The sequence below is a fragment of the Triticum urartu genome, chromosome 2A (assembly GCF_056163025.1).
Source record: "Triticum urartu cultivar PI428250 chromosome 2A, HENAU_Tu73, whole genome shotgun sequence".
NCBI classification, from domain to species: Eukaryota; Viridiplantae; Streptophyta; class Magnoliopsida; order Poales; family Poaceae; genus Triticum; species Triticum urartu.
In genome coordinates this window covers 587,332,015-587,404,103 of record NC_141874.1, presented here as the reverse complement: position 1 = coordinate 587,404,103, position 72,089 = coordinate 587,332,015, and the positions used below count along the sequence as shown (strand labels likewise).

Here is a 72,089-nt window from a genome sequence, read left to right as displayed (position 1 = left end):
CCTTCGCAAGGACCGGGCGTAGCCACACTCGGTTCAACTAAAGTTGGAGAAACTGTCACCCGCTAGCCACCTTTGTGCAAAGCACGTCGGGAGAACCGGTCTCGCGTAAGCGTACGCGTAATGTCGGTCCGGGCCGCTTCGTCCAACAATACCGCCGAACCAAAGTATGACATGCTGGTAAGCAGTATGACTTATATCGCCCACAACTCACGTGTGTTCTACTCGTGCATATAACATCAACACATAAAACCTAGGCTCTGATACCACTGTTGAGGAACGTAGTAATTTCAAAAAAATTCCTACGCACACGCAAGATCATGGTGATGCATAGCAACGAGAGGGGAGAGTGTGATCTACGTACCCTTGTAGACCGACAGTGGAAGCGTTGTGACAACACGGTTGATGTAGTCGTACGTCTTCACGATCCGACCGATCCAAGCACCGTTACTCCGGCACCTCCGAGTTCTTGGCACACGTTCAGCTCGATGATGATCCCCGGGCTTCGATCCAGCAAAGCGTCGGGGAGGAGTTCCGTCAGCACGACGGCGTGGTGACGATCTTGATGTTCTACCGTCGTAGGGCTTCGCCTAAGCACCGCTACAATATGACCGAGGTGGAATATGGTGGAGGGGGGCACCGCACACGGCTAAGGAACGATCACAAAGATCAACTTGTGTGTCTAGAGGTGCCCCCCTGCCCCCGTATATAAAGGAGCAAGGGGGAGGGGGCGGCCGGCCTAGGAGGGGGCGCGCCAAGGGGAGTCCTACTCCCACCGGGAGTAGGACTCCTTCCTTCCTTGTTGGAGTAGGAGAAGGGGAAAGGGGGGGAGAGGAAGAAGGAAAAGGGGGTTGCGCCCCTTGTCCAATTCGGACCAGAGGGGGGGCGCAGGCCTCCTTCCTTTTGGCCTCTCTCCTCTATTCCCGTATGGCCCAATAAGGCCCATATACTCCCCGGCGAATTCCCATAACTCTCCGGTACTCCGAAAAATACCCGAATCACTCGGAACCTTTTCGATGTCCGAATATAGTCGTCCAATATATCGATCTTTACGTCTCGACCATTTCGAGACTCCTCGTCATGTCCCCGATCTCATCCGGGACTCCGAACTCCTTCGGTACATCAAAACTCATAAACTCATAATATAACTGTCATCAAAACCTTAAGCGTGCGGACCCTACGGTTCGAGAACAATGTAGACATGACCGAGACACGTCTCCAGTCAATAACCAATAGCGGAACCTGGATGCTCATATTGGCTCCCACATATTCTACGAAGATCTTTATCGGTCAGACCGCATAACAACATACGTTGTTCCCTTTGTCATCGGTATGTTACTTGCCCGAGATTCGATCGTCGGTATCTCAATACCTAGTTCAATCTCGTTACCGGCAAGTCTCTTTACTCGTTCCGTAATATATCATCTCTCAACTAACTCATTAGTTGCAATGCTTGCAAGGCTTATGTGATGTGCATTGCCGAGAGGGCCCAGAGATACCTCTCCGACATTCGGAGTGACAAATCCTAATCTCGAAATACGCCAACCCAACATGTACCTTTGGAGACACCTGTAGAGCACCTTTATAATCACCCAGTTACGTTGTGACGTTTGGTAGCACATAAAGTGTTCCTCCGGCAAACGGGAGTTGCATAATCTCATAGTCATAGGAACATGTATAAGTCATGAAGAAAGCAATAGCAACATACTAAACGATCGGGTGCTAAGCTAATGGAATAGGTCATGTCAATCACATCATTCTCCTAATAATGTGATCCCGTTAATCAAATAACAACTCTTTTGTTTATGGTTAGGAAACATAACCATCTTCGATTAACGAGCTAGTCAAGTAGAGGCATACTAGTGACACTCTGTTTGTCTATGTATTCACACATGTATTATGTTTCCGGTTAATACAATTCTAGCATGAATAATAAACATTTATCATGATATAAGGAAATAAATAATAACTTTATTATTGCCTCTAGGGCATATTTCCTTCAATTCCCCCCTTTCCTAGTTGGAATAGGATTCGGGAGGGGGGAAAGAGGAGGGAGAGAAGGAAGGGGGCGCCGGCCCCCTCTCCTTGTCCTATTCGGACTAGGGGGGAGGGGCGTGCGGCCCAGCCCTGGCCACCTCTCCTCTCTTCCACTAAGGCCCACTAAGGCCCATATACCTCCCAGGGGGTTCCGGTAACCTCCCGGTACTCCGGTAAAATCCCGATTTCACCCGGAACACTTTCGATATCCAAATATAGGCTTCCAATATATCAATCTTTATGTCTCGACCATTTCGAGACTCCTCGTCATGTCCGTGATAACATCCGGGACTCCGAAAAAACTTCGGTACATCAAAATGCATAAACTCATAATATAACTGTCATCAAAACCTTAAGCGTGCGGACCCTACGGGTTCGAGAACAATGTAGACATGACCGAGACACGTCTCCGGTCAATAACAAATAGCGGAACCTGGAGACTCATATTGGCTCCTACATGTTCTACGAAGATCTTTTATCGGTCAGACCGCATAACAACATACGTTGTTCCCTTTGTCATCGGTATGTTACTTGCCCGAGATTCGATCGTCGGTATCTCAATACCTAGTTCAATCTCGTTACCGGCAAGTCTCTTTACTCGTTCCGTAATACATCATCTCACAACTAACTCATTAGTTGCAATGCTTGCAAGGCTTATGTGATGTGCATTACCGAGAGGGCCCAGAGATACCTCTCCGACAATCGGAGTGACAAATCCTAATCTCGAAATACGCCAACCCAACATGTACCTTTGGAGACACCTGTAGAGCACCTTTATAATCACCCAATTACGTTGTGACGTTTGGTAGCACACAAAGTGTTCCTCCGGTAAACGGGAGTTGCATAATCTCATAGTCATAGGAACATGTATAAGTCATGAAGAAAGCAATAGCAACATACTAAACGATCGGGTGCTAAGCTAATGGAATGGGTCGTGTCAATCAGATCATTCACCTAATGATGTGATCCCGTTAATCAAATAACAACTCTTTGTCCATGGTTAGGAAACATAACCATCTTTGATTAACGAGCTAGTCTAGTAGAGGCATACTAGTCACACTCTGTGTGTCTGTGTATTCACACATGTATTATATTTTCGGTTAATACAATTCTAGCATGAATAATAAACATTTATCATGATATAAGGAAATAAATAATAACTTTATTATTGCCTCTAGGGCATATTTCCTTCAGTCTCCCACTTGCACTAGAGTCAATAATCTAGATTATACAGTAATGATTCTAACACCCATGGAGCCTTGGTGCTAATCATGTTTTGCTCGTGGAAGAGGCTTAGTCAAAGGATCTGCTACATTCAGATCCGTATGTATCTTGCAAATCTCTATGTCTCCCACCTGGACTAGATCCCGGATGGAATTGAAGCGTCTCTTGATGTGCTTGGTTCTCTCGTGAAATCTGGATTCCTTTGCCAAGGCAATTGCACCAGTATTGTCACAAAAGATTTTCATTGGACCCGATGCACTAGGTATGACACGTAGATCAGATATGAACTCCTTCATCCAGCCTCCTTCATTTGCTGCTTCCGAAGCAGCTATGTATTCCGCTTCACACGTAGATCCCGCCACGACGCTTTTTCTAGAACTGCACCAACTGATAGCTCCACCGTTTAATGTAAATACGTATCCGGTTTGCGATTTAGAATCGTCCGGATCAGTGTCAAAGCTCGCATCGACGTAACCACTTACGATTAGCTCTTTGTCACCTCTATAAACGAGAAACATATCCTTAGTCCTTTTCAGGTATTTCAGAATGTTCTTGACCGCTGTCCAGTGATCCACTCCTGGATTACTTTGGTACCTCCCTACTAGACTTATAGCAAGGCACACATCAGGTCTGGTACACAGCATTGCATACATGATAGAGCCTATGGCTGAAGCATAGGGAACATCTTTCATTTTCTCTCTATCTTCTGTAGTGGTCGAGCATTGAGTCTGACTCAACTTCACACCTTGTAACATAGGCAAGAACCATTTCTTTGCTTGATCCATTTTGAACTTCTTCAAAACTTTGTCAAGGTATGTGCTTTGTGAAAGTCCAATTAAGCGTCTTGATCTATCTCTATAGATCTTAATGCCTAATATGTAAGCAGCTTCACCGAGGTCTTTCATTGAAAAACTCTTATTCAAGTATCCCTTTATGCTATCCAGAAATTCTATATCATTTCCAATTAGTAATATGTCATCCACATATAATATCAGAAATGCTACAGAGCTCCCACTTACTTTCTTGTAAATACAGGCTTCTCCAAAAGTCTATATAAAACCAAATGCTTTGATCACACTATCAAAGCGTTTATTCCAACTCCGAGAGGCTTGCACCAGTCCATAAATGGATCGCTGTGAGCTTGCACACTTTGTTAGCTCCCTTGGGATCGACAAAACCTTCTGGTTGCATCATATACAACTCTTCTTCCAGAAATCCATTCAGGAATGTAGTTTTGACATCCATCTGCCAAATTTCATAATCATAAAATGCGGCAATTGCTAACATGATTCGGACAGACTTAAGCATCGCTACGAGTGAGAAGGTCTCATCGTAGTCAATCCCTTGAACTTGCCGAAAACCTTTTGCTACAAGTCGAGCTTTGTAGACAGTAATATTACCGTCAGCGTCCGTCTTCTTCTTGAAGATCCATTTATTCTCAATTGCTTGCCGATCATTGGGCAAGCCAACCAAAGTCCATACTTTGTTCTCATACATGGATCCCATCTCAGATTTCATGGTTTCAAGCCATTTTGCGGAATCTGGGCTCACCATCGCTTCTTCATAGTTCGTAGGTTCATCATGATCTAGTAGCATGACTTCCAGAACAGGATTACCGTACCACTCTGGCGCGGATCTCACTCGGGTTGATCTACGAGGTTCAGTAGTATCTTGTTCTGAAGTTTCATGATCATTATCATTAGCTTCCTCACTAATTGGTGTAGGTGTCACAGTAATAGATTTCTGTGATGTACTACTTTCCAATAAGGGAGTAGGTACAGTTACCTTGTCAAGTTCTACTTTCCTCCCACTCACTTCTTTCGAGAGAAACTCCTTCTCCAGAAAGTTTCCGAATTTAGCAACAAAAGTCTTGCCATCGGATCTGTGATAGAAGGTGTATCCAATAGTTTCCTTTGGATATCCTATGAAGACACATTTTTCCGATTTGGGTCCGAGCTTATCAGGTTGAATCTTTTTCACATAAACATCGCAGCCCCAAACTTTCAGAAACGACAACTTTGGTTTCTTGCCAAACCATAGTTCATAAGGCGTCGTCTCAACGGATTTTGATGGTGCCCTATTTAACGTGAATGCGGCCGTCTCTAGAGCGTATCCCCAAAACAATAGCGGTAAATCAGTAAGAGACATTATAGATCGTACCATATCTAGTAAAGTACGATTACGACGTTCGGACACACCATTACGCTGTGGTGTTCCGGGTGGCGTGAGTTGCGAAACTATTCCACATTGTTTCAAATGTACACCAAACTCGTAACTCAAATATTCTCCTCCATGATCAGATCGTAGGAATTTTATTTTCTTGTTATGATGATTTTGAACTTCACTTTGAAATTCTTTGAACTTTTCAAACGTTTCAGACTTGTGTTTCATTAAGTAGATATACCCATATCTGCTTAAGTCATCTGTGAAGGTGAGAAAATAACGATATCCGCCACGAGCCTCAATATTCATCGAACCACATACATCTGTATGTATGATTTCTAACAAATTTGTTGCTCTCTCCATAGTACTGGAGAACGGTGTTTTTGTCATCTTACCCATAAGGCACGGTTCGCAAGTACCAAGTGATTCATAATCAAGTGGTTCCAAAAGCCCATCAGTATGGAGTTTCTTCATGCGCTTTATACCGATATGACCTAAACGGCAGTGCCACAAATAAGTTGCACTATCATTATCAACTCTGCATCTTTTGGTTTCAACACTATGAATATGTGTGTCACTACTATCGAGATTTAATAAGAATAGACCACTCTTTAAGGGTGCATGACCATAAAAGATATTACTCATGTAAATAGAACAACCATTATTCTCTGATTTAAATGAATAACCATCTCGCATCAAACGAGATCCAGATATAATGTTCATGCTTAACGCTGGCACCAAATAACAATTATTTAGGTCTAATATTAATCCCGAAGGTAGATGTAGAGGTAGCATGCCGACTGCGATCACATCGACTTTGGAACCATTTCCTACGCGCATCGTCACCTCGTCCTTAGCCAATCTTCGCTTAATCCGTAGTCCCTGTTTCGAGTTGCAAATATTAGCAACAGAACCAGTATCAAATACCCAGGTGCTACTGCGAGAATTAGTAAGGTACACATCAATAACATGTATATCGCATATACCTTTGTTCACCTTGCCATCCTTCTTATCCGCCAAATACTTGAGGCAGTTCCGCTTCCAGTGACCAGTCTGCTTGCAGTAGAAGCACTCAGTTTCAGGATTAGGTCCAGGTTTGGGTTTCTTCTCTTGAGCAGCAACTTGCTTGCTGTTCTTTTTGAAGTTCCCCTTCTTCTTCCCTTTGCCCTTTTTCTTGAAACTAGTGGTCTTGTTGACCATCAACACTTGATGCTCCTTCTTGATTTCTACCTCCGCAGCTTTCAACATTGCGAAGAGCTCGGGAATAGTCTTATTCATCCCTTGCATATTATAGTTCATCACGAAGCTCTTGTAGCTTGGTGGCAGTGATTGGAGAATTCTGTCAATGACGCAATCATCTAGAAGATTAACTCCCAATTGAATCAAGTGATTATTATACCCCGATATTTTGAGTATATGCTCACTGACAGAACTCTTCTCCTCCATCTTGCAGCTATAGAATTTATTGGAGACTTCATATCTCTCAATCCGGGCATTTGCTTGAAATATTAACTTCAACTCCTGGAACATCTCATATGCTCCATGACGTTCAAAACGTCGTTGAAGTCCCGATTCTAAGCCGTAAAGCATGGCACACTGAACTATCGAGTAGTCATCAGCTTTGCTCTGCCAGACGTTCATAACATCTGGTGTTGCTCCAGCAGCAGGCCTGGCACCCAGCGGTGCTTCCAGGACGTAATTCTTCTGTGCAGCAATGAGGATAATCCTCAAGTTACGGACCCAGTCCGTGTAATTGCTACCATCATATTTCAACTTTGCTTTCTCAAGGAACGCATTAAAATTCATCGGAACAACAGCACGGGCCATCTATCTACAATCAAACAAGAATAAGCAAGATACTATCAGGTACTAAGTTCATGATAAATTTAGGTTCAATTAATCATATTACTTAAAGAACTCCCACTTAGATAGACATCCCTCTAATCCTCTAAGTGATTACGTGATCCAAATCAACTAAACCATGTCCGATCATCACGTGAGATGGAGTAGCTTCATTGGTGAACATCACTATGTTGATCATATCTACTATATGATTCACGCTCGACCTTTCGGTCTCCGTGTTCCGAGGCCATATCTGTATATGCTTGGCTCGTCAAGTATAACCTGAGTATTCCGCGTGTGTAACTATTTTGCACCCGTTGTATTTGAACGTAGAGCCTATCACACCCGATCATCACGTGGTGTCTCAGCACGAAGAACTTTTGCAACAGTGCATACTCAGGGAGAACACTTCTTGATAATTAGTGAGAGATCATCTTATAATGCTACCGTCAATCAAAGCAAGATAAGATGCATAAAAGATAAACATCACATGCAATCAATATAAGTGATATGATATGGCCATCATCATCTTGTGCTTGTGATCTCCATCTTCGAAGCACCGTCATGATCACCATCGTCACCGGCGCGACACCTTGATCTCTATCGTAGCATCGTTGTCGCCTCGCCAATCTTATGCTTCCACGACTATCGCTACCGCTTAGTGATAAAGTAAAGCATTACAGCGCGATTGCATTGCATACAATAAAGCGATAACCATATGGCTCCTGCTAGTTGCCGATAACTCGGTTACAAAACATGATCATCTCATACAATAAAATTTAGCATCATGTCTTGACCATATCACATCACAACATGCCCTGCAAAAACAAGTTAGACGTCCTCTACTTTGTTGTTGCAAGTTTTACGTGGCTGCTACGGGCTTAAGCAAGAACCAATCTTACCTACGCATCAAAACCACAACGATAGTTTGTCAAGTTGGTGTTGTTTTAACCTTCGCAAGGACCGGGCGTAGCCACACTCGGTTCAACTAAAGTTGGAGAAACTGTCACCCGCTAGCCACCTTTGTGCAAAGCACGTCGGGAGAACCGGTCTCGCGTAAGCGTACGCGTAATGTCGGTCCGGACCGCTTCGTCCAACAATACCGCCGAACCAAAGTATGACATGCTGGTAAGCAGTATGACTTATATCGCCCACAACTCACTTGTGTTCTACTCGTGCAAATAACATCAACACATAAAACCTAGGCTCGGATGCCACTGTTGGGTAACGTAGTAATTTCAAAAAAATTTCCTACGCACACGCAAGATCATGGTGATGCATAGCAACGAGAGGGGAGAGTATGATCTATGTACCCTTGTAGATCGACAACGGAAGCGTTAGCACAACGTAGTTGATATAGTCGTACGTCTTCACGGCCCGATCAATCAAGCACCGAAACTACGGCACCTCCGAGTTCTAGCACACGTTCAGCTCGATGACGATCCCGGGACTCCGATCCAGCAAAGTGTCGGGGAAGAGTTCCGTCAGCATAACGGCGTGGTGACGATCTTGATGTACTACCGTCGCAGGGCTTCGCCTAAGCACCGCTACAATATTATCGAGGACTATGGTGGAAGGGGGCACCGCACACGGCTAAGAATATGATCACGTGGATCAACTTGTGTCTCTAGGGGTGCCTCCTGCCTCCGTATATAAAGGATCTAAGGGGGGTGCGACCGACCAGGAGAGGGCGCGCCAGGAGGAGTCCTACTCCCTCCGGGAGTAGGATTCCCCCCTTTCCTAGTTGGAATAGGATTCGAGAGGGGGGAAAGAGGAGGGAGAGAAGGAAGGGGGGCGCCGGCCTCCTCTCCTTGTCCTATTCGGACTAGGGGGGGAGGGGCGCGCGGCCCAGCCCTGGCCACCTCTCCTCTCTTCCACTAAGGCCCACTAAGGCCCATATACCTCCCAGGGGGTTCCGGTAACCTCCCGGTACTCCGGTAAAATCCCGATTTCACCCGGAACACTTCCGATATCCAAATATAGGCTTCCAATATATCAATCTTTATGTCTCGACCATTTCAAGACTCCTCGTCATGTCCGTGATCACATCCAGGATTCCGAAAAAACTTCGGTACATCAAAATGCATAAACTCATAATATAACTGTCATCAAAACCTTAAGCGTGCGGACCCTACGGGTTCGAGAACAATGTAGACATGACCGAGACACGTCTCTGGTCAACAACCAATAGCGGAACCTGGAGGCTCATATTGGCTCCTACATATTCTACAAAGATCTTTTATCGGTCAGACCGCATAACAACATACGTTGTTCCCTTTGTCATCGGTATGTTACTTGCCCGAGATTCGATCGTCGGTATCTCAATACCTAGTTCAATCTCGTTACTGGCAAGTCTCTTTACTCGTTCCGTAATACATCATCTCACAACTAACTCATTAGTTGCAATGCTTGCAAGGCTTATGTGATGTGCATTGCCGAGAGGGCCCAGAGATACCTCTCCGACAATCGAAGTGACAAATCCTAATCTCGAAATACGCCAACCCAACATGTACCTTTGGAGACACCTGTAGAGCACCTTTATAATCACCCAGTTACGTTGTGACGTTTGGTAGCACACAAAGTGTTCCTTCGGTAAACGGGAGTTGCATAATCTCATAGTCATAGGAACATGTATAAGTCATGAAGAAAGCAATAGCAACATACTAAACGATCGGGGTGCTAAGCTAATGGAATGGGTCATGTCAATCAGACCATTCACCTAATGATGTGATCCCGTTAATCAACTAACAACTCTTTGTCCATGGTTAGGAAACATAACCATCTTTGATTAACGAGTTAGTCTAGTAAAGGCATACTAGTGACACTCTGTTTGTCTATGTATTCACACATGTATTATGTTTCCGGTTAATACAATTCTAGCATGAATAATAAATATTTATCATGATATAAGGAAATAAATAATAACTTTATTATTGCCTCTAGGGCATATTTCCTTCAATGACTTCTCGCAGACAGTATTTCACACTCCACCACCACAACCGACGCAGGAGACACAGACAATGACAGGTGAGGTTATCTATGGTCATGGTTATCGTGAGCCTCGTCCACCGCCTCATCACTTTTCGCCTTCCGGCCCTCGTCCGAGGAAGGCGCAGATTCGTCGTCGTCCCCCGCAGTGATATGATTATCTATGTATGAGTCATTATATATGTTAGTTTCAGACTATTCGCATCTGTGAGTCGGTATCTATGTATGAGACATGTTTCATGTATGTGTTACTGTCGCACTTGCTTCTATCTTATCAGGAGACATATATGGATTTATGTATAGGAGAGACATATTACTATTAATTCGCATTGTTATTCCAGTTATGTTTTCAAGAGACTGCAACCGATAATTAAGATACAAGTACATCTGAATTAAACGGTAGGATTGAACTTAAAAAATACAAGTTACATACTACATTAAGGCATCATCGTCATCCTCTGTTGATGCGGCCCTCTTGCCCTTCAACGATGCGGTACTCTTGCCCTCTGCCGATGCAACACTCTTGCCTTTCGACGATGCGGCCCTCTTGCGCTTCAACGATGCGGTACTCTTGCCCTCCGTCGATGCGGCACTCTTGCCCTTCGACGATGTGGTACTCTTGCCCTTCGTCGGTGCGGTATTCTTGATCTTGGTGCTCGGCATGAAGATATCGTCTTCGTCTTCGCTGTCGGCAGTCCATAAATATGTATGCTCTGTTGCAGTCCTTATGAAAGTTTCACTCTTCGTCTGCACTGCCTTCTTCCACCTTTCATGCAACCTAAGAAATTCTTTACGTACCTCCTCATATGTCCTTTCAGGCCACCCAGACCTAAGTAATGCGTGAGCCAACTCATTCAGTATGGTGTCACTATCGATGAGTTCGTCCCATGAAACTATCCTAATGTCCATCCTGAAATCGGTGGCTAGCCTTAGAAGACATTTGCATCTCAGGGCGAAAATTACTTCCTCCGTCCCAAAATATAAGAATGTTTTTTTACATTATTATAGTGTCAAAAACGTTCCTATATTTTGAGACAGAGGGAGTACGATCAAAAGAATAATCGGACATCTCGACTACACTAAACTAGACTGCTTATCCACCTCCGTGTGAAGGGGGTTTTATAGGTGAAGAGGGGAAAATGGTGGGAAAGAACGACTGCAAAGGGTTGACGGGAACTTATGGCGAGAACATATGGCGGGAAAGGGTCGCGGAAAATGGGTGGCGGAAACATAAGGAGGAAAAGAGTTGACGAAAAAATATTGAGGAAAAGGGTTGTGCGGAAATATTTTTTTTTCAATGTGTAAAATAGGCAATGGTTGCACAGCATTCATAAGTCAAAATTCAAAAAAAAACATTTTGGCCTAACATAACCCGAAGAGTGCAGCCATGCAGCTTCGGCCTCCCGTTCACGCTAAAAGATGGGTCCCAGGAATTCTTCGGCCTACTGCTGACCAATCCTTTTCGGCCCAGCTACGGATCTCTTTGGCCAATGCGTGACCGAAGAGTCCTTTTTGGCCAACTGCCGACTGGAAACACTCTCTTCAGCAGACGGGGTCATAGTTTTGATTTCTTTTGCATTAGGTGCTATATAGTTTTCGAATTTGCTATAAAAATGTAATAGTTTTGAAAAAAAAACGAGCGCTTCCACCAAAACAGGAGGTGGATCGGCTGCGGCGACTATTCCGCGCTCGCCTCCCCGTTTACCCGGCGACGGTTCGTTCGTCCTTTGACGCCGACCCGAAACACGACAGCCGTGGGCGGTGGTGGCCGGACGCACCGCTGCGTGCCGTTCGCGCGACGGCGGCGGCCGGTTTGTCCCGCTCGTTGTCGTGGGTCGGGGGTCTCGACGCCGTTCGCCCGTTCGGTGCTGCGCTGAACCACGCCGTACTGGTACGTTGCTCCTCACTTGGGGTTTATCGTCGGCACCACCACGTGGGATGGGAGGGAGGACCCATCGCCTCGTCGTCCGGCCTCACCGGTGATAGACCCGTTACACCCGTATGGATCCGGCTGGCCGATGGCCTCTGCGTGCAAGGATTTCAACGTGCGTACGCGGTACGCGTATATACTGAGTTACTCTAGGAGTATTATGTTGACGTAGGAGTAATTGATGGTAGCCATGAAGTGTACGTTTGGTGGTTGGAGGTTGGAACTTAGAGCATATCTACGGCGTCCCAAACTCGTTTCAAACGTCTCGGCGGATGGTATTAGACCGTCCGTAAAAAAGCAACCCAAATGAATGTCTCAAATGAGTCTCAAACACCTCGACTATCTAGGACCTCACATATTCAAATATGGGGTAGATCGGACGCGTCCGCCAAGTCAGCCCGGCCCACCCCGACCCAACTCTGTCTCCACAAATATCCCCAATCCGGAAACCCTACCTCACTTCACTCTGCTCTCACTTTGTCTCTTTTTTCTGATTTCTCCACTTTCGATCTAGTCCGACGACTCGGGCGATATGTCGAGCTCCGTCAGCCACTCTGACTCTGACCTGGATGTCGACAAGGAATTGGACCTCCGCATCGCCCTCGAGAGGTTCAAGGTGGACACAGGGGGGGGGGGAGTTGTGGATTTGCCGTCTCGACTCTCTATCGTCGGCGTTGGCCCCTCCCGGCCCACGCGCAGCTTCACGAGGGCTACATTGTTCGCGCCTCCCCCGCGCCGTCCCATGCCCCTGTCGGATGCTGCTCCCCCACGTGGGCAACGGTGGGTGCTTGCGCCCGCCATGCCGGCCCGCCGCGATAGGGACGCGGCGGAGAAATTTGTGTGCCGCCGCCACGGGTTTTCGGTGGAGCCCGATGAAGACAAACGGCTCCTCGCTTGGGTCTACTGCAGATCGCTTCCGACGACGGAGACGAACGCTCGTCGGCTCCGCCGGAAGAATGCCAAGGCACTCCTGCTTGCCATTGAGCGGTCCGAGCGCGAGGCGACAGAGGCGGCGCGGCTGGCGAAGCTCAAGCGACATCAAGACAGGGCCGTCCGGCGGCTCAAAGGGCTCATCATCCTCTCCGACTCCTCCGACGACGACGACGATGGCCACGACGCCTTGTCTGACGACTCGGATGATCCTCCACCAGCCGCCGACGCTGACAACTGCGTTGTCGACCGAAAGGGGAGATGGCCGATGAGGAAGTGGTGAAGATCCACCTTCTCCACTTTAATTTCAAGTTTTTAGATGTAATTTAAACTCTTTTGTCGTATTATGTGCATTATGTGAACTTTGACGGTCTTTCGAAGATCCGACTATGATCATGGTGAACGAATTTTGCATTTGTATGTCTGTTTCTATGTCGGCTCATGATCTACGTAGCTTCATCGGCATTGCATGGTTTAATATAGATATAGGGAATGGATATAAGATACGTGAATGTGGACATCAAGATTTGAGAAGTGACTGGTTAGTGCCCGCGGACACGTCCAGACACGTCCGCGGACGTTTGAGGGGCTGAATTTGCCATGTCCAGCTGTAGATACTCTTACACACGTTTGTTTGGTCATTTTGTTTTCCTAAAGCCCTCATGGCAGTGAGTATCCATGTCGGTTTAAATATTTTGTTCCCTCGATACTATTTTAGTGTTTGGACAAACTGAACGTAGCTCAAATGGCTAGCTTTTTTTGGTAGAAATAGTCCAACCGGTTCAAGACCTATCCTTGATATTGGTGATCACATTTCCTTTAATCTATTTCAAGCCTTTTTGTGATGCACATTCAGTGGAAGGAGACATTTTCATCGAATACGAAGGCGTCCACGGCGACTTTATCCAGTCTCACGGAGGTGCTCATAAGGGTAGGTCTTTTCTGTATGGTAATACATGTCTCGTTTATATTATAAAAATCATAGTACAAGCCACGTACATACCGACTTGGTAAAATTAGAAAATAGCAGAATGCCAGCTTTTGCACAAAGAAACACCCGCCAAGAATGAAAATTACAATCAATACCGAAGAATCCCTTAATCTTGACACCAATGCCCGTCACCTGTCTCCGGCACCACCACGACAGCCACCAAACAAAAAAATGACGGATTGCATCCTCACCCGAGCTCGACGCGGCTCTATCGGTGATATGAAGCTTTGCAGAGCTCCAAAGTGGATCACCAAAGACGAAGCCATTGTCGTTGAACGAATCAGACCGCGAAACACTCCAGGCACGCCATCAAACTCCAGTTCTGGCACCCGCCACACAATTAAGATGTTGGAGGAGGAAATCATACCTGCCAGCCACGAACCATGAACTCAGCACACGATCCACCATCTTTTAGATGTCGTCGATGCAAAGCACAATCTACATCCGCTCCTAGACTACCTCACAAGCTCCCCCATTACCGCCGCCGAAACCAAGACGATGAACGACCGAAAAACCTAAGCTACTAGGGCCTAAAACCTAAAGCTAAACGATCTACACATGTGAATTGGACAACACCTCTCACCACCAATGAGGCGATGGCCGACATCACCGGCGGAGGGGAGCCGTTGGAGGACGGCGGCTGGCTAGATTGCCCATTCTTTCTTCCACGGGGGGAAAGAAAAGCGATGCGAAATCCTCATAAGTGTAGGTGTTGCATGCGTGTGTTCATAGGGATGAGTGTATCTGCGTATGTATGGGGTGTTTACGTGTGTAAAGTGTTAAAACAAACTTTAGTGTTTGGCATAACCGTGACATAGTATAGGAGTATAAGAGCATCTACAACTGCAAACACCAAATCTGACCCCACAAACGCCCGGCGACGCGACCGGTCTCACCTCATACTTTTTCCTATGCATGCAAAAAATTAAAATCCGACGTACTACACAAATCACACTAGCCTACTACACTTCATCGTCAGAGAAGTCCACAATCTCCGTGCTGGGGCGCCAAGTAGATGTGCATGCATGAGGGCTCCGACTCATCCTCCTCGTTCATGTAGGCAAGCATCTCACCGCTTCTTGCTCCGCCTGGAGGATACGGCGGTTGGCCTCCGCCTCCGCCTAGATGAAATCAAGGATTTTCTGCTGCTTTGCCTGCATATTCGCATCCCCTGCATCCTCCTCGTAATTCTCCTCCTCCTGCTCTGCGTCCTACTCCTCCTCCAACTCCTCATCCGGAGGTAGCTGTGACGCCCTCGATGCGGCTATATCTCCCACGTGTCGAGGCACGACTTAGAGGCATAACCGCATTGAAAGCAATGTCGCAAGTTAGGCAATCATCACAACATCCCATGTAATATAGATAATAAAAGGGGAGATACATAGTTGGCTTACACTCGCCACGTCAAACAAAGCACATAAATAGCATTACAACATTCAAACACTCATGGCCCGACTACGGCGCCAAAATAAAAGATAACCCAACATGCGACACGGTCCCAATCGCCCCAACTAGGCACCACTACTGATCATCAGGGAAAGACACGTAGTATCGACGTGAGTCCTAGTCGAACTCCCACTTGAGCTCAAGCGCGTCATCTGGAACGGAATCATCAGGCCCTGCATCTGGTTTGGAAGTAATATGTGAGCCACAGGGACTCAGCAATCTCGCACCCTCGCGATCAAGACTATTTCAGCTCATAGGTAAAGGCAAGGTAATTATGTGGAGCTGCAGCAAGCGACTAGCATATATGGTGGCTATCCTGTTCGCAAAAAAGAGCGAGAAGAGGAGGCAAAGCGCGAACGAGTAACTAGAGGGCAACCTGCGGTAAGCATTACTCCAACACCGTGTTCACTTCCCGGACTCCACCGAGAAGAGACCATCACGGTAACTCACACTGTTGATTCATTTTAATTAAGTTAAGGTTCAAGTTGTCTACAACCGGACATTAACAAATTCCCATCTGCCCATAACCGCGGGCACGGCTTTTGAAAGTTCAAATCCCTGCAAGGGAGTCCCAACTTAGCCCATGACAAGCTCTCACGGTCAACGAAGGAATAGACCTCCTCCCGAGACATTCCGATCAGACTCGGTATCCCGGTTCTTCAAGACACTTCGACAAGTTAGAACTAATCCAGCAACACCACCCAGATGTGCCGACAAATCCAAATAGGAGCTGCACATATCTCGTTCTCAGGGCACACCGGATGAGCAAGACATCGGGTAGGCCAGCCCAGAGTTGCCCCTGATAGCCCCGGACATCGCTCGGTTGGACCAACACTCAGAGGAGCACTGGCCCGGGGGGACTAAAATAAGATGACCCTCGGGCTCCGGAAACCCAAGGGAAAAAGAGGCTAGGTGGAAAATGGTAAAACCAAGGTTGGGCATTGCTGGAAAAGCCTTAAACAAGGCGAACTATCAAGGGATTCCCATTATAACCCAACCGCGTAAGGAACGCAAAATCCGGGAACATAACACCGATATGACGGAAACTAGGGCGGCAAGAGTGGAACAAAACACTAGGCGAGAGGCCGAGCCTTCCACCCTTTACCAAGTATATAGATGCATTAAGATAACAAGGCAATATAGTGATATCCCAAAAAGTAAATAATGTTCCAACAAGGAACGGTCTCCCATCTTCACCTGCAACTAGCAACGCTATAGGAGGGGCTGAGCAAAGCGGTAACATAGCCAATCAACGGTTTGCTAGGACATGGTGGTTAGAGGTTTGACATGGCAATTTGGAAGGCATGAAATCAAGTGGTAGGCATCGTAGCATAGGCATAGCAAAAGAGCGAGCATCTAGCGAAGCAAAGATAGTAGTGATTTCGAGGGTATGATCATCTTGCCTGCAAAGTTGTGAGAGTTGACTGGATCCTCGAAAGCAAACTCAACGGGCTCCTCGTTAGCGAACTCGTCTCCCGGCTCTACCCAAACAAGACAAACAAGCAACAATAACACAATCAACCACGTACAAGGCTCAAACAAAAAGATGCAAAGATGGTATGCTATGCGGGATGCGATATGGGATGCATATGCAAGATTTGACAAGGAATGCATGAACCTGGCATCAACTTGGAAATCCAAGTGTGCCACTGGAAAGGTGAGGTGAAACCGCTTGAAAACGATATAAAGGACGCCAGAATCGGAGTTACGGTTTGGAAATGGCAAGCGATTCAAATATGACCACGTTCTGCGATTTACAGCAAGTAGCCAACTAGATGCAACAAGATGAATATGCTACAACACCCAAACATGGCATCAAAATACATGGCAGGGATCCATTCATGATGCTTAACAAAAGAGGAACACTGAGCTACGGCCAATTCATCCATTAACAGGTTCAAACAAGCATGGCAAAAATGCATTTGGTAAACAGATTTCAGACTTAGTGAAATTAACACTTGTCTGGAATTTCAGATCAGATAGCACACTTTGGAGCATGAAAACTATATGCTACAGGACCTGAACATGGCAAAGTAAAGTATGGCATGGAGCTACTCAAAGAGCTTAACAAAAGTCTCTTAGTGACCTTAAGCCAAAAGGGATCATAAAATATATTTGCAAGCATGTGAACATGGCAAAAACATAATCAGTTCTCAGACTTAGTGAAAACTGGAGCATGCTGAAACAGATATCAAGTAGGCATGTTTACGAGCTCGATGCACTCACTATAGAGCAAGTCATGATAATCTAAGCATACACCCATCAAGAATACACAAAATACAAGCTATACATGGCAAGAACAATAACATAGCATGTACGGATCAACTACAACATCCTCGGCAAAATTGCTAACAAGTAGATAATCTGCCCAGATTCACTAAATGACAAAAGTAGAGTTCGATTGACTCAAGCTAGGGTGCTCCATAATTGCAAACAAAGACATGGATGGAAAGAGCACTACAAGATTAACAAAACATCCTTACTGATCATCCTCAAAAGAGGCATGGATCAGTAGGAAACAACAAGAACATATGGCATATTGAGATAAACAGATCAAGGACTTAGTGGAAATGCTAAGTACCTGAAATCAGCATTAACGAATGCTCCTCTTTGCAAGCTTGTGCTAGTCACCACACACATTACATAAATACATGGATTGCACCTCTGGATAGATGGCAAAACATATAACAAAACTCATGTAGAGCTCAGGGGCATATCATGCACACAATAATCATGGCAAAAATGACAAATATCTAATTGGAGCAGCAGATCTGACAATTATCTCAAATAGCACTCTTCCAACAGCATTTCTGGAATCAAGATGAACTCAAATGAAAATGATGCAATGAGATGAAATGATGTGCTCTCTGAGACGAACATTTTGATATGCTATATGCCCAAAATGAAGCTACGGATGCAAAGTTACGATGCGATGAACATAGCAAAATAATTAGGGTTTCGGGGCAAAAGTCAACCGAGGTGGATCTCAGATCCAGATCCGGATCTCGCCGGAGTTACTGTTCATGCACGGACTTCAAGGATCGCCGGGGGGACTTGGAGCTCGCCGGAGTTGGAAGGAGGCACGCTGGAGGAGGGGAAGACGCCCGGGGCGGCGATGGCGATGGCAGTGGCCGGCGAGGCAGGCCCGGCCGCCGTAGGAGGAGCGGGCGGCGCCGGCTTGCTCCGGCCGGCGACAAGGGCTGCGGCCGGCGCGGAGGCGAGGCGGCTCGGTGCCCGGAGCTGGAGAAGGCGGCGGCGGGGCGATGCGCGGGGCGGCGCGGCGAATCCGGGCCGCGGGGGCCTCGCCTGGGCCTCCCGGGCCGGCGCAGTGAGAGAAGGTGGCGGCGAGTGGCGGATTGCCACGTGGCGGCGGCAGCACGGGTCGGACAATCTCCGGCCCGGCGATTTTTGTCTGGCGGCGGCGGACGAAGTGAACCTAGGGTTTCAGGAGGAAGGAGAAGGAGAAATTCGGGGGTGTCTTTATATAGGCATAGAGGGAGCTAGGAGAGTCCAAATGAGATGCGGTTTTCGGCCACGCGATCGTGATCGAACGCTCTAGATGATGGAGAGGGTTTTGGGCCAACTTGGAGGGGTGTTGGGCTGCAACACACACGAGGCCTTCTCGGTCCCTCGGTTAACCGTTGGAGCATCAAACGAAGTCCAAATGGTACGAAACTTGACAGGCGGTCTACCAGTAGTAAACCAAGGCCGCTTGGCAAGTCTCGGTCCAATCCAGAAATGTTTAATCCCCACACACAACAGAAAGGTAGAAATGACCACCGGAGGAGAACGGAGCGCCGGAATGCAAAACGGACAACGGGGAAAATGCTCGAATGCATGAGATGAACACGTATGCAAATGCAATGCACATGATGACATGATATGAGATGCATGACAACAACAACAAAACACGGAGATAAAAACCCGAACCCGAGAAAATAAAATAACTTAACGCCAGAAACGGCAAGAGTTGGACTACATATTGGGTAAATCATATCCGGGGTGTTACTACACTCCACCACTACGAGAGGATCTCGTCCCGAGATCTAGGACTGAAAGAACGCCGGGTACTCAGAACGGAGGTGATCCTCGCGTTCGCAGGTAGCTTCACGATCGGAATGGTATGACCACTTGACTTTGAGGAATTTGATTGACTTGTTGCGAGTCTTGCGTTCAGTCTCTTCAAGAATAGCAACGGGGTGCTCACGATAAGAGAGATCTTCTTGGAGCTCGATGTCCTCGAAGTTGACGGTGTGGTCAGGAGTCTTGAAGCACTTTTGAAGCTGAGAGACATGGAACACGTCATGCACATTTGCAAAGTTTGAAGGAAGCTCGAGTTGATAGGCGAGATCGCCTCTCTTGCTGATGACCTTGAAAGGTCCCACGTATCTGGGGGCAAGCTTCCCTTTGATACCGAAGCGACGAGTACCTTTCATTGGAGAGACGCGGAGGTAAACATGATCTCCGATCTCGAAAGCCAAATCACGGTGCTTACTATCATAGTAGCTCTTCTGGCGGGATTGGACTGCTTTGAGGTTATCTCGAATGACTTTGCACATTTTCTCTGCCTCTGTGATTAAGTCATTACCCAAAAGCTGACGTTCACCGGTTTCGGACCAGTTGAGAGGGGTACGGCACTTCCTGCCATACAGAATTTCAAATGGGGCCTTGCCCGAACTAGCTTGAAAACTGTTGTTGTAGGAGAATTCAGCATATGGAAGACAATCCTCCCACTTCATGCCGAAGGAGATCATACAAGCCCTGAGCATATCTTCAAGAATCTGGTTGACACGCTCGACTTGACCGCTAGTTTGAGGATGGAAAGCTGTGCTGAAGCGGATGTTGGTGCCCATGGCCTTCTGAAAAGAATTCCAAAACTTGGAGGTAAAGATGCTGCCACGGTCTGAAGAGATCACTTGAGGAATACCGTGCAGAGAGACAATTCGAGAGGTATACAGCTCCGCCAATTGAGCTACAGTGATTGACTCTTTGATAGGCAGAAAGTGAGCCACTTTAGTGAGTTTGTCGATGACAACGAATATAGCATCATTGCCACGTTTGGACTTTGGAAACCCAGTCACGAAGTCCATCTCAATGTGGTCAAACTTCCATTCTGGAATGACAAGAGGTTGGAGGAGACCAGCTGGCCTTTGATGTTCTGCCTTCACTCTTCTGCAGACATCACACTCATTCACGAACTGAGCAATCTCGCGCTTCATTCGAGTCCACCAATAAGCCTGCTTGAGGTCCTGATACATCTTTGTGCTCCCAGGGTGGATGGAGAGGAGAGAATTGTGAGCCTCGTTCATGATCACTTTACGAAGGTCACCTTTGGGTACAACAATATGATCCTCGAATAAGAGAGTATCCTTGTCATCAAGGCGGTAGCACTTGTACTTGGGTTGACTCTTGGCAATCCCAATTTTCACCTTCTTCACCATAGCATCCAGAAGCTGAGCTTGGCGAATCTGGTCTTCTAAGGTAGGAGAGACTTGAAGGTTTGCGAGGAAACCTTGAGGAACAACTTGCAAATTAAGTTTGCAGAAAGCTTCACAAAGCTCGGGTTGATAAGGCTTGAGAATCAGACTGTTGCAATAAGCCTTTCTGCTCAATGCATCAGCAATAACATTGGCCTTGCCTGGAGTATACTCGATACTCGGATTATACTCTTGAATCATTTCGACCCATCGAGTTTGCCTGAGGTTGAGATTAGGCTGAGTGAAGATGTACATGAGACTCTTGTGATCAGTGAAAATGTCCACTTTTCTTCCCAATAAGAGATGTCTCCAAGTCAAAAGAGCATGCACAACTGCCGCCAACTCGAGGTCATGAGTGGGGTAGTTCTTCTCGTTGGGCTTCAACTGGCGAGAGGTATAAGCCACAACTTTCTTCTCTTGCATCAACACTGCGCCAAGACCTTGGAGAGAGGCATCACAAAAGACCTCGTACGGCTTGGATTCATCAGGAGGAGTCAGAACTGGAGCAGTGACCAATTTCTCTTTCAAAGTGTTGAAAGCAATGTCACACTCCGGAGACCAAACGTACTTGATGTGCTTCTGGAGAAGATTTGAGAGAGGCTTCGCGGTCTTAGAAAAGTTTTCAACGAATCTTCGACAGTAGCTTGCGAGACCGAGGAAGCTACGGAGTTTCTTCACGTTCTGAGGTGGTTCCCAATTCACAATTGCAGACACCTTCTCAGGATTCACCGCAATGCCCCTGGTAGAGATGATATGACCAAGATAAAGAACCTCATCGAGCCAAAATTCGCACTTGGAGAACTTGGCGTAGAACTTGTGTTCCCTGAGCTTATCGAGTACCAAACGCAAGTGCTTGGCATGATCTTCCTTGTTCTTCGAAAAGACCAGAATGTCGTTGAGATAGACCAAAATGAAGTCATTGGTGTAGGCGTTGAAGATGAAGTTCATCATGCGAGAGAAAGTCGGAGGAGCGTTGACGAGGCCAAAAGACATGACAGTGTATTCATATGAACCAAAGCTTGTCCTGAAAGCCGTCTTGGGAATATCTTGCTCACGGATTCGAATCTGATGATAACCCATACAGGAGATCAAGCTTGGAGAATACTTGGGCACCTTTGAGTTGTTCGAACAGCTCATTGATGTTGGGAAGTGGGTATTTGTTCTTGATGGTCTTCTTGTTCAATGGACGGTAGTCAACACAAAGTCGATCCGTTCCATCCTTCTTCTTCACAAAAAGAACACCACAACCCCATGGAGAAGAACTAGGTCAGATGAGATCCATTCTCTCTTGAGCATCGAGTTGCTTCTTCAGCTCCTTCAACTCTTCAGGTCCGAGCTTGTAAGGATGCTTGCACACAGGTTCCGTGCCGGGCTCAAGATCAATGACGAATTCAACTGGCCGGTGCGGAGGCATTCCTGGAAGCTCTTCTGGAAAGACGTCTTGATATTCGCAAACGACTGGGATTTGCGAGATGGCATCCAGTTCACCCTTCTCATTGAGAGAAAACAGACGGATGGTATCATCACGAGCAGCAAAGACAATTACATCCTCAGACGAATGAGTCAATTGAATCCGCCTGGCAGCACAATCAAGATGCGCCTTGTGCTTAGAAAGCCAATCCATCCCGAGAATAAGATCATTATCCGAGTTACCAAGAACCATTGGAGAAGAAAGAAACTTGTAATCTCCCAATGTGATAGTAACATCCGGAGCCAACATTTTAGTGTTCATGAACAAACCCGGAGAAGAAACCGCTATCGGCTTAGGCAAATCAATAGTATGCACATCATGCATGGATGCAAAAGGCTTCGATAAAAATGATAAAGATGCACCAGTGTCAAAAAGAACTCTTGCGGGAATGTCATTAACAGGAAGGTTACCCATAATCACATCTGGCGAGTCCTCTGCGTGAGCTGCATTCAGCAAGTTAACCTTGGCGGACTTGGTGTTATGCTTGACCATAGCTGTACTTGCCGATCTCACAGGAGGAGGAGGAGGAAGACGCCTCTGATTGAAGCATTTGTTGGCATAGTGACCCTTATGTTGGCACTTGTTGCACGTGACCTCTGAAAGCAGACGGTGATACGGAGCACTCGATCTTGGAGCTTGAGACGAAGTCTTGTTCTGAAAGCCAGGGTTGGGTGGGTGGGAAGATCCACTGCCACCTTTGCTCTTCTGATACGGCTAACGGAACGGAGGAGGAGGAAGTCAATACTTCTGCTGCTTGGCCACTTGAGTAGAGGAAGAATGAGTAGCATCTCTGACTCGCTTCTTGGAAGCATCACACCTCAGTTGAGCGGCCTCTTGCTTCAATGCCATGTTGTAGAACTCATCGTATCTCAAGGGCTCAAAGAGAACAAGATCTAGCTGAATTTCTTCCCTGAGACCACCCCTGAACTGGTATATCATGCTCTTCTCGTCAGGGACGTCCTGCTTAGCAAAGCGGGCGAGCTTCTAAAACAACTTGTTGTAGTCATAGACAGACAAAGAGCCTTGCTTCAGGTTGCGGAATTCCTCACGCTTGCTCTCAACCACGCTCTGAGGAATATGATGAGCTTTGAAGTCTTGACGGAATTTATCCCAGGTAATCACACGGCCTCCTCTTGAATCCTTGTACAGCTGGAACCATTCTGCAGCTTGGTCTTTGAGTTGGAAGGAAGCGAACTTGACGAAGTCCTCAGGCCTGACGTTACTGCACTCGAAATGCTTGCACAGATCCACGAGCCAATCGTCAGCATCAGTTGCCTCAACACAATTGCTAAAAGTCTTTGGCCCGTTAGCAAGGAACTGGTTGAGTGTAGCAAAGTGATTCTGATTGTTGCCTTGGTTGCCTTGGTTCGCTTGATTGCGCTCTTGAAGAATTTGCATGATCAACTGTGTGTTTGCATTGGTTGTGGCCATCACAGCTTGCCATGCCTCCGGAGGAGGTGGAGGTGGTGGCGGATCTTGATTCTGATTCTAACTGGTGCTCTTAGCAGGAGCCATCCTGAAGAGGGTGACAACCGTTAGCACATTGACAGATAAAATGAAGCTGAATCAAATGGGTTGAAATTGCAACATAAAGTCTTCACATCCGAACATAAGAACGGATGCATTCTACTTGAAATGGTCACATATCCATAAATTGAGAAGCCACTTAGAATTTAGGTAGAGGAATAAATCAACAAGGTACGGATCAAGAACGAATACTCGGTAAGAAATCCCAATCTCAAACCAAATATCCGTGGAAGAAGAACTAGAGCTACAAGAATTCCCACCTATGAAACTCCCGAACCTTTCCGGTTATGCAATCAGGTGTTGGGGATACAGGGGAAGCATAATATCTCACCCAAATCTAGAAAATCCTACATCCAGCTATATCCATCCTTCAACACATAACCGAGAAAAAACTTCAGAAACCATCTACCTCAACCTTCGAAAAGCATCCGTTATACAAGTTATGGCGATACTCCCGAACTCCCGCCCCAATACTGGGTGGCGTCGAGGTTATCTCACCAACGAACTGCATAAAAGAGATTTTCGATGTTGGCGTACTAAACTCAGGTATTCCAGAACTGCAACGATAAAATTGTGACGACAACACCTCGGAGCTCAACTCCCCGGGACACTGCCACAACCCCTAAAGACAGGAGTCACCAAGAACAATGTTCTCGTCACAAAACCATCGGAACGATTCCAAGATACCCGCGTGATCCTAAATTTTTTTTAGTGAAATTTGAGAAGAGAAGAGTCAAAACTCTACGTCAGGATGCCTTACCAGAGGGATGAGGAGACTGGGGAGTAAAAAGAATTCCTAAACTCTCTGATATATAATTTCTAAATGACTCAAAATATTTTTCTAGACTCAACAACGGCTGCTAAAAACGATCAAGCAATGGGGGCTCCTAAGGTCGGGGAAGGCTCTGATTACCAACTTGTAACGCCCTCGATGCGGCTATATCTCCCACGTGTCGAGGCACGACTTAGAGGCATAATCGCATTGAAAGCAATGTCGCAAGTTAGGCAATCATCACAACATCCCATGTAATATAGATAATAAAAGGGGAGATACATAGTTGGCTTACACTCACCACGTCAAACAAAGTACATAAATAGCATTACAACATTCAAACACTCATGGCCCGACTACGGCACAAAAATAAAAGATAACCCAACATGCGACACGGTCCCGATCGCCCCAACTAGGCACCACTACTGATCATCAGGGAAAGACACGTAGTATCGGCGTGAGTCCTTGTCGAACTCCCACTTGAGCTCAAGCGCGTCATCTGGAACGGAATCATCAGGCCCTGCATCTGGTTTGGAAGTAATCTGTGAGCCATAGGGACTCAGCAATCTCGCACCCTCGCGATCAAGACTATTTCAGCTCATAGGTAAAGGCAAGGTAATTATGTGGAGCTGCAGCAAGCGACTAGCATATATGGTGGCTATCCTGTTCGCAAAAGAGAGCGAGAAGAGGAGGCAAAGCGCGAACGAGTAACTAGAGGGCAACCTGCGGCAAGCATTACTCCAACACCGTGTTCACTTCCCGGACTCCGCCGAGAAGAGACCATCACGGTAACTCACACTGTTGATTCATTTTAATTAAGTTAAGGTTCAAGTTGTCTACAACCGGACATTAACAAATTCCCATCTGCCCATAATCGCGGGCACGGCTTTCAAAAGTTCAAATCCTTGTAGGGGAGTCCCAACTTAGCCCATGACGAGCTCTCATGGTCAACGAAGGAATAGATCTCCTCCCGAGACATTCTGATCAGACTCGGTATCCCGGTTCTTCAAGACACTTCGACAAGTTAGAACTAATCCAGCAACACCACCCAGATGTGCCGACAAATCCCGATAGGAGCTGCACATATCTCGTTCTCAGGGCACACCGGATGAGCAAGACGTCGGGTAGGCCAGCCCAAAGTTTCCCCTGGTAGCCCCGGACATCGCTCGGTTGGACCAACACTCAGAGGAGTACTGGCCCGGGGGGGCTAAAATAAGATGACCCTCGGGCTCCGGAAACCCAAGGGAAAAAGAGGCTAGGTGGCAAATGGTAAAACCAAGGTTGGGCATTGCTGGAAAAGCTTTAAACAAGGCTGAGCAAAGCGGTAACATAGCCAATCAACGGTATGCTAGGACATGGTGGGTTAGAGATTTGACATGGCAATTTTGGAGGCATGAAAGCAAGTGGTAGGCATCATAGCATATGCATAGCAAAAGAGCGAGCATCTAGCAAAGCAAATATAGTAGTGATTTCAAGGGTATGATCATCTTGCCTGCAAACTCAACGGGCTCCTCGTTAGCGAACTCGTCTCTCGGCTCTACCCAAACAAGACAAACAAGCAACAAGAACACAATCAACCACGTGCAAGGCTCAAACAAAAAGATGCAAAGATGGTATGCTATGCGGGATGCGATATGGGATGCATATGCAAGATTTGACAAGGAATGCATGAACCTGGCCTCAACTTGGAAATCCAAGTGTGCCACTGGAAAGGTGAGGTGAAACCGTTTGAAAACGATATAAAGGACGCCGGAATCGGAGTTACGGTTTGGAAATGGCAAGCGATTCAAATATGACCATGTTCTGCGATTTACAGCAAGTAGCCAACTAGATGCAACAAGATGAATATGCTACAGCACCCAAACATGGCATCAAAATACATGGCAGGGATCCATTCATGATGCTTAACAAAAGAGGAACACTGAGCTACGGCCAATTCATCCATTAACAGGTTCAAACAAGCATGGCAAAAATGCATTTGGTAAACAGATTTCAGACTTAGTGAAATTAACACCTGTCTGGAATTTCAGATCAGATAGCACACTTTGGAGCATGAAAACTATATGCTACAGGACCTGAACATGGCAAAGTAAAGCACGGCATGGAGATGCTCAAAGATCTTAACAAAAGTCCCTTAGTGACCTTAAGACAAAAGGGATCAGAAAATACATTTGCAAGCATGTGAACATGGCAAAAACATAATCAGTTCTCAGACTTAGTGAAAACTGGAGCATGCTGAAACAGATATCAAGTTGGCATGTTTACGAGCTCAATGCACTCACTGCAGAGCAAGTCATGACAATCTAAGCATACACCCATCAAGAATACACAAAATACAAGCTAGACATGGCAAGAACAATAACATAGCATGCACGGATCAACTACAACATCCTCGGCAAAATTGCTAACAAGTAGACAATCTGCCCAGATTCATTAAATGACAAAAGTAGAGCTCGATTGACTCAAGCTAGGGTGCTCCATAATTGCAAACAAAGACATGGATGGAAAGAGCACTACAAGATTAACAAAACATCCTTACTGATCATCTTCAAAAGAGGCACGGATCAGTAGGAAACAACAAGAACATATGGCATATTGAGATAAACAGATCAAGGACTTAGTGGAAATGCTAAGTACCTGAAATCAGCATTAACGAATGCTCCACTTTGCAAGCTTGTGCTAGTCACAACACATATCACAAAAATACATGGATTGCACCTCTGGATAGATGGCAAAACATATAACAAAACTCATGTAGAGCTCAGGGGCATATCATGCACACAATAATCATGGCAAAAATGACAAATATCTAATTGGAGCAGCAGATCTGACAATTATCTCAAATAGTATTCTTCCAACAGCATTTCGGGCGTCAAGATGAACTCAAATGAAAATGATGCAGTGAGATGAAATGATGTGCTCTCTGAGACGGACATTTTGATATGCTATATGCCCAAAACGGAGCTACGGATGCAAAGTTACGATGCGATGAACATAGCAAAATAATTAGGGTTTCAGGGCAAAAGTCAACCGAGGTGGACCTCAGATCCAGATCCAAATCTCGCTGGAGTTACTGTTCATGCACGAACTTCAAGGACCGCCGGGGGGACTTGGAGCTCGCCGGAGTTGGAAGGAGGCACGCCGAAGGAGGGGAAGACGCCCGGGGCGGCGGTGGCGATGGCGGTGGCCGGCGAGGCAGGCCCGGCCGCCGTACGAGGAGCGGGCGGCGCCGGCTTGCTCCGGCCGGCGACAAGGGCTGCGGACGGCGCGGAGGCGCGGCGGCTCGGTGCCCGGAGCTGGAGAAGGCGGCGGCGGGGCGATGCACGGGGCGGCGCGGCGGATCCGGGCCACGGGGGCCTCGCCTGGGCCTCCCGGGCCGGCGCGGTGAGAGAAGGTGGCGGCGAGTGGCGGCTTGCCATGTGGCGGCGGCGGCACGGGTCGGACAATGTCCGGCCCGGCGATTTTTGTCCGGCGGCTGCGGACGAAGTGAACCTAGGGTTTCGGGGGAAGGAGAAGGGGAAATTCGGGGGTGTCTTTATATAGGCATAGAGGGAGCTAGGAGAGTCCAAATGAGGTGCGGTTTTTGGCCACGCAATCGTGATCGAACGCTCTAGATGATGGAGAGGGTTTTGGTGGGTTTTGGGCCAACTTGGAGAGGTGTTGGGCTGCAACACACACGAGGCCTTCTCGGTCCCTCGGTTAACCGTTGGAGCATCAAACGAAGTCCAAATGGTATGAAACTTGACAGCCGGTCTACCGGTAGTAAACCAAGGCCGCTTGGCAAGTCTCAGTCCAATGCGGAAATTTTTAATCCCCACACACAACAGAAAGGTAGAAATGACCACCAGAGGAGAACAGAGCGCCGGAATGCAAAACGGACAACGGGGAAAATGCTCGAATGCATGAGATGAACACGTATGCAAATGCAATGCACATGATGACATGATATGAGATGCATGACCACGACAACAACACACAGAGACAAAAACCCGTACCCAAGAAAATAAAATAACTTAACGCCGGAAACGGCAAGAGTTGGAGTACATATTGGGTAAATCATATCCGGGGTGTTACAGTAGCCCCATGGTGATCCCGGCTTCGCGCCTTGCCCAGATCTGCTCAAGGAGCTGCAGCCGACGCTCCCGGCATTTAAGGGTAGCTCCTGACTCGCCAGCGTGGTAGCATGGCTTCTTGATGGTGGGAGGACGGTGAGCGGCCCATGACTAAAATGAGGGGGTGGTTAACGATTGGAAAGTGGTGGCGGTGGATGGGAGGGAAGGATATGGACGGGTAGTGTTTCAGTGTCCGAGCCCGCCTTAAATAGATGGGGCCTTGCGCGGTAGCACGGAGCGCCGACTTGCAGCGCCACCAGTCCCTCGGAGGAGACGAGTTTTGGACCGTCGGGTTTCGAAATGTTTTCCTTGAAGGACCGCATGTCAGTCCGGCGCGACGCTCGGGCCTTCCCATATCCACTCCAGATTTGGGCTAGATATAGGGGTTGCCGGTCAGCCGGTTGTTTATGACCGGTTTGTGGCGCCCGACTGAAACTTTTTTCTTGAACTGGTCAGTGACTGTGAGGGCCGTCCGGGCGGGGGTTTTACACGTCATACTTAAGGGCGTGTTTGGTTACATTGCTGATCCAGCCTGGCCCAGCGAGCCTGGCTCTATTGAGCCAGTTTGAGGGAACGCGGGCCAAAAAAAACCAGATGCACATAGTTTGGTTGCCTGCATGCCCCTAGTTGCATGAGACAACCATTTGCGACCCGGCGTTTGGTTGCCCGCATTGCATTAAGCGCACATATGACATGGTGTTTGGTTGCAACCTGCATAAGGTGTTGTCACCACTTCTAACTAGTGGTGAGCTTACCACACAGAATCTGAACATGTAGCGCCATCTATTTAAAAAAATGATAGTTCATCCTAACTACTATCAAATGTCAGATCAAATTATTAAGAGCCATTGGCTAAATAGGGGATAGTTCATCGGTGTTGCTGCTACCAGATCTACCTCTTCCTCTTCTTCTGCTTCTACTGCTGCTTCTGCTACTGCTTTTGCTTCTGCTACTACTGCTGCTGCTGCTTGTTCTTCTTCTTCCATCTTCTTCAAATCCTGCACTGACCTCTGTTAAGCCACATCACCTCTGCCCACTCCAACCTTTTGTTCTTCCAAGCATCATTGTCAAATGCCTCCACACCATGGCCGGAGCTAACAACATCGTCAGGCTCGACATCTTCCTCCTCAGGCACGTGTTCATCAAAGCCCCACTGGAGGATCCAGTTGTGCAGAATGCAACAAGCAAGAACTATCTTAACCTGAGTGGAGTATGGGTGGAATGGCTTCCGATCCAGGATCTTAAACCTATTCTTCAGAGATCCAAATGCCCTCTCAACAGTTACTCGAAGGTTGGAGTGTCTGAGATTAAACAGCTCCTGTGCAGTCCTAGGATAGTTCCTACCAGAGAACTCGTTGAGATGGTACCTTGTTTTCCTGAAGGGTGGAAGAATACCTGGCCGACATGCATAGCCAGCATCTCCAAGGTAGAACTTGCTGTCGGGGATGTTGATCCCATCAGGTTGACTCATGCTGTCAGTGAGAATGTTAGCATCTTGAGCTGACCCCTCCCAGCCAGCCAACACATATGTGAACTTCAGATCAAAGTCAACAGGAGCAAGCACATTCTGGCTTGTGTAGTGCTTCCTCCCCCTGTATGTCGCAGACTGTGACCTAGGAACTCTGGCAGTGACATGAGTACCATCTATTTCCCCAATGCAATCCTGAAAATGGCATCACAAGCCTGTGTTTGTGCTCAACTTGAACAATACAAGCATATCAAGCCATGAAAAGTGTATATTGTCAATGCTCACCTTGAAGTATGGATACCATCTTGGGCTTCCGCGAATCTTGGGTGGAGTCTGACCAGACGGTCTCCTGATCATCTCTCCTCTAAGCTCCCCAATAGCATAAAGTACTTGCTTGAAGTACCTAGAGATGGTATCCATTGATCTCCTGAACGTGTTGTGAATGACCCTGAACCTCTGGTTATGGCCAACAACATGGAGGAACATGGCCACTTGCTCTTCCACATTGGTGTTGATGCTATCTTGTAGCAGCCCCCTGCTCCTGAAGGTCTCGACAAGCCTGGCAAATGGTGCTCTTTTCATTCGAACCATCCACAGAGCCTCGACGTCATTGAAGTTGTAGATGTAGTTCAGGTTTTGGATCCTCTCCTGTTCCCGGGGAAACAATGGACCATAGCGGATCAAAGGTCTCCCAGCACGACGAACAACTCTCTGGTGCATGAACATGACCCATGCCCGAATCACACTAATCAGTGTCGCTGCCTGGATTATCAGCCTCATCCATGCGTCCATCACCTAGTCGACATCAACGATTCGTTCGGTGAGAAATCGATCCTACACCTAGCTTAACGGCCTAACCACTTGTTGGGGAATGCAGTAATTTCAAAAAAATCCTACGCACACGCAAGATCATGGTGATGCATAGCAACAAGAGGGGAGAGTATTGTCTACGTACCCTCGTAGACCGTAAGAGGAAGCGTTATTACAACGCGGTTGATGTAGTCGTACCTCTTCACGATCGACCGATCCCTAGTACCGAACGTACGGCACCTCCGTGATCTGCACATGTTCAGCTCGGTGACGTCCCGCGAACTCACGATCTAGTAGAGCTTCGAGGGAGAGTTTCTTCGGCACGACGGCGTGATGACGGTGATGATGATGCTACCGGAACAGGGCTTCCCCTAAGCACCGCTATGACATAACCGAGGTGGATTATGGTGGAGGGGGGCACCGCACACGGCTAAAAGATCAATGATCAACTTGTGTGTCCATGGGGTGCCCCCTCCCCCGTATATAAAGGAGTGGAGGAGGGGGAGGGCTGGCCCTCTCTATGGCGCGCCCTGGGGAAGTCCTACTCCCTTCGAGAGTAGGATTCCCCCTTTCCTAGTAGAAGTAGGAGCCCTTCCAAATAGGAGTAGGAGAGGAAGGAAGGAGGAGACAGGGAGGAAGGAAAGGGGGTCGGCCCCCCTCCCAATTCGGATTGGGCTTGGGGGGGCACCTCCCTCCTTTCCCTTCCCTCTCCTCTATTCCACTAAGGCCCATAAGGCCCATATACTCCTTGGGGGGTTCCGATAACCTCCCGGTACTCCAGAAAAATGCCCGAACCACTCAGAACCATTCCGATGTCCAAATATAGGCTTCCAATATATCGATCTTTACGTCTCAACCATTTCAAGACTCCCTGTCATGTCCGTGATCAAATCTGGGACTCTGAACTACCTTCGGTACATCAAAACATATAAACTCATAATACCGATCTTCACCGAACATTAAGCGTGCGGACCCTACGGGTTCAAGAATTATGTAGACATGACCGAGACTCATCTCCAGTCAATAACCAATAGTGGAACCTGGATGCTCATATTGGTTCCTGTCGTGGAATTATCATGGCAGATGTCCTAGCAAAAGGACTTAGTCGTAGGGCCATCGCAACTAGGAAGCTTAAAGGGGTTAATCGGGACAAAGGACACGAGAGGTTTCATACTAGTTCGACCCCTTATGATGAAGGTAAAAGCCTACGTCTAGTTGTGTTGATATTGCTGGGTTTTCGATCACCAAGAGGCTAGTTCGCCGGCTTGGTTATCGATCTCTTCTTTCTTGCCCTAAGCCGCCACCGGGTCGTCCCCTTATATACACGGGTTGACGCCCGGTGGCCTACAGAGTCCCGGTCGGCTCATAAAGCGTGTCCGGCTCGGTCACTTATTTTACATGCCTTGTCTTACAAGTCTTTCCTTACATACGGCGGTTTACAATATTGGGCCTTAAGCCGCCTCTGGGCTTAGACCTTCTATAAGCTTTAATAAACTATCGCCTTAACTGTTTTCTGGGATTCCTTTGTGACCCGTCATTGGGACTGACCCGGCCCCTCCTGGGCAGGTCATAACTGATAGCTATATCCCCAACATTAGGCCCCAGGTTGACTTTGAACTTTGTTCTTTGTCAATCTTTAATACTTAGAAAAAATCCATCTTCTTCTCTTCGTAGAAATTTTTGTAACCCGCCGTGACGTCGTCTCTTGAAAACACAAAAAACTATCATGACGTCATCTTCTCAATGGATCTTCATCTTTAATACTTTCCGAGAATCGAGGCACACGTTTGGTTGGATAATCATTATATGGGTCTTCCTCATTTTTCGCGCCCGCCTGTTCACTTTTCTCCTTATAAATGGGCACGCCCCGGTCTTTCCCATTCTCTCTTCTTCGTCTTCCTCCTCTCGCGACCTCCGCTGCTGCTCAAGCTCCGTCACCGTCAGAGAGCCCTTCACCTCCGCCGACCTCGGCCGCTGCATCGACCGGATTTGAGTCCAGAAAATGGCGGTGACCTTCCGCGGAAGATCTGTGGCTGTAAGTATTTCCCTTCTTGCTCCTCAGATCTGCATTACGGTTTTCTAGGTCTTTGCATGTTCTTCGCAGTTTCTCCGTAGTTCTTCAACTGCAGCCTCTTCTTGATCCCCAAAGAGATATATGCTTGTGTGGTAGTTGTTTTTCGTACCTGCTCTTGACACTGACAGATCCCTTTTCCCATATAAAGGCCTCATTAGAACTCACAAACTCATCTGTGCAAGATTTTTAGGTCCAGCATTTTTCTATTTTGAATAGCCATTTGATCTGGAATAATATCGAGCAATTAGGAAACTTGTTTGTCTCAACACTTAGCCGAATCTGCTTTCTCAAATATCTGTAGTCATGGCGGCTTATTGCGCCGACTTACGTTTCCTTATATGACATTAGCCCTTACTTAAGCCGCCATTACTCCCCTATACCATTATCATTGAATTGAACCGGCATGTTGCCTTCTTTTTAGTTCGTCTTTTGAACATCATGCCGTCCAAAGCACCGGCTGTTTGCAACTGGGTTCCCTCAACAGTAACCGAGGACAATTTGAAGGAGTTCTTCTCCATAGGATTTTTGCCAGGGAAGAATGTCATGTCTTATCGTGCACCTGACCCGGACGAGGAACGGCCCAATCCAAGAGATGGTGAAGTCATTGTCTTTTCTGACCACATGAACCGTGGTTTTTCCCCACCCGGCTCAAAGTTCTTCAGAGAAGTCCTCCATTTTTTCAAACTCCGCCCTCAAGATATCGGGCCCAATTCCATATCCAATATCTGCAACTTCCAAGTGCTCTGTGAGGTTTACCTTCAAGAAGAACCAACTATGGAACTCTTTAGAGAGTATTTTTATCTGAACCGCCAGAACGAGTGCACCAATGGCCTTAGCTTGGAACTTGGAGGCATCTCGATTCCACGCAGACAGGGCGCCGTCTTCCCCCTCATAGTCTTGCCGAGTCATCCCAAAGACTAGAATCAGACTTGGTTCTATTGTCAAGACACTTCACCAGCAAATGAGAAGCCACTGTCGGGTTATCGCGCCGAGCGTCTTGACTCCAAATTTGCGCTCCCTGACAAGCTTACTGCTGCCGAACGCAAGAAGCTGATTCCATCAATCAAAAGGATTAATGCTTTATTGGGGAACAGCTTAATCGGGGATGATTTGACCCGTTGCTGGATCTCATGGCGGGTCATCCCTCTAAGCCGCCGATCCAAACTGATGTATGAATATGGTGGAGGTCCGAATGATTCTCTTTGTTACAGCTCCGTTCAGTTACCCAAAGAAGATATTGTTGCAATGTTAACTCTTCTGGTAAACGGCAAATATGAAGACTATAGTAAAGTCGGGTTAAACCCCTTCTGCAGACTTAACCCGGCGCCAGAGGTAAAGAACCTCTGATCTCTTTCTCTTTTGTATTTTTCTCAGCCGTTTTTAAATACTTGCCTGACCTTTCATCTTGTTTTACTTGTTTATAGGCCAAATCTGATTTCTGGAAAGCCAAATATGACCATGAAGCTGCCAAGAAAGCGAAAGCCGCCGCCATAAACGCCAAGAAGATGACCCGGAGATCTAAAAAGAAGAAGAAGAGCACCGCTGAAGACCTGCTGAAGCTTGACGATGATACTTCTGAGTTGGAGGTAGCCCTTGACTCCCTTGGCCAGCTTTTTAATAATATTATTAACACTGATCATTGCCAGGATGACACAGGGGCCAGTCACGCCGTGGAAGAAGAGTAACTATTTCCTCCGACTCAGCCCATTTGCCAAGACAGAAACTTCGAGTCGTAACTCGGAAAGTAAGGTTTTCACACCCTTTGGCTTATCTGGACCCTCATTTTCTTTTGAAAAAGCAGCAACATGAGAGCCGCCGTCAGGCCCGGAACGACGATGAACCGCCTGCTATTCTTCAATAAACTCCTCAAAAGCGCCAGAATGAGGTTTATTCCTTCGCCCTTTACTTTCTATTAATGGATCTTCTCCCTTGCATTACTAACTTTATTTTATCTTTGCAGGAGGTGTCTCGCTCTTCTGGCGACTCATCTCAAACTCAATTCCCGGCCTTTAAGACTGCCCCTGGGTAAGGAAGAAATCATTGCTACCTCTTGAGCTTGCGTTGGATTTCCCTGAAGAGGAAAGGATGATGCAGCAGAGTAGCGTAAGTATTTCCCTCAGTTTTTGAGAACCAAGGTATCAATCTAGTAGGAGGCCACACTCAAGTCCCTCGTACCTGCACAAAACGATAGCTACTCGCAACCAACGCGATTAGGGGTTGCAATCCCTTCACGGTCACTTATGAGAGTGAGATCTGATAGATATAATATTTTTGGTATTTTTGGTATAGAGATGCAAAGTGAAAAGTAAAAGTCAAAGTAAAAAAGCAAAGCAAGATTAAAGTGATGGAGATTGATATGATGAGAATAGACCCAGGGGCCATAGGTTTCACTAGTGGCTTCTCTCAAGAGCATAAGTATTCTACGGTGGGTGAATAAATTACTGTTGAGCAATTGACAGAATTGAGCTTAGTTATGAGAATATCTAGGCATGATCATGTATATAGGCATCACGCCCGTGACAAGTAGACCGAAACGATTCTGCATCTACTACTATTACTCCACTCATCGACCGCTATCCAGCATGCATCTAGAGTATTAAGTTAAAAACAGAGTAACGCTTTAAGCAAGATGACGTGATGTAGAGAGATAAATTCATGCAATTTGAAATAAACCCCATCTTGTATCCTTGATGGCAACAATGCAATACGTGCCTTGCTGCCCCTTCTGTCACTGGGAAAGGACACCGCAAGATCGAACCCAAAGCTAAGCACTTCTCCCATGGCAAGAACTACCAATCTAGTTGGCCAAACCAAATGGATAATTCGAAGAGACTTGCAAAGATAACAAATCGTACATAAAAGAATTCAGAGAAGATTCAAATATTATTCATAGATAGACTTGATCATAAACCCACAATTCATCGGTCTCAAAAAACACACCGCAAAAAGAAGAAAATTACATCGAATAGATCTCCACAAGAGAGGGGGAGAACTTTGTATTGAGATCCAAAAAGAGAGAGGAAGCCATCTAGCTACTAACTATGGACCCGAAGGTCCGAGGTAAACTACTCACACTTCATCGGAGAGGCTATGATGATGTAGAAGCCCTCCGTGATGACGGCCCTCTCCGGCGGAGCTCCGGAACAGGCCCCAAGATGGGATCTCGTGGATACAGAAAGTTGCGGCGGTGGAATTAGGTTTTTAGCTCCCTCTCTGTTCGTTTGGGGGTACGTAGGTATATATAGGAGGAAGAAGTACGTCGGTGGAGCTTCGATGGGCCCACGAGGGTGGGGGCGCCCCTCCTACCTCATGCCCACCTCGAAGCTTCCTTGGCATAGGGTCCAAGTCTCCTGGGTCATATTTAGGAAGAAAATCACGTTCTAGAAAGGTTTATTCCGTTTGGACTCCGTTTGATATTCCGTTTCTTCGAAACAGTGAAATAGGCAAAAACAACAATTCTGGGTTGGGTCTCCGGTTAATAGGTTAGTCCCAAAAATAATATAAAAGTGGAAAATAAAGCCCAATATAGTCCAAAACAGTAGATAATATAGCATGGAGCAATCAAAAATTATAGATACGTTGGAGACGTATCAGGCATCCCCAAGCTTAATTCCTGCTCGTCCTCGAGTAGGTAAATGATAAAAAGAGAATTTTTGATGCGGAGTGCTACTTGGCATAATTTCAATGCAAATCTTCTTAATTGTGGTATGAATATTCATATTAGGAAGATTCAAGACAAAAGTGTTGGGGATCGTAGCAGAAATTCAAAATTTTCTACGCATCACCAAGATCAATCTATGGAGTAATCTAGCAACGAGGGGAAGGAGAGTGCATCTACATACCCTTGTAGATCGCTAAGCGGAAGCGTTCAAGTGAATGGGGTTGATGGAGTCGTACTCGTCGTGATCCAAATCACAGATGATCCTAGCGCCGAACGGACGACACCTCCGCGTTCAACACACGTACGGTTGGGAGACGTCTCCTCCTTCTTGATCCAGCAAGGTGAGAGGAGAAGTTGAGGGAAAACTCCTACAGCACGACGGCGTGGTGGTGATGGAGCTCGTGGTTCTCCGGCAGGGCTTCGCCAAGCACTACGGAGGACGATGAGGTGTTGGAGGAGGAAGAGGGCTGCGCCAGCGGAAGGGTGCGGCTGACCTCTCTCTCCCTCACTATATATAGGGGGAGGGGAGGAGGGGGAGGTGCCCTAGGGTTCCCTAGGGGAGGGGCGGCGGCCACAGGGGAAACCCTAGATGAGTTTGGGCGCCCCCACCCCCTAGGAAACTTGCCCCCCAAGCCGGGAGGGGCGGCTACCCTAGGGGTGGCGCCCCCACCTCTCCTGGTTACGTGAGATGGGGTGGGAGGGGCGCTCAGCCCCTTTAGTGGGCTGATGTGCCCTCTCCCCTTGGCCCATAAGGCCCCCAACGCTTGTCGGGGCCTCCGAAACCCCTTTCGGACACGCTGGTCATCACCTGGTACCCCCGGAACAATTCCGGACTCCAATACCCTTCGTCCAATATACCGATCTTCACCTCCGGACCATTCCGGAGCTCCTCGTCATGTCCGGGATCTCATCCGAGACTCCGAACAACCTTCGGTAACCACATACTATTTCCCATAACAACTCTAGCGTCACCGAAGCTTAAGTGTGTAGACCCTACGGGTTCGGGAACCATGCAGACATGACCGAGACAACTCTCCGGCCAATAACCAACAGCGGAATCTGGATACCCATGATGGCTCCCACATGTTCCACGATGATCTCATCGGATGAACCACGATGTCGAGGATTTAATCAATCCCGTATACAATTCCCTTTGTCCAGCGGTATTGTACTTGCCCGAGATTCGATCGTCGGTATCCGATACTTTGTTCAATCTCGTTACCGGCAAGTCTCTTTACTCGTTCCGTAACACATCATCCCGTGATCAACTCCTTGGTCACATTGTGCACATTATGATGATGTCCTACCGAGTGGGCCCAGAGATACCTCTCCGTTTACACGGAGTGACAAATCCCAGTCTCGATTCGTGCCAGCCCAACAGATACTTTCGGAGATACCTTTAGTGTACCTTTGTAGCCACCCAGTTACGTTGTGATGTTTGGCACACCCAAAGCACTCCTACGGTATCCGGGAGTTGAACAATCTCATGGTCTAAGGAAATGATACTTGACATTAGAAAAGCTTTAGCAAACGAACTACACGATCTTGTGCTAGGCTTAGGATTGGGTCTTGTCCATCACATCATTCTCCTAATGATGTGATCCTGTTATCAACGACATCCAATGTCCATGGTCAGGAAACCGTAACCATCTTATTGATCAACGAGCTAGTCAACTAGAGGCTTACTAGGGACATGGTGTTGTCTATGTATCCACACATGTATCTGAGTTTCCTATCAATACAATTCTAGCATGGATAATAAACAATTATCATGAACAAGGAAATATAATAATAACCAATTTATTATTGCCTCTAGGGCATATTTCCAACAGTCTCCCACTTGCACTAGAGTCAATAATCTAGTTCACATCGCCATGTGATTAACACTCACAGGTCACATCGCCATGTGACCAACATCCAAGAGTCTACTAGACTCAATGATCTAGTTCACATCACTATGTGATAAACACTCAAAGAGTTCTGGGTTTGATCATGTTATGCTTCTGAGAGAGGTTGTAGTCAACGGGTCTTGCCATATTCAGATCCCTATGTATTTCGCAAAACTTCATGTCATGTCGTAGATGTTGCTACCACGTTCCACTTGGAGCTATTCCAAATTGTTGCTCCATTATACGTATCCGATATCTCTACTCAGAGCTATCCGGATAGGTGTTAATCTTGCATCGATGTAACTCTTTACGTCGAACTCTTTATCACCTCCATAACCGAGAAACATTTCCTTATTCCTCTAAGGATAATTTTTGACCGCTATCCGGTGATCTACTCCTAGATCATCTATGTACCCTCTTGCCAGACATGTGGAAAGGCACACATCAGGTGCGGTACTTCAGCATGGCATACCGTATAGAGCCTATGACAAAAGCATAGGGGACGACTTTCGTCCTTCCTCTTTCTTCTGCCGTGGTCAAGCTTTGAGTCTTACTCAACTTCACACCTTACAACTCAGGCAAGAACCCCTTCTTTGACTGATCTATTTTGAACTCCTTCAAAAACATGTCAAGGTGTGCGTTCTTTGAAAGTATCATCAGGCGTCTTGATCTATCTCTATAGATCTTGATGCCCAATTTGTAAGCAGCTTTATCCAGGTCTTCCTTTGAAAAACACTCTTCAAACAACCGTTTATGCTTTCCAGAAATTCTTCATTATTTCGGATCTACAATATGTCATCCACATATACTTATCAGAAATGTTGTAGTGCTCCCACTCACTTTCTTGTAAATACAAGTTTCTAGCAAACATTGTATAAACCTAAAAGCTTTGATCACTCCATCAAAACATATATTCCGATTCCGAGATGTCTGCTCTAGTCCATAGAAGGATTGCTGGAGCTAGCATACCTTTTAGCATTCTTAGGATCGTCAAAACCTTTTATTGTATCACATACAACTTTTCTTACGAAAACTGGTAAGAAAACTTGTTTTGACATCCATCTGTAAGATTTCATAATCGAAAAATACAACTAATGCTAACATGATTCTGACGGACTTAAGCATCGCTACGGGTGAGAAATTCTCATCGTAGTCAACTCCTTGAACTTGTGAAAAGACTCTTTCCCACAAGTCGAGCTTCATAGACGGTAACATTACCGCCCACGTCCGTCTTCTTCTTAAAGACCTATTTATCTCAATGGCTTGCCGATCATCGGGCAAGTCCACCAAAGTCCATACTTTGTTCTGATATATGGATCCTATCTCGGATTTCATGGCTTCTAACCATTTGTTGGAATACGGGCCCACCATCGCTTCTCCATAGCTCGTAGGTTCATTGTTGTCTAACAACATGATATCTAAGACAGGATTACCACTTAGGAGTAGTACATATCCTTGTCGACCTACGAGGTTCGATAGCAACTTGATCCGAAGCTTCATGATCACTATCATTAACTTCCTATTCAACAGAGGTAGGCGCCACGGAAAACATCTTTCTGTGTTGCGTCACTCTCTGGTTGAAGTAAAGGTTCGACAACCTCATCAAGTTCTATCTTCCTCCCACTCAATTCTTTCGAGAGAAACTCCTTCTCGAGAAAGGACCCGTTCTTAGCGAAAAACAATTTGCCCTCGAATCTGAGATAGAAGGTATACCCAACTGTCACCCTTGGGTATCCTATGAAGATGTGTTTGTCCGCTTTGGGTTCGAGCTTCTCCAGCTGAAGCCTTAAGCATCGCAGCCCCAAACATTAAGAAATGACAACTTTGGTTTCTTGCCAAACCATATTCTTACGACGTCATCTCAACGGACTTAGATGGTGTCCTATCTAAAGTGAATGCAGTTGTCTCTAACACATAACCTCAAAATGAAAACGGTAGATCGGTAAGAGACATCATAGATCGCACCATATCTCATAAGGTTCGTTTATGACGTTCGGACACACCATTACCCTGTGGTGTTCCAGGTGGCTTCAACTGTGAAACAATTCCACAATGTCTTAAGTGATTGCCAAACTCATAACTCAGAAAATCCCCTTTTGATCAGATCGTAGGAACATGATCTTTTTGTTATGATGATTCTTAACTTCACTCTGAAATCGCTTGAACTTTTCAAACGTTTCAGACTTGTGCTTCATTAAGTAAATATACCTATATCTACTCAAATCGTCAGTGAAGATGAGAAAATAGCTATATCCACCGCACGCTTCAATTCTCATTGGATCACACACATCTGCATGTATGATTTCCAACAAGTCACTTGCCCGTTTCATTGTACCTGAAAACGGGGTCTTAGTCATCCTGCCCATGAGGCATGGCTCGCATGTGTCAAGCGATTCAAAATCAAGTGACTCCAAACATCCATCGATATGGAGTTTCTTCATGCATCTTACGTCAATATGACCTAAGCGGCAGTGCCACAAGAAAGTGGTACTATCATTATTAACTCTACATCTTTTGGCGTGAACATGTGTATCACCACGACCGAGATTCAATGAACCATTCACATAAGGTGCATGACCATGAAATGTATCATTCATGTAAACAGAATAACCATTATTCTCTAACTTAAATGAATGACTGTATTGCAATGAACATGATCTAATCATATTCATGCTCAACGTAGACACCTGATAACATTTATCTGGGTTCAATACTAATCCCGAAGGCAGATGGAGCATGCGATGGTGATCTCATCAACTTTGGAAACACTTCCAACACACATCATCACCTCGCCCTCAGCCAGTCTCCGTTTAGTCCATAGCTTTTGCTTCAAGTCACCAATAATAGTAACTAAACCGGTATCCAATACCCAGGTGCTACCAGGAGTACTAGTGAGGTACACATTAATAATACGTATAAATTTTGTTGAAGTTGCCAGCCTTCTTATCTACCATGCATTTGGGGTAATTTCGCTACCAGTGACCGTTCCCTTTACAATAGAAGCACTTAGTCTCGGGTTTGGCTTCAACCTTGGGTTCCTTCACTTGAGCGGCAACTGGTTTGCCATCCATGAAGTTTCCCTTCTAGCCCTTGCCCTTCTTGAAGCCAGTGGTCTTGTTAAACCATCAACACTTGATGCTCCTTCTTGATTTCTACCTTTTGCGGTCTTAAGCACTGTGAACAGCTCCGGGATCTACTCCATCCCTTGCATGTCATAGTTCATCACGAAGATCTAGTAGCTTAGTGGTAGTGGCTAGAGAAGTCTATCAATCACTATCTTATCCAGAAGTTTAACTCCTACTTGATTTAAGTGATTGTAGCACCCAGACATTCTGAGCACATGCTCACTAGCTGAGCTATTCTCCTCCATCTTGTTGGCTAAAGAACTTGTCAGAGGTCTCACACCTCTCAACACGGGCATGAGCCTGAAATCCCAATTTCAGCTCTTGGAACATCTCATATGTTCTATGGCGTTTAAAACGTCATTGGGATCCCGATTCTAAGCCATAAAGTATGGTGCACTAAAATATCAAGTAGTCATCAGGACCTGTCTGTCAGGTGTTCACAACATCCACAGACGACGTTGTAGGGGTTTGCACATCGAGCGGTGCATCAAAGACGTAAGCCTTATGTGTAGGAGTGAGGACACTCCTCGGACTATGGACCTAGTCTGCATCATTGCTTACAATATCTTTTAACTTAATCTTTCTCTAGGAACGTATTGAAACAGGGAGCTACAACGTGAGCTATTTATCTACAACATATTTGCGAAGACAATTTAGACTATGTTCATGATAATTGACTTCATCTAATCAAATTATTTAATGAACTCCCACTCAGATAGACATCCCTCTAGTCATCTAAGTGAAACATGATCCGAGTCAACTAGGCCGTGTCCGATCATCACGTGAGACGGACTAGTCAACATCGGTGAACATCTTCATGTTGATCGTATCTTCTATACGACTCATGCTCGACCTTTCGGTCTTCTGTGTTCCGAGGCCATGTCTGTACATGCTAGGCTCGTCAAGTCAACCTAAGTGTATTGCGTGTGTAAATCTGGCTTACACCCATTGTATTCGAACATTCGAATCTATCACACCCAATCATCACGTGGTGCTTCGAAACGATGAACCTTCGCAACGGTGCACAGTTAGGGGGAACACTTTTCATGAAATTTTAGTGAGGGATCATCTCATTTAAGCCACCTTCATTCTAAGCAAATAAGATGTAAAACATGATAAACATCACATGCAATCAAATAGTGACATGATACGGCCAATATCATTTTGCTCCTTTCGATCTCCATCTTCGGGGCTCCATGATCATCGTTGTCTCCGGCATGACACCATGATCTCCATCATCGTGTCTTCTTGAGGTTGTCTCGTCATCTATTACTTCTACTACTATGGCTAACGCTTTAGCAATAAAGTAAAGTAATTACATGACGTTTATGTTGACACGCAGGTCATAAATAAATTCAGACAACTCCTATGGCTCCTGCCGGTTGTCATACTCATCGACATGAAAGTCGTGATTCCTTTTACAAGAACATGATCAATCTCATACATCACATCCTTTTGGCCATATCACATCACAAGGCATATGCTGCAAAAACAAGTTAGACGTCCTCTAATTGTTGTTGCAAGTTTTTACGTGGCTGCTATAGGTTTCTAGCAAGAACGTTTCTTACCTACGCCAAAACCACAACGTGATATGCCAATTTCTATTTACCCTTCATAAGGACCCTTTTCATCGAATCCGATCCGACTAAAGTGGGAGAGACAGTCACCCGCTAGCCACCTTATGCAACTAGTGCATGTCAATCGGTGGAACCAGTCTCACGTAAGAGTACGTGTAATGTCGGTCCGGGCCGCTTCATCCCACAATGCCGCCGAATCAAGATAAGACTAGTAACGGCAAGTAAATTGACAATATCGATGCCCACAACTGCTTTGTGTTCTACTCGTGCATAGAAACTACGCATAGACCTAGCTCATGATGCCACTGTTGGGGATCGTAGCAGAAATTCAAAATTTTCTACGCATCACCAAGATCAATCTATGGAGTAATCTAGCAACGAGGGGAAGGAGAGTGCATCAACATACCCTTGTAGATCGCTAAGCGGAAGCGTTCAAGTGAACGGGGTTGATGGAGTCGTACTCGTCGTGATCCAAATCACCGATGATCCTAGCGTCGAACGGCGACACCACCGCGTTCAACACACGTACGGTTGGGAGACGTCTCCTCCTTCTTGATCCAGCAAGGTGAGAGGAGAAGTTGAGGGAAAACTCCGACAGCACGATGGCGTGCTGGTGATGGAGCTCGTGGTTCTCCGGCAGGGCTTCGCCAAGCACTACGGAGGAGGATGAGGTGTTGGAGGAGGAAGAGGGCTGCGCCAGCGGAAGGGTGTGGCTGCCCTCTCTCTCCCTCACTATATATAGGGGGAAGGGAGGAGGGGGAGGCGCCCTAGGGTTCCCTAGGGGAGGGGCGGCGGCCACAGGGGAAACCCTAGATGGGTTTGGGCGCTCCCACCCCCTAGGAAACTTGCCCCCCAAGCCGGGAGGGGCGGCTGCCCTAGGGGTGGCGCCCCCACCTCTCCTGGTTATGTGAGATGGGGTGGGAGTGGCGCTCAGCCCCTTAGTGGGCTGATGTGCCCTCTCCCCTTGGCCCATAAGGCCCCCCAACGCTTGCCGGGGCCTCCGAAACCCCTTTCGGACACGCTGGTCATCACCTGGTACCCCCGGAACAATTCCGGACTCCAATACCCTTCATCCAATATACCGATCTTCACCTCCGGACCATTCCGGAGCTCCTCGTCATGTCCGGGATCTCATCCGGGACTCCGCACAACCTTCGGTAACCACATACTATTTCCCATAGCTTTTGCTTCAAGTCACCAATAATAGTAACTGAACCGGTATCCAATACCCAGGTGCTACCAGGAGTACTAGTGAGGTACACATTAATAACATGTATAAATTTTGTTGAAGTTGCCAGCCTTCTTATCTACCATGCATTTGGGGTAATTCCGCTACCAGTGACCGTTCCCTTTACAATAGAAGCACTTAGTCTCAGGTTTGGCTTCAACCTTGGGTTCCTTCACTTGAGCGGCAACTGGTTTGCCATCCATGAAGTTTCCCTTCTAGCCCTTGCCCTTCTTGAAACCAGTGGTCTTGTTAAACCATCAACACTTGATGCTCCTTCTTGATTTCTACCTTTTGCGGTCTTAAGCACTGCGAACAGCTCCGGGATCTACTCCATCCCTTGCATGTCATAGTTCATCACGAAGATCTAGTAGCTTAGTGATAGTGGCTAGAGAACTCTATCAATCACTATCTTATCCAGAAGTTTAACTCCTACTTGATTTAAGTGATTGTAGCACCCAGACATTCTGAGCACATGCTCACTAGATGAGCTATTCTCCTCCATCTTGTTGGCTAAAGAACTTGTCAGAGGTCTCACACCTCTCAACACGGGCATGAGCCTGAAATCCCAATTTCAGCTCTTGGAACATCTCATCTGTTCTATGGCGTTTAAAACGTCATTGGAATCCCGATTCTAAGCCGTAAAGTATGGTGCACTAAACTATCAAGTAGTCATCAGGACGTGTATGTCAGGTGTTCACAACATCCACAGACGACGTTGTAGGGGTTTGCACATCGAGCGGTGCATCAAAGACATAAGCCTTCTGTGTAGCAGTGAGGACACTCCTCGGACTATGGACCTAGTCCGCATCATTGCTTACAATATCTTTTAACTTAATCTTTCTCTAGGAACGTATTGAAACAGGGAGCTACAACGTGAGCTATTTATCTACAACATATTTGCGAAGACAATTTAGACTACGTTCATGATAATTGAGTTCATCTAATCAAATTATTTAATGAACTCCCACTCAGATAGACATCCCTCTAGTCATCTAAGTGAAACATGATCCGATTCAACTAGGCCGTGTCCGATCATCACGTGAGACGGACTAGTCAACATCGGTGAACATCTTCATGTTGATCGTATCTTCTATACGACTTATGCTCGACCTTTCGGTCTTCCGTGTTCCGAGGCCATGTCTGTACATGCTAGGCTCGTCAAGTCAACCTAAGTGTATTGTGTGTGTAAATCTGGCTTACACCCGTTGTATTCGAACGTTAGAATCTATCACACCCGATCATCACGTGGTGCTTCGAAACGACGAACCTTATCATGCACAACCCCAATGACAAGCCAAGCAATTGTTTCATACCTTAATAATTTCAAACTCATAAACTTTCACGCAATACATGAGCGTGAGCCATGGATATAGCACTATGGGTTGAATAGAATATAATGATGGGGGTTATGTGGAGAAGACAAAAAGGAGAAAGTCTCACATCAACGAGGCTAATCAATGGGCTATGGAGATGCCCATCGATTTATGTTAATGCAAGGAGTAGGGATTGCCATGCAACGGATGCACTAGAGCTATAAATGTATGAAAGCTCAACAAAAGAAACTAAGTGGGTGTGCATCCAACTTGCTTGCTCACGAAGACCTAGGGCACTTGAGGAGGCCCATTGTTGGAATATACAAGCCAAGTTCTATAATGAAAATTCCCACTAGTATATGAAAGTGATAACTCAAGAGACTCTCTCTATGAAGAACATGGTGCTACTTTGAAGCACAAGTGTGGAAAAAAGGATAGTAGCATTGCCCCTTTTTATTTATTTTCTCCTTTTTGGGGGGCCTTCTTTTTTTTCTTTGGCCTTTCTCCCTTTTTTGGGACAATGCTCTATTGAATGATGATCATCACACTTCTATTTATTTACAACTCAATGATTACAACTCGATACTAGAACAAAGTATGACTCTATATGGATGCCTCCGGCGGTGTACCGGGATATGCAATGAATCAAGAGTGACAAGTATGAAAAAATTATGAACGGTGGCTTTGCCACAAATACTATGTCAACTACATGATCATGCTAAGCAATATGACAATGATGAATGTGTCATGATAAACTGGATGGTGGAAAGTTGCATGGCAATATATCTCGAAATGGCTATGGAAATGCCATAATAGGTAGGTATGGTGGCTGTTTTGAGGAAGATATAAGGAGGTTTATGTGTGACAGCGTATCATATCACGGGGTTTGGATGCACCGGCGAAGTTTGCGCCAACTCTCGATGTGAGAAAGGGCAATGCACGGTACCGTAGAGGCTAGCAATGATGGAAGGGTGAGAGTGCGTATAATCCATGGACTCAACATTAGTCATAAAGAACTCATATACTTATTGCAAAAATCTACAAGCCATCAAAAACCAAAGTATTACGCGCATGCTCCTAGGGGGATAGATTGGTAGGAAAAGACCATCTCTCGTCCCCGACCGCCACTCATAAGAAGGACAATCAAATAACACCTCATGTTTCAAATTTGTTGCATAACGTTTACCATACGTGCATGCTACGGGACTTGCAAACTTTGACTCAAGCACTTCTCAAATTCACAATTACTCTACTAGCATGACTTTGATATTACTATGTCCATATCTCAAAACAATTATCAAGCATCCAACTTTTCTTAGTATTCAACACACTCAAAAGAAAGTTTCACAAATCTTGAATACCAAGCATGTTATTATTAAGAAAATTACCATGCTATTAAGACTCTCAAAATAATTTAAGTGAAGCATGAGATATCAATAGTTTCTTTAATACAAATCCACCACCGTGCTCTAAAATATCTAAGTGAAGCACATAGAGCAAAATTACAACGCTCAAAAGATATAAGTGAAGCACATAGAGTATTCCATCAAATTCTAATTCATGTATGTCTCTCTCAAAAGGTGTGTAGAGCAAGGATGATTGTGGTAAATTAAAAAGTAAAGACTCCAATCATACAAGACGCTCCAAGCAAAACACATATCATGTTGGTGAATAAAAATATAGCTCCAAGTAAATTACCGATGGAAGTAAACGAAAGAGGGGATGCCTTCCGGGGCATCCCCAACCTTTGACTTTTTGTTGTCCTTGGATTATCTTGGGGGTGCCATGGGCATCCCCAAGCTTAGGCTCTTGTCACTCCTTGTTCCATAATCCATCACAAGAATTCACCCAAAACTTGAAAACTTCACAACGCAAAACTCAATAGAAATCTCGTGAGCTCCGTTAGAGAAAGAAAACAAAAGACCACTTCAAGGTACTGTAACGAACTCATTCTTTATTTATATTGGTGTTAAACCTACTGTATTCCAACTTCTCTATGGATTATAAACTATTTTACTAACCATAGATTCATCAAAATAAGCAAACAACACACGAAAAACAGAATCTGTCAAAAACAGAACAGTCTGTAGTAATCTGTAACTAACGCAAACTTCTGGAACCCCAAAAATTCTAAAATAAATTTCTGGACGTGAGGAATTTATCTATTAATCATCTTCAAAACGAATTAACTAAATAGCACTTTCCAAATAAAAATGACAGCAGTTCTCGTGAGCGCTAAAGTTTCTGTTTTTTACAGCAAGTTCAACAAGACTTTCCCCAAGTCTTCCCAACGGTTCTACTTGGCACAAACACTAATTAAACACAAAAAACACAACCAAAACAGAGGCTAAATAAATTATTTATTACTAAACAGGAGCAAAAAGCAAGGAAAAATAAAATTGGGTTGCCTCCCAACAAGCGCTATCGTTTAACGCCCCTAGCTAGGCATAAAAGCGAGGATAGATCTAGGTATTGTCATATTGATTCTTAATTCTTTTAGCGATGTTATGCTCAAATCTGGGAGGTTCCTTATGTTTCCCTTCATATTCAGAGATCTTGAGATCTAAAGAATCCAATCGCTTATTGCAAAGAGTAATCAACATATTCATGCGGTGAAGATTTCTGCTAACGCTCTTGAGGTTCAAGAGATTTTTGTAAAATCTTAGTTACTTCGCAAATTTTCTCAAAAACTTGCGTTTCCTCTTGGGTATGATGGGGCCCCTTTTGTTGAGGTAAAGTTCCTACTATACCTTCTATAATTTCATGCGCGATACTGGGATCAATTTCAATAAAATTGCCTTTGGCAACACAATCCAAAAGTTGTCTATGAGACATATTAAGCCCAACATAAAAGTTGCGAAGCAAAATTCTGAAATTTACTTCTAGGGTGCATTTACGATAAGATTCCATCATTCTAAACCAAGCATCCTTTAAGTTTTCTCCTTGCTTTTGTTTGAAGTGAAGGACTTCAAACTCGGGGGACAAAGGAGCAGAAAGAGGACTAGCCATGACGACAAGGCAAGCGAGAAAAAGGCAAACGGAGCAAGAGAAGGAGGAGGAGGTTGAGAAAGAGAGGGCGAATAAAACGGCAAGGGTGAAGTGGGGGAGAGAAAAACGAGAGGCAAATGGAAAATAATGTAATGCGAGAGATAGGGATTGTGATGGGTACTTGGTATGTTGACTTTTTGCGTAGACTCCCCGGCAACGGCGCTAGAAATTCTTCTTGCTACCTCTTGAGCTTGCGTTGGATTTCCCCGAAGAGGAAAGGATGATGCAGCAGAGTAGCGTAAGTATTTCCCTCAGTTTTTGAGAACCAAGGTATCAATCCAGTAGGAGACCACGCTCAAGTCCCTCGTACCTGCACAAAACGATAGCTACTCGCAACCAACGCGATTAGGGGCTGTCAATCCCTTCAAGGTCACTTACGAGAGTGAGATCTGATAGATATAATATTTTTGGTATTTTTGGTATAGAAATGCAAAGTGAAAAGTAAAAGGCAAAGTAAAAAAGCAAAGCAAGATTAAAGTGATGGAGATTGATATGATGAGAATAGACCTGGGGGCCATAGGTTTCACTAGTGGCTTCTCTCAAGAGCATAAGTATTCTACGGTGGGTGAACAAATTAGTGTTGAGCAATTGACAGAATTGAGCATAGTTATGAGAATATCTAGGCATGATCATGTATATAGGCATCACGTCCGTGACAAGTAGACCGAAACAATTCTGCATCTACTACTATTACTCCACTCATCGACCACTATCCAGCATGCATCTAGAGTATTAAGTTAAGAACAGAGTAACGCTTTAAGCGAGATGACATGATGTGGAGAGATAAATTCATGCAATATGAAATAAACCCCATCTTCTTATCCTCGATGGCAACGATGCAATATGTGCCTTGCTGCCCCTTCTGTCACTGGGAAAGGACACCACAAGATCGAACCCAAAGCTAAGCACTTCTCCCATGGCAAGAACTACCAATCTAGTTGGCCAAACCAAATGGATAATTCGAAGAGACTTGCAAAGATAACCAATCATACATAAAAGAATTCAGAGAAGATTCAAATATTATTCATAGATAGACTTGATCATAAACCCACAATTCATTGTTCTCAACAAACACACCGCAAAAAGAAGAAGATTACATCGAATAGATCTCCACAAGAGAGGGGGAGAACTTTGTATTGAGATCCAAAAAGAGAGAAGAAGCCATCTAGCTACTAACTATGGACCCGAAGGTATGAGGTAAACTACTCACACTTCATCGGAGAGGCTATGATGATGTAGAAGCCCTCCGTGATGACGGCCCTCTCCGGCGGAGCTCCGAAACAGGCCCCAAGATGGGATCTCGTGGATACAGAAAGTTGCAGTGGTGGAATTAGGTTTTTGGCTCCCTCTCTGTTCGTTTGGGGGTACGTAGGTATATATAGGAGGAAGAAGTACGTCGGTGGAGCTTAGGTGGGCCCACGAGGGTGGGGGCGCGCCTGGGGGTATAGGGCGCGCCCCCCTACCTTGTGCCCACCTCGAAGCTTCCTTGGCGTAGGGTCCAAGTCTCCTGGGTCATATTCGGGAAGAAAATCACGTTCTAGGAAGGTTTATTCCGTTTGGACTCCGTTTGATATTCCGTTTCTTTGAAACACTGAAATAGGCAAGAAACAGCAATTCTGGGCTGGGCCTCCGGTTAATAAATTAGTCCCAAAAATAATATAAAAGTGGAAAATAAAGCCCAATATAGTCCAAAACAGTAGATAATATAGCATGGAGCAATCAAAATTATAGATACGTTGGAGACGTATCAATCATCTTTCCTCCGTGTTTTTCAAACTGCTTTTTTATACCAACTGTTTCATAATATCTTTCTTAGTGGCCAAGACAAGTCCAAGAAGGCCAAGGTGACTAAGCCGGCGGAAGACCTACCAGTCCTTGCACCCGAATCGGCTATGCCATCTTCTCCTCCATTAACTGAAGCACCAGAAGACCCGGCTGCCAATGCTGAAGTAGATCCTCCTGAGCCATCAGCTGACGATACTATCGTTAATCCTTCTGCTACTGGTCCATCCAGCTCAGTCAATCCGCCATCGCCGTCTGCCCAGGACGTTCTGATCACTGGAAGCCGCTTTGTTGAGCTGGGGAATCCCACCGTGTTGGCTCGTCACACGGCTAAACAAGAGGCTTTGGAGAGACAAAAAGTGTGTTTTGACATTTCTCATTATAGCCATCTAAATGCCAACGACATATTGTCCAGCTATCTCAGCCATGTGCACTCCAGCCGTGACTCAGAAATCGAAATGGTCAAGCAGTTGCAGCTGAAGTATGAGGTATGCTCTTCCGGCTTACTTATATTCTTCCAGCCCCCAAGTCTTCAGATTATGATAAAACCTTGAGTGATCTGTAGACTTATGATATAGGCTAAAGAATTACCTTTAGATATTTCTGGAGACCAATAAAATATAATAAACTTCACCGGTAGTCCCCAAGGGCCAGTTCACTTGACCATAAATGAGCCGGTACTTTCATAACTGTCTTGTGCCGAACTCAAAAAATATTGTAATCCGGCTTAACCTTGAGATACTTGCCGAATATCATACGTTAGCCCCCAAGTGCCAAGTGTTGTTACTTTGTAAAGTACTTGGGACTTGAATTATATTAGAGTCATAAGAAATTGTTTTGGCATACATTAGCCCCCAAGTGTCAAGTGGTTTTGCAGTGCAAAGTACTTGAGACTTGAATCTTGACTCTTGAATTTTAATTGAAACCTTGACACACCTGTGTATGTTTTATAGAATGCCTTATCCGAACTGAGTTCGCAATTAACTGATGCGAAGACCCGGCTGGCGGATCAGGAGGCAGAAATCAAGTCTGCTGACTCCAAACTGCAATTAAGTCTCGCTGAGACGGAGAAATTGAGAACCAGTTGCTTGACTGCCAAGAAGAAAACCTGGGCTGAAGAGAAAATGCTGCTGACACAACGCACCGAAAAAGCTGAGGCAGCTCTTGAAGAGGTTACTACGGAGCTGACCGGATTTAAGGACCGGGTGTCTCAGATGGTTTCCGCCATCTTTGGTACGTCATCTGTACTGATCTTTTGTACCTTCTGCTGACCCGGAATATAAACCGCTAGTTGACCCTTTGTGTACAAAATATGTGCAGGCCCGCGAAGCAAGAATCTGAGCCAAGACAACGTGAATAAACTGAAGGCGGTCTATACCTTAGTGGAGCATTTGTACATTGGCGCACAACGGGCACTTGCCGCTATCTCTCCTGCCAATCAAGGACCCAACCGGCTCGGTGATGTCTTGAAAAAGCTGTCAATCTTACCCACCAGGTTCCAAGAAGTCAAGCGATCATGTGCCAGAGACGGAGCTTTGACTGCCCTGGGCCGCTCCAAGGCTTGGGTGCCAGATCTAGACCCGGCGGATGTAGCCAGAGGGTACCCCACGATGAAGGAAGACGGGTCTCGGTTTGAACAGGATGACTTTGTTGCTTGCGTGAGGGAGGTGCGACCTCAGGCCACCATTCTCGGAGATGAAACAAATATCGATAAATACCAGCCGGGTTTTGATTTGGAAAATAAGAAGATGGCGACTCCCTCCTACAAGGTGACCGACCTTATCCCACCGGTTCATCAACATACATTTGCTCCAGATGTTGATCCAGCCGGCTTGATTGATGAAGAATCAGAATTCATCACCGTGAACGGCTTTGACTGGTCCAACCCCGGCTTCCAATTAACAGAAAGAAGTGAACCAGCAAGGGAGGAGTGAGAACCATCTTTGTGGGCTTTTTAACAGCCTTGTAATAGACTTAGCTTTGAAAACAGCTGCATATTTTGCTTATGCCATCGCGCACAAGATGCCGTGTGTGACTCCTTGCTTCTTGATGTCATTATATGCGTCACATTCATGGTTATTTTTGCGATATTTCAACTCTGTTCCTATAGCGAAAAGAAAAACTTGCTTGGCAGTTTAACACCGAACGGGTCAGAACACCCGGTGTATAACCAATACTTTATCATAGTAGATGAAATAGAAAAACAGTTGCGAAAAATAACCAAGGTGGAAACAAACCTTGATTAATATAGAAAGCAATTGTTCTTAAATAACAATCATAACTATATTTTTTACCTCTGGACCATCGGTTTATGCGATCCGGGTGATGAGGTTGATGAACCAATCTTTGTGAGAAGTCAATGCTTCGGTACGACTGATGACTGTAATGCCTTGGCGGCTTATTGTCAAATAGTTAAGCCGGTGAAAAGACAGTGCTAACTAGTTTAAAATTGAGACAAGAAAAGACCAATAAGACAAATAAAACAAATAACAGTTGGTAACCAATATAAATTAACCTTGTAGTTAAAGGCTGGGGGTTTCTGATTCGAATACGATCAGTAAACCGGATCAAAGGGGTTAAGCTAAGATTCGAATATGACCATATAGCCCCTAGTGGCTTTGGCGTTGCGCCGATCAAGAGGGTACCGATAGCTATGTCTCTTTGGTTCGAATACGACCTATGTTTGAACAGGAAGCCCCGAAATGAGCTTGAGAGGTTTTTAACGACCCTGATTCGAATACGATCCAAGTTGGACCCAAAAGGGGTTAAGCTTTGATTCGAATACGATCAAGAAGCCCCCTAGTGAGTTTGGCTTTTGAGCCAATCAAGAGGGTTACGGCAGCTATGTTCTCTTTGGTTCGAATACGACCTATGTTTGAACAGGAAGCCCCCAAGTGACCATGATAGTTTATAGCTAGATTCGAATACGATCATAAGCCAGACCAAAAAGGTTAGACTTGATTCAGATATGATCAACTCCTTAATAGTCATATTAAAATAAAAAATAGTAAAGATATGTAATCTTTGAAAGGAAAAAAGACCGAGGTCTTGCTTTATTACTTATCATAGTATATACAACGTCAAAGTATGTACATGATGAGAGTCGGTGGCTCAGGTGTAGTATGGCCGAAGTTGAGCAATGTTCCACGGCCGGCGGGTCTCCTCCTCTGACTTATGTGAGTCTTTGTGCTCTCGAACGTCAATGCGGTAATACGACCTGTTGTTTAAGTTCTTGCTAACCACAAAGGGTCCTTCCCAAGGCGGGGATAGCTTGTGTGCATCTGACAGATCCTGGATGAGCCAGAGCACCAGGTCACCTTCTTGAAAAGTTCTGGACTTAACCCGGCAGCTGTGATAACGGCGCAGGTCATTTTGATAAATTGCTGATCGAGCCGCTGCTAAGTCTCTTTCCTCATCCAACAAGTCAAGTGCATCCTGTCTGGCTTGCTCGTTATTAGCTTCAACATAAGCTGCCACACGGGGCGAGTCATGACGGATGTCACTAGGCAACACTGCTTCTGCTCCATAAACCATGAAGAAAGGTGTATAACCTGTAGACCTGTTAGGAGTGGTGTTGATACTCCACAGCACCGAGGGTAATTCCTCTACCCAACAACCCAGCGTTCACTGCAAGGGAACCATAAGCCGGGGTTTGAGACCTTTTAAGATTTCCTGATTTGCTCTCTTAGCTTGACCATTGGATTGAGGATGAGTTCGCAGCATCGCTCCAAACGAAATCATTTGTTTTCTTCATCATCTGATACAAAGGCATCGCCTTCTCACCTAACCGGCTTATGAACCGGCTCAAAGCAGTAACACGACCCGCCAGCCGTTGAACGTCATTGATGCATGTTGGTTTGGCCAGGGATGCGATTGCCTTAATTTTCTCCAGGTTAGCTTCAATACCTCGGTTGGACTCCAAAAAACCCAAGAGCTTGCCAGCTGGGACTCCAAAGACACACTTGGCCGGGTTAAGCATCATTTTGTAGACCCGGAGGTTATCAAAGGTCTCCTTCAGATCTGTTACCAAGGTTTCCTCTTTCGTGGACTTTACCACTATGTCATCCACATAAGCATGAACATTACGCCCAATCTGATTGTGAAGGCAAATCTGCATACACCGTTGATAAGTTGCCTGGGCGCTCTTAAGCCCGAAGGGCATAGACACATAGCAGAAGGCTCCAAACGGAGTAATGAAAGTTGTCTTCTCCTGGTCCTTGACTGCCATCTTGATCTGATGATAACCTGAATAAGCATCCAGAAAACTCAAACGCGCGCAATCCGCCGTAGCATCGATGATCTGATCAATACGGGGGAGAGCAAAAGGGTCAGCTGGACAAGCTTTGTTTAAATTAGTGTAATCCACACACATACGATAGGTGTCGTTCTTTTTGAGTACAAGCACCGGGTTGGGCAACCACTCTGGGTGAAAGACTTCCACAATGAACCCGGCCGCCAAGAGCCGGGCCACCTCTTCTCCAATGGCCTTGCGCCTTTCCTTGTTGTACCATCGGAGAAATTGCCTGACCGGCTTAAACTTTGGATCAATATTGAGAGTGTGCTCAGCGAGTTCTCTCGGGACACCCAGCATGTCAGAAGGTTTCCATGCAAAGATGTCTCGGTTCTCACGGATGAACTCGACGAGCGCACTTTCCTATTTTGGATCCAAGTTGGCACTGATGAACAACTTCTTAGATGAGTCGCCAGGCACAAAATCAACCATCTTGATGTCGTCAGCTGACTTGAACTTCAACACCGGTTCCTGCTACGTTGTTGGCTTCTTTAAAGATGTCATGTCTGTCGGGTCAACATTATCCTTATAAAACTTTAACTCTTCTGTTGCACAAACCGACTCAGCATACGCAGCATCTCCTTCTTCACACTCCAGGGCTATTTTCCGGCTTCCATGTACTATAATGGTGCCCTTATAACCCGGCATTTTGAGCTGCAAATACACATAACATGGCCGAGCCATGAACTTGGCGTAAGCTGGCCGTCCAAACAGAGCATGATATGGGCTTTTGATCTTAACCACCTCAAAGGTTAATTTCTCCGCTCTGGAATCATATTCATCCCCAAAGGCTACTTCCAGTTCAATATTACCAACTGGGTATGCCGACTTGCGAGGTACCACACCGTGAAAAATAGTGTTGGATTGCTTAAGGCTCTTATCAGTCAACCCCATCCGACGGAACATCTCATAGTAGAGGATGTTGATGCTACTGCCTCCATCCATGAGTACTTTAGTGAATTTATATCCACCAACCTGAGGCGCTACTACCAAGGCCAAGTGACCCGCATTATCAACCCAGGGAGGGTGATCCTCTCTGCTCCACACAATAGGTTGTTCTGACCACCGTAAGTAATGTGGAATCGCCGGTTCAACGGCATTGACAGCCCTCTTGTGAAGCTTCTGGTCCCTCTTGCACAAGCTAGTGGTAAACACATGATATTGCCCACTATTCAACTGTTTTGGGTTGCTCTGATATCCAGATTGTTGCTGCTGATTACCTTGGCCGGGTTGTGGACTATAACCTCCTTGGTTACCCGTATGACCCTGACCGTGAAAGCCACCTCCACCTGAACCGGCGCCCGGGCCATGAAAGCCGCCTCCACCTGAACCGCCGCTAGGGTCGTGACTTCCATCAAATGCATTTGAATATTTAAACGCCTTCATGATTGTACAATCCTTCCATAGATGGGTGGCTGGCTTCTCTCGGGTGTCGTGTCTTGGACAAGGTTCATTCAATAGTTGCTCAAGGGTGGGACCTGACCCGCCCGACCGATAGGGTTGCCTACCCTTGCGTCGTTGATTGTTGCCCTGCGCATTGGTGTTAGCCACAAATTCGTCAGTTTTACGTTTATTGCCTCCTTGATTTGCCGGGTTATGCTGGTGACCCTTGCCGTTGCCGTTCTTCTTTCCCTTCCCTGTCTTTTCTTCATCAGACACATGGTCCTTGGTACTATCGGAATCAACATACTTGACGAGAGCCGCCATCAACTGGCCCATGTCATTGCAGTCACGTTTAAGCCGCCCCAACTTTTGCTTTAGAGGTTCAAAATGGCAATTTTTCTCCAACATTAAGACTGCCGAGCCGGCATCCATCTTATCAGATGAATGAATTATCTCCTTGACCCAACGCACCCAATGGGTTGTGGACTCACCTTCCTCTTGTTTACAATTAGTCAAGTCCACGGTTGACATAGGTTGTTTGCATGTGTCCTTGAAGTTCTGAATGAACCGGGCTTTTAACTCTGCCCATGAGCCGATGGAATTGGGGGGCAATCCTTTTAGCCAAGTGCGAGTCGTTCCATCTAACATCATAGTGAAATACTTAGCCATTGCCGCGTCGCTGACCTCCAACAGCTCCATTGCCATCTCATAACTCTCAATCCAGGCCCCAGGCTGCAAGTCGGCCGTGTAATTAGGCACCTTACGAGGCCCCTTGAAATCCTTCGACAGACGCTCATTATGTATGGCCGGCACCAGGCAAGGGACACCTCCAGTTCTCGTGGCCACTCCTGCCTCAACCGAGGTTGCCGGATAAGCCGGAAAAGTCTGATGAGCCTCCTGCTTCGCTACCAGTTGAACCGCTCGCTCAGCCTCTTGTCGGATCCTCTCCTGATCCGCTAAGTTAAGGGCTCCAGCCTGTACCGGCTCGTGCCTGTGCGGACGGTTGCGGCGTTGAGCATTGCTTGACATATCAGCTAAGTCCATATGACTACTGTAGCTTGGGCTCTGGCTCGGGCGAGGGGTTGAATGGATTCTGTCGAGTACGCATCCTGCTACGCCAGAGCTGTTTGAAGAAGTTCTCTCACCCTTCACGTCTCGATCGCCGCCGGAGAGTCACCTTCCATCGGAGAGCCGTCAAACGAGCCGACGCAGCAATGAGGTTTTCCAAAGGATTGGAGAAGTGACCCGGTGGTGTTGGCACATAATGAGGTGGAGCGGTATGTACGCGCGGTGGTTCCATGGCGCGCGGCTGTACCGGTGACCCGGGTGTCGGGATCCGATTTGCCTCTGGCAGGTTACTTGGGCTGGCTCCGGGCATATGGACTTTCAAAAAAGAAGGAATTCCTTATTGATATGAGTAGTCTATCATCCCTAATAAGCCAGGCTATCACATACACCCACACTAAGAGGAATCGACGTCCTCGTCGGGCCACAGGAACGTTCCCTCTTGGTACATACGTCTGTGCATCCAGTCTGGTACATGTGCCATGTCGGGTGCCACGACGGGTCACAAACGTCATGAACAACATGACCCCGCACCTGTCCGCAAACATCCGTGTAACCACGAGGGTCGGCTGGCTCTGATACCAACTTGTAACGCCCCGGACACACCCGCCGGTGGTCGTTACTCCTGGTGAGATCTAGACTGGCCCCACAGATCAATACTAGTCTTTTCTGCGCACTTTGTCCTCACTCGTGCGCACCCAGGAGCAACTTCCCGGTCGGTCACCCATCCTGAAACTACTCCAAGCTGAGCACACTTAACTTTGGAGTTCTGTCCGAATGGGCTTTCGGAAAAGAAGGAATTCCTTATTGATATGAGTAGTCTATCATCCCTAATAAGCCAGGCTATCACACATCCTGACCGCTTCTGCTACTAAATTTTCCTTAGCTTGTACCATCTCTTCACGTACGCGTGGCATCTCCGCGTCATGCTGAACCTTATCCGCTAGCTCCACCACGGCAGTCAACAGAGCTGTCAGCTTATCTGTGAGGTCCATTAGAATCTGAGCCGGGGGGCGCGCGGGGTCTCCTGACCCGGCTGTTGCCGACCCGGTGGTTGTTGCTGCTACAGTTGTGGAGTTCCCCCCGGGCTGCGTGCCTGCCATGAAGACTCCGGCCTGATTTGGTGGCTCAAAGGGGTCCGGAATACTGCTGTCGTCGGGACAGCCCCCGAGCATGCCATCTTGCAGCTGATACAAAGAGTCCGTCTCGCCCGTTGATGATGTAGCGTCAGAACAGATGGCCATCTCACCACCATCCACTGATCCTTCCAAGTATTCACCGCCGTGGATGCAACCTACGAAGGCATGCTTCACGATAGATTGAACACGGGTGGACCTCGCGCTGAGCCGTTTCGACGAGGTTGGTGTGGATGTCCGGCTCACGGCCCGATTCGCCGATCCGGCCGATGAAGACATGAATTCCGCCGAAGGGGACCCGGTACCCATACTCAATTGAGCCGGCCTCGGGGGCCCAGCCTTCATCGTCGATGTAGAGCTTGCCACGATGACTCTTGGTCATCCGGCCCACAACGTATCCCTTGAGCCCTTCGAAGTTGCCCTTCAAGAACTCAAATCCACCGTGCGCTGGCCCCACGGTGGGCGCCAACTGTCGTGGAATTGTCACGGCAGATGTCCTAGCAAAATGACTTAGTCATAGGGCCATCACAACTAGGAAGCTTAAAGGGGTTAATCGGGACAAAGGACACGAGAGGTTTTATACTAGTTCGCCCCTTACGATGAAGGTAAAAGCCTACGTCTAGTTGTGTTGATATTGCTGGGTTTTTGATCACCAAGAGGCTAGTTCGCCGACTTGGTTATCGATCTCTTCTTTCTTGCCCTAAGCCGCCACCGGGTCGTCCCCTTATATACACGGGTTGACGCCCGATGACCTACAAAGTCCCGGCCGGCTCATAAAGCGTGTCCGGCTCGGTGACTTCTTTTACATGCCTTGTCTTACAAGTCTTTCCTTACATACGGCGGTTTACAATATTGGGCCTTAAGCCGCCTCTGGGCTTAGACCTTCTATAAGCTTTAATAAACTATCGCCTTGACTGTTTTCTGGGCTTCCTTTGTGACTCGTCATTGGGACTGACCCGGCCCCTCCTGGACGGGTCATAACTGATAGCTATATCCCCAACAGTTCCTACATATTCTACGAAGATCTTTATCGGTCAAACCGCATAACGGTATACGTTGTTCCTTTTGTCATCCGTATGTTACTTGCCCGAGATTCGATCGTCAGTATCTCAATACCTAGTTTAATCTCGTTACCGGCAAGTCTCTTTACTCGTTCCGTAATGCTACATCCTGTAACTAACTCATTAGTTACATTGCTTGCAAGGCTTATAGTGATGTACATTACCGAGAGGGCCCAGAGATACCTCTCTGACAATCGGAGTGACAAATCCTAATCTTGATCCATGCCAACTCAACAAACACCATCGGAGACACCTTTAGAGCACCTTTATAATCACCCGGTTACGTTGTGACGTTTGGTAGCACACAAAGTGTTCCTCCGGTATTCGGGAGTTGCATGATCTCATAGTCATAGGAACATGTATAGTTATAGAGAAAGCAATAGAAACAAACTAAATGATCATCGTGCTAAGCTAACGGATGGGTCAAGTCAATCACATCATTCTCTAATGATGTGATCCCGTTAATCAAATGACAACTCATGTCTATGGTTAGGAAACATAACCATCATTGATTCAACGGGCTAGTCAAGTAGAGGCAAACTAGTGACACTCTGTTTGTCTATGTATTCACACATGTACTAACTTTCCGGTTAATACAATTCTAGCATGAATAATAAATATTTATCATGATATAAGGAAATATAAATAACAACTTTATTATTGCCTCTAGGGCATATTTCCTTCAGTCTCCCACTTGCACTAGAGTCAATAATCTAGATTACATTGTAATGATTCTAACACCCATGGAGTATTGGTGTTGATCATGTTTTGCTCGTGAGAGAGGCTTAGTCAACGGGTCTGCAACATTCAGATCCGTATGTATCTTGCAAATCTCTATGTGTCCCTCCTTGACTTGATCGCGGATGGAATTGAAGCGTCTCTTGATGTGCTTAGTTCTCTTGTCAAATCTGGATTCCCTTGCCAAGGCAATTGCTCCAGTATTGTCACAAAAGATTTTCATTGGACCCGATGCACTAGGTATGACACCTAGATCGGATATGAACTCCTTCATCCAGACTCCTTCATTTGCTGCTTCCGAAGCAGCTATGTATTCCGCTTCACATGTAGATCCCGCCACGACGCTCTGCTTGGAACTGCACCAACTGACAGCTTCACTATTTAATAAAAACATGTATCCGATTTGTGACTTAGAGTCATCCGGATCAGTGTCAAAGCTTGCATCGACGTAACCGTTTACGACGAGCTCTTTGTCACCTCAATATACGAGAAACATATCCTTAGTCCTTTTCAGGTATTTCAGGATGTTCTTGACCGTTGTCTAGTGATCCACTCCTGGATTACTTTGGTACCTCCCTGCTAAACTTATATCAAGGCACACATCAGGTCTGGTACACAACATTGCATACATGATAGAGCCTATGGCTGAAGCATAGGGAACACCTTTCATTTTCTCTCTATCTTTTGCAGTGGTCGGGCATTGAGTCTGACTCAACTTCACACCTTGTAATACATGCAAGAACCTTTCTTTGCCTGATCCATTTTGAACTTCTTCAAAACTTTATCAAGATATGTGCTTTGTGAAATTCCAATTAAGCGTCTTGATCTATCTCTATAGATCTTGATGCCCAATATATAAGCAGCTTCACCGAGGTCTTTCATTAAAAAATTCTTATTCAAGTATCCTTTTATGTTATTCAAAAATTCAGTATCATTTCCGATTAATAATATGTCATCTACATATAATATCAGAAATGCTACGGAGCTCCCACTCACTTTCTTGTAGATACAGGCTTCTCCAAAAGTCTGTATAAAACCATATGCTTTGATCACACTATCAAAGCATATATTCCAACTCCGAGAGGCTTGCACCAGTCCATAAATGGATCGCTGGAGCTTGCACACTTTGTTAGCACCTTTTGGATCGACAAGACCTTCTGGTTGCATCATATACAACTCTTCTTTAAGATATCCATTAAGGAATGCAGTTTTGACATCCATTTGCCAAATTTCATAATCCTAAAATGCGGCAATTGCTAACATGATTCGGACGGACTTAAGCATCGCTACGGGTGAGAAGGTCTCATCATAGTCAACTCCTTGAACTTGTCGAAAACCTTTCGCAACAAGTCGAGCTTTGTAGGTAGTAACATTACCGTCAGCGTCAGTCTTCTTCTTAAAGATCCATTTATTCTCTATGGCCTTCCGATCATCGGGCAAGTCAACAGAGTCCACACTTTGTTCTCATACATGGATCACATCTCAGATTTCGTGGCTTCAAGCCATTTTGCGGAATCTGGGCTCATCATCGCTTTCTCATAGTTCGTAGGTTCGTCATGGTCAAGTAACATGACTTCTAGAACAGGATTACCATACCACTTTGGTGCGGATCTTACTCTGGTTGACCTACGAGGTTCGGTAGTAACTTGATCAGAAGTTTCATGATCATCATCATTAGCTTCCTCACTTACTGGTGTAGGAATCACTAGAACTGATTTCAGTACTGAACTACTTTCCAATAAGGGAGAAGGTACAATTACCTCGTCAAGTTCTACTTTCCTCCCACTCACTTCTTTCGAGAGAAAACTCCTTCTCTAGAAAGGATCCATTCTTAGCAATGAATACATTGCCTTCGGATCTGTGATAGAAGGTGTACCCAACAGTCTCCTTTGGGTATCCTATGAAGACATATTTCTACGATCTGGGTTCGAGCTTATCAGGTCGAAGCTTTTTCACATAAGGATCGCAGCCCCAAACTTTAAAAAACGACAACTTGGGTTTCTTGCCAAACCACATTTTATAAGGTGTCGTCTCGACGAATTTAGATGGTGCCCTATTTAACGTGAATGCAGCTGCCTCTAAAGCATAACCCCAAAACGATAGCGGTAAATCAGTGAGAGACATCATAGATCGCACCATATCTAGTAAAGTACGATTACGATGTTCGGACACACCATTATGCTGTGGTGTTCCAGGTGGCGTGAGTTATGAAACTATTCCGCATTGTTTCAAATGAAGTCCAAACTCATAACTCAAATATTCGCCTCCACGATCAGATCGTATAAAGTTGATTTTCTTGTTACGATGATTTTGCACTTCACTCTGAAATTCTTTAAACTTTTCAAATGTTTCTGACTTATGTTTCATTAAGTAGATATACCCATATCTGCTCAAATCATCTGTGAAGGTGAGAAAATGACGATACCCGTTGCGAGTCTCAATATTCATCGGACCACATACATCAGTATGTATGATTTCCAACAAATATGTTGCTCGCTCAATTGTTCCGGAGAACGACGTTTTAGTCATCTTGCCCATGAGGCATGGTTCGCAAGTACCAAGTGATTCATAATCAAGTGATTCCAGAAGTCCATCAGAATGGAGTTTCTTCATGCGCTTTACACCAATATGACCTAAACGGCAGTGCCACAAATAAGTTGCACTATCATTATCAACTCTGCATCTTTTGGCTTCAATACTATGAACATATGTATCACTACTATCAAGATTTAGTAAAAATAGACCACTCATTAGGGGTGCATGACCATAAAAGATATTACTCATATAAATAGAACAACCATTATTCTCTGATTTAAATGAATAACCATCTCGCATCAAACAAGATCCAGATATAATGTTCATGCTCAACATTGGCACCAAATAACAATTATTTAGGTCTAATACTAATCCCGAAGGAAGATGTAGAGGTAGCGCGCCGACGGCGATCACATCGACTTTGGAACCATTTCCCACGCGCATCGTCACCTCGTCCTTAGTCAATCTTCTCTTAATCCATGGCACCTGTTTCGAGTTGCAAATGTTAGCAACTAAACCAGTATCAAATATCCAGGCACTACTGCGAGCGTTAGTAAGGTACACATCAATAACATGTATATCGAATATACCTTTCACTTTGCCACCCTTCTTCTCCACCAAATACTTGGGGCAGTTTCGCTTCCAGTGACCAGTTCCTTTGCAGTAGAAGCACTCAGTCTCAGGCTTAGGTCCAGATTTGGGTTTCTTCACTTGGGCAGCAACTAGCTTGCTGTTCTTCTTGAAGTTCCCCTTCTTTCCTTTATCCTTTTTATTGAAACTAGTGGTCTTGTTGACCATCAACACTTGATGCTCCTTCTTGATTTCTACCTCCGCAGCCTTTAGCATTGCGAAGAGCTCGGGAATGGTTTTATCCATCCCTTGCATATTATAGTTCATCACGAAGCTCTTGTAGCTTGGTGGCAGTGATTGAAAAACTCTGTCAATGACACTATCATCAGGAAGATTAACTCCCAGTTGAGTCAAGTGGTTGTGGTACCCAGACATTCTGAGTATATGTTCACTGACAGAACTATTCTCCTCTATCTTGCAGCTGTAGAACTTATTGGAGACTTCATATCTCTCAATCCGGGCATTTGCTTGAAATATTAACTTCAACTCCTGGAACATCTCATATGCTCCATGACGTTCAAAACGTCGTTGAAGTCCCGGTTCTAAGCCGTAAAGCATGGCACACTCAACTATCGAGTAGTAATCAGCTTTGCTCTACGAGGTGTTCATAACATCTGGCGTTGCTCCTGCAGCGGGTTTGTCACCTAGAAGTGCTTCCAGGACGTAATTCTTCTGTGCAGCAATGAGGATAATCCTCAAGTTACGGACCCAATCCGTGTAGTTGCTACCATCATTTTTCAACTTAGCTTTCTCTAGGAACGCATTAAAATTCAACGGAACAACAGCACGAGCCATATATCTACAACAACACAGACATGCAAAATACTATCAGGTACTATGTTCATGATAAATTAAAGTTCAATTAATCAAATTACTTAAGAACTCCCACTTAGATAGACATCTCTCTAATCATCTAAGTGATCACGTGATCCATATCAACTAAACCATGTCCGATCATCACGTGAGATGGAGTAGTTTTCAATGGTGAACATCACTATGTTGATCATATCTACTATATGATTCACACTTGATCTTTTGATCTCCAGTGTTCCGAGGCCATATCTGCATATGCCAGGCTCGTCAAGTTTAACCCGAGTACTCTGCGTGTGCAAAACTGGCTTGCACCCGTTGTATGTGAACGTAGAGCTTATCACACCCGATCATCACGTGGTGTCTCGGCACGACGAACTATAGCAACGGTGCATACTCAGGGAGAACACTTATACCTTGAAATTTAGTGAGAGATCATCTTATAATGCTACCGTCGAACTAAGCAAAATAAGATGCATAAAGGACAAACATCACATGCAATCAATATAAGTGATGTGATATGGCCATCATCATCTTGTGCCTTTGATCTCCATCTCCAAAGCACCGTCATGATCACCATCGTCACCGGCTTGACACCTTGATCTCCATCGAAGCATCGTTGTCATCTCGCCAACTATTGCCTCTACGACTATCGCTACCGCTTAGTGATAAAGTAAAGCAATTACATGGCGATTGCATTTCATACAATAAAGCGACAACCATATGGCTCATGCCAGTTGCCGATAACTGTGTTACAAAACATGATCATCTCATACAATAAAATTTAGCATCACATCTTGACCATATCACATCACAACATGCCCTGCAAAAACAAGTTAGACGTCCTCTACTTTGTTGTTGCAAGTTTTACGTGGCTGCTACGGGCTGAGCAAGAACCGTTCTTACCTACGCATCAAAAATCACAACGCGGTATAGTGATTGCTTTTTGATCTTCAGAAAGAACCCTGTTCATTGAATCCGATTGAACTAAATCTGGAGAAACAGACACCCACTAGCCACCTGTGTGCGAAGCACGTCGGTAGAACCAGTCTCGCATAAGCGTACGCGTAATGTCGGTCTGGACCGCTTCATCCAACAATGCCGCTGAATCAAGAATCAACTAGTGACGGAAAGCAATATGTATATACCCATGCCCACAACTCCTTTGTGTTCTACTCGTGCATATAACATCTACGCATAAACCTGGCTCGGAGGCCACTGTTGGGGAACGCAGTAATTTCAAAAAAAATCCTACGCACACGCGAGATCATGGTGATGCATAGCAACGAGAGGGGAGAGTATCGTCTACGTACCCTCGTAGACCGTAAGCGGAAGCGTTATGACTGTTGGGGAATGTAGTAATTTCAAAAAAATTCCTACGCACACGCAAAATCATGGTGATGCATAGCAATGAGAGGGGAGAGTGTTGTCTACGTACCCTCGTAGACCGGAAGCAGAAGCGTTAGCACAACGCAGTTGATGTAGTCGTACGTCTTCACGGCCCGACCGATCAAGCACCGAAACTACGGCACCTCTGAGTTCTAGCACACGTTCAGCTCGATGACGATCCCCGGACTCCGATCCAGCAAAGTGTCGGGGAAGAGTTCCGTCAGCACAACGGCGTGGTGACGATCTTGATGTTCTACCGCCGCAGGGCTTCGCCTAAGCACCGCTACAATATTATCGAGGATTATGGTGGAGGGGGGCACCGCACACGGCTAAGAGAACGATCACGAAGATCAACTTGTGTGTCTAGAGGTGCCCCCTGCCCCTGTATATAAAGGAGCAAGGGGGAGAGGCCGGCCGGCCCTTGGGGCGTGCCAAGGAGGGGGGAGTCCTCCTCCTAGTAGGAGTAGGACTCCCCTTTCCTAGTCCAACTAGGAAGAGAGAAGGGGGAAGGAAAGAGAGGGAGAGGGAGAGGGAAAGAGGGGCCGCGCCCCCCTCCCCTAGTCCAATTCGGACTCCCCATGGGAGGGGGCGCGCCACCTCCTGGGCTGCTGCCCTCTCTCTCCCCTCAGGCCCACTAAGGCCCAATACTTCCCCGGGGGGTTCCGGTAACCCTTCCGGCACTCCAGTTTTCTCCGAAATCACCCGAAACACTTCCGGTGTCCGAATATAGCCGTCCAATATATCGATCATTATGTCTCGACCATTTCGAGACTCCTCGTCATGTCCGTGATCATATCCGGGACTCCGAACAACCTTTGGTACATCAAAATATATAAACTCATAATGAAACTGTCGTCGTAACGTTAAGCGTGCGGACCCTACGGGTTCGAGAACAATGTAGACATGACCGAGACACGTCTCCGGTCAATAACCAATAGCGGAACCTGGATGCTCATATTGGCTCCTACATATTCTACGAAGATCTTTTATCGGTCAGACCGCATAACAACATACGTTGTTCCCTTTGTCATCGGTATGTTACTTGCCCGAGATTTGATCGTCGGTATCTCAATACCTAGTTCAATCTCGTTACTGGCAAGTCTCTTTACTCGTTCCGTAATACATCATCCCGCAGCTAACTTATTAGTTGCAATGCTTGCAAGGCTTATGTGATGTGTATTACCGAGAGGGCCCAGAGATACCTCTCTGACAATCGGAGTGACAAATCCTAATCTCGAAATACGCCAACCCAACAAGTACCTTCGGAAACACCTGTAGAGCACCTTTATAATCACCCAGTTACGTTGTGACGTTTGGTAGCACACAAAGTGTTCCTCCGGTAAACGGGAGTTGCATAATCTCATAGTTATAGGAACATGTATAAGTCATGAAGAAAGCAATAGCAACAAACTAAACGATCAAGTGCTAAGCTAACGAAATGGGTCAAGTCAATCACATCATTCTCCTAATGATGTGATCCCGTTAATCAAATGACAACTCATGTCTATGATTAGGAAACTTAACCATCTTCGATCTACGAGCTAGTCAAGTAGAGGCATACTAGTGACACTATGGTTGTCTATGTATTCACACATGTATTATGTTTCCGGTTAATACAATTCTAGCATAAATAATAAACATTTATCATGATATAAGGAAATAAATAATAACTTTATTATTGCCTCTAGGGCATATTTCCTTCAACGACAACGCGGTTGATGCAGTCGTACGTCTTCACGATCGATCGATCCCTAGTACCGAACGTACGGCACCTTCGCGATCTGCACACGTTCAGCTCGGTGACGTCCCGCGAACTGATGAACCAGTAGAGCTTCGAGGGAGAGTTTCGTTAGCATAACGGCGTGATGACGGTGATGATGATGCTACCGGAACAGGGCTTCGCCTAAGCACCGCTACGATATAACCGAGGTGGATTATGGTGGACGGGGGCACCGCACACGGCTAAAAGATCAATGATCAACTTGTGTGTCCATGGGGTGCCCCCTCCCCCATATATAAAGGAGTGGAGGAGGGGAGGGCCAGCCCTCTCTATGGCGCGCCCTGGAGAAGTCCTACTCCCTCCAGGAGTAGGATTCCCCCCTTTCCTAGTAGAAGTAGGAGCCCTTCCAAGTAGGAGTAGGAGAGAGGAAGGAAGGAAAGGGGGGTCGGCCCCCCTCCCAATTCGGATTGGGCTTGGGGGGCGTGCCTCCCTTCTTTCCCTTCCCTGTCCTCTATTCCACTAAGGCCCAATAATGCCCATATACTCCCCGGGGGGTTTCGGTAACCTCCCGGTACTCCGAAAAAATGCCCGAACCACTCGGAACCATTCCGATGTCCAAATATAGGCTTTCAATATATCAATCTTTACGTCTCGACCATTTCAAGACTCCTCGTTATGTCCGTGGTCAAATCCGGGACTCCGAACTACTTTCGGTACATCAAAACACATAAACTCGTAATACCGATCGTCACCGAACGTTAAGCGCGCGGACCCTACGGGTTCGAGAACTATGTAGACATGACCGAGACTCATCTCTGGTCAATAATCAATAGCGGAACCTAGATGCTCATATTGGTTCCTACATATTCCACGAAGATCTTTATCAGTCAAACCACATAACGTTATACGTTGTTCCTTTTGTCGTTGGTATGTTTACTTGCCCAGATTCGATCGTCGACATCTCAATACCTAGTTTAATCTCGTTACTGGCAAGTCTCTTTACTCGTTTGGCAATGCTACATCCCGTAACTAACTCATTAGTTACATTGCTTGCAAGGCTTACAGTGATGTACATTACCGAGAGGGCCCAGAGATACCTCTCCGACAATCGGAGTGACAAATCCTAATCTTGATCCATGCCAACTCAACAAACACCATCGAAGACACCTGTAGAGCACCTTTATAATCACCCAGTTACGTTGTGACGTTTGATAGCATACAAAGTGTTCCTCTGATATTCGGGAGTTGCATGATCTCATAATCATAGGAACATGGTTAGGAAACATGACCATCATTGATTCAATGAGCTAGTTAAGTAGAGGCAAACTAGTGACACTCTGTTTGTCTATGTGTTCACACATATACTAAATTTCCGGTTAATACAATTCTAGCATGAATAATAAACATTTATCATGATATAAGAAAATATAAATAACAACTTTATTATTGCCTCTAGGGCATATTTCCTTCGGCACTGAGCTAACAAAGGGGGAGGGGATGCTGCTTACCGGCATCGGAGACGAGGACGGCGTAGGGGGAGCCGTGGCACAGATTAGGCCGACCAGACGGTGGCCAACAGCAAAGGGAGCACTAGATCCGCCGCAAACGCCGCCGCCGTCTATAGCGCAGATCTGAAATCGCAGCCGCCGCCGGTAGTGAGATAGTAGGGAAGAAAGGGGGGCAGTGGCTATGGGTGAGCGAGTGAAAGGGGGGTGAGGCTAATTTGGCGCCGGGACGACGCACCAGATTTCCATCTCCCGCCATCCCCCCTCGCCCTTGCCTCGCTCCCGCCCGTGCGACCTCGCGCCACACTGAGCTTGGCTCGCGAGAAACTGCCGATCTGAGCGTTTCCAGCGAACCAGGCTCTGAACTGCTTTGAGGAGCGTGCGATGCAGGTCCAACAGAAAAACCAGACAATCAAATAGGCCCTTTTCTTCTCGCGCGGGCCTGGTTGAGCTCGATGCGGGCAACCAAACACGCCATAAATGAATGATGTAAGCGTGACATACCGTCTGGAGAGAAATACCACGTGGAACACAAATGAAAATCGTGAACAAACAACCGAGTTCCAGGGCCAACCCAACCAACCCAACCCAGCCCCGCGGGCCGCGGCACCACATCCATGAAGCACCTGCAGAACGCTCCTCCTCCGTATGTATACTCTTTCCCCATTTTCCTCCGACTCGGAACAACCAAAGGAGTCATCCCCTCCCCTCCGCTCCCCACCGCAGCCGCAGCCGCAGCCCCAGAACAGATCGGCAGGCAGGCAGGCAGGCAGATCCATCCTTCCCTCCTCCCTCCCATCCACCCGCATGGGCAGCGCCTCCCCACGCATCCCGGGGGCGCCCGCCTAGCATGGGCCAGTCCCCCTCCGCCCCCCACCCCTCCAAATCCCCCGCCCCCTCCCCGCCCTCCCCCTCCCCCTCCTCCATGGCGCCGCCGATGCCCGCGGGCGCGGGGAGCGGCAGCCTCGACCCACCCCCCTTCGCGCCGCCCCCGCCGGCGCGCGACCACACGCAGGACCTCCCCGACGAGATCCTCACGCTCGTCTTCGCCTCGCTCACCCCGGCCGAGCGCAACGCCTGCTCCCTCACCTGCGCGCGCTGGAAGGAGGTCGACGCCGCCACGCGCCACCGCCTCTCCCTCGACGCGCGCGCCATGCTCGGCTACAACACCCCCGCCATCTTCTCCCGCTTCACCGCCGTCACCAAGCTCGCCCTCCGCTGCGCGCGCGGCTCCGGCGCCGACAGCCTCAACGACGGTGGGGCCGCCGCCGTCGCCGCCACGCTGCCCTCCGACCGCCTCGCCAGGCTCAAGCTCAGGGGCCTCAGGCAGCTCTCCGACGCCGGCCTCGCCTCCCTCGCCGCCGCGGCCCCCGTGCTCCGCAAGCTCTCCGTCGCCTCCTGCACCTTCGGGCCCAAGGCCTTCGTCGCCGTGCTCCAGTCCTGCCCCCTCCTCGAGGACCTCTCCGTCAAGCGCCTCCGCGGCCTCCCGGACACTTCGGGCGCCATCACCGCCACCGCCATCACCGAGGACATCCTCTTCCCGCAAGCCATGTCGCTGCGCTCGGTCTGCCTCAAGGATCTGTACAGCGCCCTCTGCTTTGTGCCGCTCGTCTCGTCCTCGCCCAATCTCCGCTCGCTCAAGATCCTGCGGTGCTCCGGTGCCTGGGACTTGCCACTGGAGGTCATTGCCGCCCGTGCTCCTGGCCTCGTCGAGATTCACCTTGAGAAGCTCCAGGTCGGTGACCGTGGTCTGACTGCTGTCTCGGCCTGTGCGAATCTGGAGGTGCTGTTCCTTGTCAAGACCCCTGAATGCACCGATGGAGGCATCATCAGTGTTGCGCAGAACTGCCACAAACTGCGCAAGCTGCATATCGATGGCTGGCGCACAAACCGGATCGGTGATTGCGGCCTCATGGCTGTTGCTCGAGGATGCCCGGACCTTCAGGAGCTTGTCTTGATAGGGGTCAACCCCACCGTGCAGAGTCTCCGGATGCTTGGTGAGCACTGCCGCGCATTGGAGCGTCTTGCGCTTTGTGGCTGCGAGACTGTAGGGGATACCGAGATCATTTGCCTGGCGGAGCGGTGTGCTGCTCTCAAGAAGCTTTGCATCAAGGGATGCCCGGTCACAGACCGCGGGATGGGAGCACTCAATGGGGGTTGCCCCAGCTTGGTCAAGGTGAAGTTGAAGAGGTGCCGTGGAGTGTCGTATGAATGTGTTGAGCATCTGAAGATGGCCAGGGGGGATTCCTTCTCGATCAGCCTGGATATTGTGTTGGAGCATGATGCAGTCGCTCCAAGTGAAAATGGTGTGCAAGAGACTGGACAACAAGCACAGGTTACAGAGCTAACTGGTCAGATGGCTGCCATGGACCTTCCCACTAATGCTGCTGGTGCACAATCTTTTGCTCAGGCAAACAGTAGGATGCGGAGCGTCATGTCGGCACTTAGAAGGAGATTCGGCAACCCTCCACCAGCGTGATGTGGGATGGAAACCTCCATGAACTCCTTTGCTATTGATCGTTTCTAGTCTCATGTTCGTGTTCCTTAGCTTGTTACATTTCATATCCAGTCCATGCAAAACCTCCATTATGGATAATTCCGTGTTTTACTTGTGGAGCTAATAGCATCATCAGTAGTCTCTCCCTTGTTCTGATTTTACCTTGCTATATGGCATAGCACTGCTGGTGATCAACATGCTTCCATCCGTATCCAGGGAAAACATTTTTTGTTTGTTTGCATCAAGCTGCAACTCCATGTTTGCATTTCTAGATCAGTACTTAAACATTAACCTTCACTGTCGAACACATACATATAGTCGATATATCGATGCCAAACACTGTCGATTGTCGGTGTACAATGTTGGCACATGCTATGCAACCATGCACAATAGTTTGAGTTAGTTTTGTATGCAGAATTGAGATTTGATATCTTTCTTTGTGCAGAG

The 72,089-nt window shown here is 46.5% G+C and overlaps 2 protein-coding genes across 2 annotated transcripts; one reads left to right on the top strand and one right to left on the bottom strand.

Annotated features, from left to right (window-relative positions):
* Positions 1-29,898: 29,898 nt before the first annotated feature.
* Positions 29,899-31,167, bottom strand: LOC125554507 (uncharacterized). Its single transcript, XM_048718046.1, has 2 exons — positions 30,766-31,167; positions 29,899-30,570 (listed from the first exon to the last, which is right to left on the bottom strand). Exons 1-2 carry the CDS (start codon positions 31,165-31,167, stop codon positions 29,899-29,901), a joined length of 1,074 nt encoding a protein of 357 aa, XP_048574003.1.
* Positions 31,168-69,856: 38,689 nt separating this feature from the next.
* LOC125538911 (F-box protein At1g47056) lies at positions 69,857-71,880 on the top strand. Its single transcript, XM_048702233.2, has one exon. The coding sequence runs from the start codon at positions 69,996-69,998 to the stop codon at positions 71,622-71,624; it is 1,629 nt and encodes a 542-aa protein (XP_048558190.1). The 5' UTR covers positions 69,857-69,995; the 3' UTR covers positions 71,625-71,880.
* Positions 71,881-72,089: the final 209 nt, after the last annotated feature.

What these genes read in the sequence shown, in the direction of transcription:
- LOC125554507 (XM_048718046.1), bottom strand. Translation starts at nt 31,167, where the DNA reads ATGGACGCATGGATGAGGCTGATAATCCAGGCAGCGACACTGATTAGT. An exon ending in TCTCTAGGTACTTCAAGCAA is followed by an intron (nt 30,571 to 30,765) that starts GTACTTTATGCT and finishes TGCCATTTTCAG; the next exon opens with GATTGCATTGGGGAAATAGA.
- LOC125538911 (XM_048702233.2), top strand. Translation starts at nt 69,996, where the DNA reads ATGGGCCAGTCCCCCTCCGCCCCCCACCCCTCCAAATCCCCCGCCCCC.